This window comes from Prenolepis imparis, unplaced genomic scaffold (assembly GCF_030444845.1).
Source record: "Prenolepis imparis isolate NDT839.2.m4 unplaced genomic scaffold, iyPreImpa1.0 SCAF_14, whole genome shotgun sequence".
Taxonomy (NCBI): domain Eukaryota; kingdom Metazoa; phylum Arthropoda; class Insecta; order Hymenoptera; family Formicidae; genus Prenolepis; species Prenolepis imparis.
Window position 1 is genome coordinate 8,137,813 of NW_028141172.1, and position 72,089 is coordinate 8,209,901.

The following is a 72,089-nucleotide window of genomic DNA, read 5'->3' on the forward strand; positions in this document are numbered from 1 at the left end:
TAAAATTTGCCTCTAGCATATACTATTAAAATATTAAAATATTTTAGTGATCATATAAAAGCAGAAGTTATGACACATTCAACAATAAATATGTGTATGTATATGTGAAAGCAGAAGTTATATAACATATTTAACAATAAATATATGGAACATAGAATAGGAACTTAAATATATATACATAAATAAATATCAATATAAATATAAATTTTGGAACTTTTAAATAATAATACAATAATTTTAAATACCTGAATACCGACTGGCAAACCATTTTCGTCCAAACCCAATGGAACTTGGCAAGCTGGGAATCGCAGAACGTTGAATAGACACCAATAGCCAAAATTGAAGGGTCTTAGGTACATAGAATAATGATAGCTGGCCGGAAATGGAGCCGAAGGATAAAATAGTACCCCGTTGTCACCCAATTTCTCCTGTAAAAGAAAAAAGTTTCCACGATAAACATATAACAATACAAAATTTAAGACAAAATTAGACAAAAAAAATTTCTGTAATTTGTTATGTATAAGGATAAAATAAATAATAAGGATATACAATATCCTCTTGAGAATTGAGAGTCCTAGCAACATATTTTTTAATTGGAATAAAACTTCTCCAAAACATATTGCAGCTATCATATGAAATTACAGTAAAGTAGATTTTTTGCAATTGCAAATTTCTTGAAATTAAGATGTAATGGAGTACAATTTGAAAACTGGAATCATATTCAGCATCAAAAAGTTATGTGAAATCTAATTTTAATTTTTTCAAGTGATTTTTTTTTTTTTGTTAAATTATATTATAGATATTACTATTCTTATATTTTTATATATTATTATATATGATTATATATTTCTACAATAATTCTTACCGCCAAAAACTGTATTGCTTTTGCAGTGGTCTTTCTTGCCCATTCATCGTTCACTGATGGTAAGAAGTCTTCATCCATCAATTTGATGATAGCAGCCAACGTCAATTGTGAGTTTCCAGTAAGTAGATTAAAAATTTCTCTTTTTGCACTAGTGATATACTGCAAAGTGTAAATGTTTTTAAGTCAAAAATTAAAAAAATATTTACTGTAAATAATTTAAAGTGAGGAAATAGAATGTTTAAATATTGCTAATTAGTATAAATATAATTCCATTGTGTTAAATACATATATAACTATCACAAAACTTTAAAATAAAAATTAAAACTCACCTTTCGATCTGTTATGTCCAATTTAAAATTAAAATTTTCACGAGTCATCCAATACCTCCATAGTGAGTAGCTATATTCAGAGCCTGGTATTTTAATCTGTAATATATATATAAACAAAGTATGTTTTTTATATGTATACAAACTTTAAATTTCTAGATATTCAAAAACAAAACAAAAAAAATTGTAATGTATTAAATGTATTAAAATATAAATAAACTTTTATAATACAAATACAGGTGTTCCATTTTAATTAATATATTTTAATTAATATTTATTTAATTAATATAGTCAAATATCTCTAAAACTATACTGTAACAAGAAAATATTTTATACAAAAATTAAAATTAAAAAAGAGATACGATATTCCGGTGGAAATTAGAGATGGATAGATACGCCTTGGAGTGTAACAATTTATTATTTAGTTCACGATTCACAGTTGATTGCATTATATACAAAAAAAAAGAAAAAGGACGACTAGAATTTTCAAACGCAAGATGAATAAAAAAAATATTCTTTACGTAGCGACTCTCGTCATCAATCTCGGAACACGAGCTTACCTTCGCTGGTTGAAACGAATTAGAGGAACCAGAGTCATAGTATATTGTCGATCGTTATGATCACGGTATCACTAACAATAAGAGAAGTTACAAATTACAAGAATAAGCTACTAAACGCTGAAGGTTCTTTGCTCTTCGGCTGTTGGTGTACAATCAAGATTTTTCCGAAAGTGAAGTCTTCGAAAATTCTCGAACACGTGTCTCAAAAGGATGACTTATTTATTAGAAGTTTGAATGATTTCTGATGGATGGAGCCATTGATAAGCGCTGATATGCCTTTACGTGCTTGACTTTCCGGCTTTCGTGACAGGCAGAATAATATAAACTCAAATAACGAAACAGTTTTAACAAGACGATAAAAGATAAATTTTCATTTTTAATTAAGGTCATTTTTTGAGGTCATATAAAAGTCAATCTAATTTTTTTAATAAAATAATTTTTTAGTGTTGATTACGTGGAATGATCAGTTTCGCAATGTCGAATGACAGTCATAATTATTAGCTACGTTATAAATATTTAAGTCACAATTTTTTTCTATTTTTCTATTGTACCTCTTTTTTTTTATCCAGTGTGTTTTCCTTACGCCAATTAATTCCTCTCATTATTTGTGCATTAAAGTACTGACGTAAGATTATCAAAAAATAAATATTTTACGAGATATTTCGTAAAATTATGTGAAATTAAAGTATAAAATATTGTATAAAATATTTTCTCATTATTAATACAGCCCATAGTTTCAGAGATATTCGATATTAATTAAAATGGAACACACTTTTACATTCTTTTAATCACTTTATAGAATTATATAAAAAGATTTGTAGATTTCTACCTTTGTAGCAGAACCTGTGAGTTCTTTAAAATGTTGTACCGCTTTAATTAATGCAGCTTGGATAGTCCCGTTAACTTTGCTGGCTCTCAAATCGCCAGAACTTTCTTGATAGAACACCTTCAGATTTCTCACATTCACTGGTTTATCTAGCTTCAATCTATGTATATTAGGAGCAATTAGTACTTTCAAGAAGGGTGCTAAATCTTCAGCCCTCTTACAGAGTGGCCCGGCTGCTACCATACTGTCTGGATAATCATTCTCGCGCAATCCAATTCCAGCTATTGGAGTTAATCCTGACAATAATAATAACCAAATAAGTTATCATTATTAGTAATTTAATAATTTTATATTTTTTTTAAATGTTCTATTTAAGAAAAATTCGGTTGACCTTTAAATGGCCTTAAAAAATGACCTCCGTTAAAATTCAAGATTATCAACCTTTTTCCCCTTGAAATCCTTTAATTTTTGTAAAAAGAAAATTTTTCGTATTATAAAAAAATGATCTCTTAATGTGTAAAATAATGTATAATCATAACTCAAAATTGCTATTAATCTTTAAATAGTATCTTTAATAACATTAACCTTCACTAGGCTTGTGGCCGAATAATCCATTAAAGAACGCAGGACCTCTCGTGGAGCCACCTATGTCACTACAGATGGAAAATGGAGCTCCACAAGCTGTTACTATAGCTCCTTCCCCACCACTGCTACCCCCCACTGTTCTAGTAATGTTGTAAGGATTATTCGTCTGTCCATACAGATTGTTTCTCGATTCCATCCATAAATTGAGCTCAGGAACATTGGTCGTTGCGATCAAGATTCCCCCAGCCTCCTTGAGTAAACGGATTGCCGTGGCATCTTCCTCAGACCGATGATTACGACGACAGAGCAAACCCATGGAATGTACTAATCCTGAGAAAATAATTTGCAATTGCTTCAATTATTAATATTTAGAACAATTAAACTATATTTATTTTCTATCATGTATAACTTGTCTATATTTTTTATATTTTCTTAAATGATTTTAGAACAGGAGTTTAAAATAATTCTTCACGATGTTATATTGCCTACCTTTAGCACGATTGCTTTCTTTTGTAGTGAAGGGAACTCCAAGGAAAGGCAACGTTATCTTAATCTTCTCCAAATCTCTACAGTTTTCTATCATGACATCTACTGCTTTGGCCTCTTTAATTGCATCCGAGTATCTATCTTCTACAACTGCATTTATTAAACTATTCACTTCTTTGCATCTTTCAATATAAGCCCTCACAATTTCCTCCGATGTCACTTTTTTTGTCCTAAAATAAAGCATATATAACACTGTGTATATATTTTTTATTTATGTATATTTTTTTATACAGGATGTTATATTTTAATTAATACAGTCAAATATTCCTAAAACTATGACGAATTGTACAAGAAAATATTTCATACAAAAGTTAAAAGATTTTAAAGGGAAAAAAGATCATCTTCAATTTTAAATATAATTTTTTTCAATATCATTTTTGATCAACTTAGTTTTTTTTAAATAGGATTATTCATTAGATATTTTATACTTTAAAGTAACATAATTTTATAAGCTATAAAATATTTTGTAAAATATTTATTTCTTGATGATCTTATCTTAATACTTTTATGCATAAAATAATGAAGAATTAGTTGGTGCAAAGAAAATACACTGTTGTTTTTAAGAAAAAATATGCAGCTACTAATTGCAAATTACAAACTTTTTTAAACTGTATTTTCTTTACACCAATTGATTCTTGTTATTATTTTATGCATAAAAATATTGAGATAAGATAATTAAAAAATAAATATATAATGAGAGATATTTAAAGCTTATGTAAAATTATGCTACATTAAAGCTCAAAATATCTCGTAAATTATTCATTTTTTGATCATCCTACTTTCATAACTCTTTAACACCAAATTAACAAACTATTCCTAACATCTGATAGCATTCCATTTTAGCAAAAAATTATGTTGACCTTTGAATGACCTTGAAAAGATAATTAAAATTCAAGTTTATCAGCTTTCTTCCCTCTCAAAATCTTTTAAATTTTGTATGAAATGGTTTCTCGTTATATCTATAGATACAGCAATTTGACTATATTAAAATAAAACATCTTATATATATATGATTAAACATGGATATTACAATTCAATCTTGATAAAATTATTATTTGAAAATTAATAATAATTTTACCTAATTTTCTCTGCTAATGAGATAGCACTTTCTAACAATAGAGTGTTCTTCACTGGTGGCACCTTCCTTGCTTTTGGATTATAATATATGCCGAAAACAAAATCTACAATGCAATCGAAGAGGAAATGCATCTGTATGATTATGCATCGCAAGATATCACAGCACAACCTTTTGACAAGCTGCGATACATCTTCGCATTGTGAGGAATTCTATAAAAAACATCATAATATATTAATAAAAACATGTGCACTTGTATATATTATTGTATATTAAAAAAATTACTCGTACAAATATATTTAACTTCAATAGAAGATTTTTATAAAATCATTTTCAATTTTATTTTATTACGAGCAAAGCAAAAATTGGATTCAATATTTAGAATGGGATAAAAATATTCTTTAAAAACTCATGAATCATTATTTGAGCAATTTAAAATATTGTGAAAACGGAATGATTAAAGCATTTATCACAATCAAGATAAAATAAGTAAAAAATGTTTAATTTATGCAAAATGAATTTTAAAAATAGTTTAAATACAAACAAAAAAAAAATAAAAATTATCATTGATAGAGCTATAAATATTATATTAATAGAAATCTTCAACTTACCTTATTTGTTATAGAGGTGCACATAATTTTGTGAAAGGAGAGAAAGATAAAAAATGTATTGATGTCTATAGAACTTATTTAAAAATTTATAAAATTAGTTATGTCTCAAAGAGCTGATATATCTTTCTCTTTTCACATATATATGTTTTTTTAAAGTATAACACTTATTTTTTCTTATTCTTTTTTTCAATATTTTATTTCAATTTATATGGAAATTTAAGTAGATTTTTAATCACAATGTGATAAATTTCTAACACTCTACCAAGTCTAAATCAATGGAATTTTATTAAATGTATCAAAAAATACATGTAATAAATTTAAGAATTACAAAATCACTAAGTAACTCTTCGTTCTTCCTCGATTTGATTAGATTGAATTTGATAAAAACATGATACTATTATAATAACTGTTGTTAATCGATTATGACCATGACCCTGTCTACGCGAATTTTGGCCAACAACTGGTAAAAAAAAAGTACAAAGTCAAATAGATTCACAAGTAAAAAAATTAATACTACTCTTGTGGTCAATTACTTGACCTGATCTCAAAGATAAACTTCATAAAGAAGACTGCGCAAAAAACACATCTGCACCTGTCCAAGAGTCCAAGGGGACAAAATCGGAACTTATAATAACTAAGGCCGGTATTCATAGTCCGTTCTTATATTTAAGATCGTCTTAAGACCTCGTTTAACCAATCAAATGCTCGCATAGCATCTCTTGATTAGTTGAACGAGATCTTAAGACGATCTTAAATATAAGAACGGACTATGAATACCGGCCTAATGACTGCATTCAGCAGCTCAACCGCTAACTAACAATGGAACATGATTGGTTTCTACTTTCAGATTCAGCCAATCAGCATCAAATGACATCGGAAAATTGCTCACAGATGTCTATACTAAAAATCGCAAGGCTATAGCCAGAGAGAAGCCTGAAGCTGGAAGCACATAAAATTGCAGAAACCATGGGCAGAATGCAGAAGCCATAGCGCATTCTGCCCATGGCTTCTGAATTTCCAATCTACAGAAAAATACATAATGCATAAGTCACAGGCATAAGGCTGGGTCCACAATAGGTGATTTAAGCCCTAAGCCTTAAGAAATTGATCAATCGCAGTCAAGTATGAGGAGAAAACTCGACTGTGATTGATCAATTTCTTAAGGCTTAGGCCGGTATTCATAGTCCGTTCTTATTTCAAGACCGTCTTAAGTAATGTCTTAAGATGCAAATACGGCTCTGTGATTGGTTAATCACATCTTAAGATTGTACTTAAGACAGTCTTAAATATAAGAACCGACTATGAATACCGGCCTATGAATACCGGCCTATGTATTTTTATGTAGATTGGAAATTCAGAAGCCATGGGCAGAATCACCGACAACCATAGCGCATGCGCTATGGCTTCTGCATTCTGCCCATGGTTTCTGCAATTTTATGTGCTTCCAGCAAAGAGTAAAGAAACACAGGAGGGAGCGTATCGGTGGTGGGGGCTAGCCAAATCGCTGACGGAAGCCGCCATCTTGAGTGTCCACTTTTTTGTTAGCGTCTGCAGCTAGAGCTAGGAAGCTAGTGTCGGAGAAACATACAGTGCGCAAAATATTATTTTATGCACTTATTAATCGTAAAAAAAATAGTGAAATAAAAAAAAATTATGGTGCATTGTCAGGCCTGTGGCATTACAACAACAGCGCGAAATTATGGGATAACATTTCATCGGTTAGTAATTGTTATCAATATAATAATAAGAATTTTATATTTTGAAGGTTATATTTTATTTAGATATACAATATTCAAATCATTAGATCACATATAATTACTAGATAACTTTTTACAAACAGGTTCCCGAAAAACGAAAATCAAAAATGTGCTTGGATCGATTTTATTAAAAAGCACAAAAACAAAGAAATACTTATACAACATATAATGGCAGAATTTTTACATATATCTGTATTTGAAGAATTGCAGAGCCATGTACTAAATAACAATCCATTAGAGAATCATGTAAACCTCTTATTAAAGGCGATTGCCGAAAATTATTTTAATTTACGAATGAAGTATGCATGTAATAATATAAGTTCGAGTGATAAAATAAGAAATTTCTATACAAAACTTATACTATTTAAAGGGCAGTAAACAATATGTGTTCAAATAATTAGATATAATATATATTATTGTATTTGTTGCATATATTAAAATTATATATTTCAATTCTATCTTATTGAGTTGATTTGATTAAAAATATAAAGTATAATCCATGTCTATATTTATAAAAACTTTGTTGTTCTTCCAATATCTCCGAAAAGCCATTCAATATTGGCGCCCATAAGCAGCCATTTTGAGTGTCCACTTTATGCTGGTATATATAGGCACTTCCGTCCGTTTAGCTCGAGCCATATGCTCCCTCCTGTGTTTCTTTACTCTTTGGCTTCCAGCTTGAGAGAGGCCATGCCGGCGATTTTCGTGGAACGCTTTTACTAGGCCGTACAGCAGTGCCGTGCATCCACTTTTAGGAATTGGAACTACGTATCCACATCCACTTTTCGATACCATCGATTATTTGGTTCATGTCCGTGCTAAATACATCCACTTTCATTTCTACCCAGACAGCACAGAATATCCAATGGACGTCCAGTTTTGGTTTTTATTTAGTCCAAATGTCTATGGATTATTTATCCAAATGTCTATAATATGAATGTTTTAAGAATATCCATTATTAGACGTTCAAAGTATATTATATTTAGACGTTTTAAAAACATTCATTTTACGTACAGCACAGGGGCTCGATTCTTGAATTCATTCGCAAGAGAAACGTATGCGCAAATTCGGCTCTTACAGAAAAGTTGCAAGTTGATTGGCTAAAAGCCATGCGATAGCCAATCAACTTGCAACTTTTCTGTAAGAGCCGAATTTGCGTATACGTTTCTCTTGCGAATGAATTCAAGAATCAAGTCTCTGAACATTTCATTTACATTGCAGCAATATTATAATCTTACAACGTAATATTGGAGAGACATTATAAGAACATGTAACTGTAATATTTTAAACGAAATATTACTGTAACATTCCAAAAATATTATAAAAACAGTATTCATTAATCATTAGTTCTTTTATTTACCGCTATGTGACGCACGAGGCGCTATCTTTCCCGTATTTAAGATTTGTTATGAGAATTATATATAAAGCTTGCAAATATTGAATATTAAGATTATATAATACGCGAATATCTAAGTATTACGGATAAACAAAATGAACTTACACAGTTTCAACAATTTTTTTTCTTGTTTCTTTTGGATGTTTGCAAGATTTCTGCAATTTTTTGATGCTGTATGTGTACTAAAATAGGTATATTCAGTACTCTAAACTCTAAACATATAAATTTACATATATACCTACACCTATAAAATATACGTTCAATGTTCGAAGCAGGTCCAATTTTAGTTCGTTTAATCCTTAAAATGGACATATTTCGATTGTCCAGAAAAGTAACACTGGACATTTCTAAAATGTCCTAAAGATGTCGAAGGCTCTAATATGGATAAATACGTACAAAACGTCCAATATGTACATTTTTAATACGTTTTTAAAACGTCACTGTGCTGTCTGGGTAGAAGTAAAATCTAAAATCATTTTTTACGCATGTGTGTCCACACATTTTATATCCATAAATTATAGATAAGAAATACATTTCGCGTATATAAATAAATTTAAAAAAAGATATATATATTTTTATATGCGATATTTTACATTTTAACATATACATATATACACGTACGCGCACGGATGAATATATATTATATATATGTGCGCATATATACAATTAAAATAGTAAAAGTAAAATTATATAATTATATAATTAAAATTAAAATTATATAATTAAAATAGTAAAAGTAAAATTATATACATTTTATAATATATTTATTTACTGAATTTTTGCAATTAAAAGACATCAACACGACTTAAATCGGATAATTTTTGATTATTCATATATATTTATTAATTAAAAATTATCCGATTCATGCGTCATCGTGTGTTTGATGTCGTTCTAATAACTGTAAAAATTTCATTAATCTATTATACATTTACTTTCAAAAAGGTAAAATAAAAAATAAAGGTTTAAGTCCTTATATATTTCATAAGACATTTAAATTCGTAATTATATATTTGTTATTATATATATATATAGATTAATTATATTAAAGTCTCAGGATGTCGAAGCGAGGACGAGAACGAGATCATGTCGTCAGTTTCGCAGTCTTTTACGCGAGGCTTTCTTCATTTATAGTATTTCACGAATACATATGTATATGTATATGTCATCTTACTATAGAAAGTAACATTTTTATAATTCGCATTTTGTCTGCTGAAAATAATCTTAATGGATTAAAGATTAAATCATCCGATTTATGTCGTGTTTGGTGTCATTTTAATCGCTAAAATTTCATTAATCCATTAAAATTATTTCCAAATCGATAAAATACAAATTAAAAGTTTTAATTTTTATGTATAAAATGTTTATATCGCGTGAATTATCGTAGATAAGGAAAGGTTCCCGATGTCGTCGAAGCGAGAGCGAGAACGAATAAAGAGCGAGCGAGATGACGTATCATCAAAGAGTTCCGAAGTCTCCTCGCGAGGCTTCCTTTATCTAATCTTTCATATATCATATGTCATGTTACTATAGAAAATAAAATTTTGATAATTCGCAATATATGCATTTTTGAGAAAAATATGTTTCAGACAAAAGTTATAGGATTTGAAGGGGGAAAAAAGTTGACGTTACTGATTTTTTCTTAAGAGAATTTTCAAGGTCATTTGAAGGACATTTATGTTTTTTTAAAAATAGAACATACCATACATTTTTTATATAAATCGATTTCTCGTAATTTTAAGCATAAAAAGTTTATAAGGGTAAGATAGCCAAAAAATGAATAGTTTACGAGATATTTGATATTTAAATTTGACATAATTTGACATATAAACTATATAGAGACCCTATAGTAAACAGAGATGCGCCAATGATCACGTGGTCGTAAAATTTCGCTGATTGGTCAGAGTAAATTGTGTCAAAATAGCTGCTACCATCATGGTAGTACCATGTTGAATTTCACATGTGTAATGTTGTCATTGCAGTTCTTTTAGAGGTTAGTACATTTTTATTTTGACGTCTTTTTATTATTTTTTTCACGTCTATTTATTATAGTATATAAAGTAATTAAAATTTTGATTAAATTTTTAATTAAAAATCATCCGATTTATGTCGTGTTTGGTGTCATTTTAATCGCAAAAGTCTCATTAATCCGTTAAAATTATTTTCAATTCGATATATATATTGTTCGAGAGATTATTTGTGTGGATTTTTTAAAATGGGGCATCCTGTACCTATACATTGAAGAAATATTTTCTTGTACTATATTTTTTTGACACGTAAAATGTACATTAAAACAATATTTCCATGCTATAGTTTTTTTTAACAATATATAAATATATTAGTTAAAAAAACAAGTGTATTTTAAAATTGTCGCTATTTTATCTTGTTTTAATTTTTTAATTTAATCTATCATTAATATGACAAATTTTTATAATTATGAAAATCTTAATTTTTTAAATTTTAGTAATAAATTCTTTTTTGAAAAGGTGTTATATTCTTACTTAATTTCAAGACTAAAATTTTTCTGACATGTCTAATATATATTTAATTGTAATATAACGTAAATTACGCGTTAAAAAATCCTTTTTTACAAATTCCCGAAAATTTTTTGACATATTTTTTAGGAAATGCGTTTTTTTCTGAAAAAAAATTTTACTGCTTGATCGAAATGGGACATCTGTGGGAAAAAATCTGTAGGAATTAAATTTTATATCATATGATTTTTATTTCCAATTTGCGCTTTTTTCTGATATCACTTTTAAAGAAAAATGTATTCTAAAGAGTGAATTAAGAAATGTACGATAAATAATATTTTTGCATTTTATTTTTATGAATTAAGTAACTTAGTGTTTCTCTAAAAAAATGTACAATTTTAATTCTATTTATCACCGAAATATTTAAAACGTAAAACCCATTATATATACATATATGTATATTTCAAGTTACATTTGGATGGCATAAAATGTTCGATATATTTAAAATAAAATGCAAATTTAAAAATTTTATACATTGCGATTATAGCTTTCCACGAGTTAGTTTTTGACTGAGGAATAAATAAACCATAGAAACACAAACATCTTTCTTTAATAATATATGTCACATATACTTAAAATCATGTATAATCTTTAATAATTTATAAACATGTATTTTAAAAAATCTCGCAAGTTTTTCAAAGTTTTTTGGAAAGTTCGAACAATTTCAATACTATTTTTATTGAGATAAAGATATTAAACAATCGACGATATAGCACGCATAGTAAATTGCATGTTAAAATATAATTTACTATAAGCTGAAATAATTTTCCTCTATAAAAAAAATCTATATACATAAAAATTTGTAGTAAAAAATAATTAAAATATTTGTAACTGTCATATGATCAAATTACATAGTCGCAATAGATACAGAAAATTCAAAGTATATTCTACATCTTAAAACTGAATAATATCTTAATTATATTTACTAATAAAATTTACTTATACATCTTGCTTTTGTGTAATCTTCTTTCCGTTTTTACTCTAAATGGTCTATATAAATAATACGATTGAAAACCACCGGACCCAAAAAACAGTCTATAATAGTTTATTACACTTCTCCCCTGTGCGAATGCAAAAATTACGAGATATAGAAATGAAAGAAGAAACAGTTTTATTCAACGATTAGGCTCCGTGACTTCGTTGAACAACGGTGTTAACGAATCCATATCTTGCAGGCCGTCGAAATTACCGAGAGGGTCCAGATCATCCGTCTCGGTATCAGTTTCCCCGAGGAAACTGGCCTCCAAGAGATCGGCAACGTTCCTGCACAGATTGTTGGAAGAAGCGGTGGTTGCGGCAGTATCGACATTAGTGCCGGCATCAGTGGCGCCGGTGACGGTGGCGACAGCAACATTAATCGCGTCGCTCTGCAAACTGAGAGAATTCAGAATGGGACTGGATAGCATCGGCTCGCCTGATACATCCTGGTACACCTCCTGGGATTGCACCGTGTGTAGAGGCGTCGACGGATACGACCTAGAACCATTGCTGTCCTCGATGTACGATGGTGTGTACGCAGACACTGGAGCCGGCAAGGGCGTGTTGGGATACGAACGTGACTGAATTATCTTCTGCAATGCACTACCGGGGTCGCTGAGGATACTTGATGGATCCAACATATCTTCCTGCGACAGATTCAGACTGGTATTCGGTAGAGCGAGGTCAATCGCGTTGTTCAAGGTCTCTTCCGTGGTCTGTTCGGTTTGTAATATCTGCAAATTCGGCTGGCCCTCCTCCTCGTTTAAGATTGTAAGGATATTATTAATGTTTTCCGATGTGATCCCTTTGTCATCCGTCATTAAAAATTGCTGCTCGTCCGACATAAAGTTCGCGTCGTCCAATAAGTACGTGCTTTCTTGTCCGATGGAAGAACCGAAGTCGTTGTATTCGCTTGGTACAGGAGTAGGCGCGACGGAGCTGCTCGTTGACGGATTGAAGCTTTGACTCTGCACCGTCGATAGGCTGTGTTGGGTCGAGATTGGGGATATTACGGATTGCATGGGATTCACCATCCTGTGCAACGGTACCGATTGCGATCTGTAAAATAACTGCTCATTGTTTAAATGATGCCTGCCAGCATGAAGAAGCTCCGTGATCTCCTGATCGGGCGGAGGTGGCTGGTCCTTTTGATACACATTCTTGATCTCTTGTAGGTTCTCTTGGCTCGGATAATTGATCAGTAATTGTTTCTGCGGTGTCAAATCCAAAAATGCAGTGCACGGCGAGCCCTTTAAAACGACCTACATTGGAAAACATTTTTATAAAAGTATATTCACTTTATTTACATGTTATTTACTTATATACGATTATACATGTAATTCAACTATCAACTATGCTTTAATCTTACTCTTTTCAACTATCTATATTCATAAACACCCTGTATAAATAACATTAAAAACATTGAAGAGAGATCTTGTTTGAAGAAACATCAATACTGATACTTCCCTAGAAAATACAGGGAATCCTTAGAAATTCGAAAGGATCCTAACAACCTCAACAGAGATAACGGACAAAAATTCAGTCTAATTTGGTAATTCATACTCCCTGTTCTTTAAAAAAATGCAATGATTGGCTATTAACCAAATCCCCCACCTCTTTCCCTTTCCCACCAACATATGATCGGAGAGGGGGAACTTTCCCGACCCGTTCACTATAATAAAGGAAGACTCGACAAAGAAGTGAGCTAAAATGTTCACAAAACGTTGGAATCAAACAAAAAGTTTACGCGGTTTAAACTCGAAAACCAATTCTAATATTGAAGAGAAATGCCCAACGGTATGAAAAATTGAGATATTAAAAAATACCAAGATTCAACTGCTATACTCGAGCTGATTTGTACATGCTTTCCATCTCACCTCTGACGAATCGGTCGTTGCAATTGTCAGCACGTGTCGCGTAGGTTCCGCTCCGCTGGACGTCGGTACAATAAAGGTATCTGTCGTCTTGATAGTATACGGGACACTGCATGAGATGGAGCGCGAAAGGGTCTTTTGACCGCGCGATCTAGAACTGCCAGCCTGCAGGTTACTGCGTGACCTTGGCACCGGAGTGTTGCGCGGAGAGACAAACGGACTGGCGTTTGCCGAATTGGACTTGGATGCCCGACCATTGATTGGAGAGTGTGGTCCAGGTGAGATCGGGGTGAAGTTGAATATTCTGCGCCGCGTATTCGGACTTTGTGGTACGGTATTAGCTACTACACTCGGCGTTGCTGTCTCTTGAGTGCTTGTATGCTCGACGACATTCGTCTCAAAGCTAACACGACGACGAGTATTACTCGGATTATGATTCAGTAGAGTCGAGAGGATGAGATTGTTATTGCATTTCTGCGAGGAATCTCGCTTTTCCACGGCGACGACGCTCTGCCGAATAATAGTCGTAGGCGTTACATTAGTAGTGACAGCGGATGCCTTCAAATTCTGTTGTAATATCAGTCGTAATTGCGATACCTTGTCCGAACGAGAGATTTGTTCAGCATCTGAACCGATAACGCTGGTCTCTACGTCAGAACTGGACGAATTACTCTGCTGAAAGTACTGCAGCAACTCCTCCTCTTGCTCCTGCGAATTATTTCCGCCGTTCAAATAATCATCCAAGGCGTCTGTTTCGATGTCCCGGACTTTTTCACTTTTCAAGATCGGCGTATCCTGCAAGAGGCGGATCTGATCCTTCGTGAGGAGTCCCGAGGGTGTTTCCGTTACTGCACTAGTAACGGAACAGCTCGATGAATTGATATCACAGTTTTTAGCGAGCTGATTGTCCGCAGCCTCGATTGCTTTGCACTTGATGGACTTTGAATTGCTAGCTAGTATCACCGATATCTTGCCGGTACGTTGGATAGACGCTAGCTTGGGTAACAGGACATTGGAATGCTTCGAACTCTCTTCTGTAAGTTTCGTTTGTTTCTCGGGGCTGGACTCCTGCTGCGTTACAATTGGATTATTGGCACGTTTTCTGGAATTTTTACCTTTGACATCGCGTTGTACGCTCGTCATTATTCTAGGGTTGCTATTACTCTGTCTATCTTCACGCGATACTACTAGATTATCACAGTTGGATTCTTCAGAAACATTGCAGGACTGTTGCTGCTGTTGATTACAGGCTTTCGATACCCTTTTCTGCCGGTTATAGACTATAGCAGACAAGTTCACTTTTGTCAGTGAATTCTGTCCGATCACTGTTGTCGTTGCTGCGTTGTTTGTACCTTGAGGTGATAAGTTGGACTTGACTTTTTTGTATCCTTTGCTAATATTTCCTTTACCTTCGTTGACCTTTTCTTTATTCTATAAAAAAAAAGAAAATTCTCAATGCAATATATAATCATAATTAAATAAAAAATATTTCATATCTTTTAGCTCTTTCAATCATACAAAAATTTTTGAAATTAAATATCTCAAAAATAGAAAAATAAAACTTTGCATTATGTTTTCCTAATATTTTTAGATGAACCACGTAACGTGTGTGATCACCTTACATTATTCTGCTGTTAGTGAGTTTGGCAACATCTGCTAAAAGATGGACGTAAAAAAATTATAGGTTTATCTATAAAAAACTGAAGATGATCTTGAAAACTTAAAAAAAATTCATATATTGTATATAATCATCTTTAAACATATTATGGATATAAAAAAATTTCAATCGGTCCATTAACAATAAAATAATTTAAAGTGATCATGTTATGCGGTTCATTCTGTATATCTGAAAGCATAAAAGTAAAAGAAAAACTGATAGAAAACAATAAAGATCTAAGTCTATTTGCACAATATACCTGTATGATAGTGTCGAGATGATGACGACGTTTCTGATCTTTTATATGCTCCCGTTGCTGAAGCTTGCGTTGCAACTGCAATTGAGCCTCTCGAAGTTTAGCAGGCTTATCATTCACAGGCATTGTTGATAGATCCGAAATTGCTTCTAAATAATTTAACAATTAAGAATTTTCAAAGTGAAGGCAATTGAAATGCAAAATAGTTTAAGAGAAATTTGTTTTATTAAACTAATTCGACAAGTGGAGTACTCACGTTTATCAGATAAAGTATTACGTTCGTCTGAAGTGGATAAAATGCATACAGCGGCCAAAGACCGAGTGTCGACTCGAAAATTATCAACCAGATGGCGCGCTAAGGCACTCAAATTTGGAAATTTCAAGCCTAATACGCTCTCCGCCCATTCTCTTATTAATGTCGACGAAGCTCCTAACATTTCCTCACTGATGTTTTCCTCTGAATGTTCTCCCTAAATTTAATAATAATTAAATATATATATATATACAGAGGTGTCCATAAAGTTTGTCCCCACCCCCTATATTTCGGAAACGGTCAAAATTATGAATAATTGTAAAATACGTGTTTGATTATTTCGAAGGGCTACTCTTCTAAAAGAGTTGAAGGGATTGTCCTCCCAAAGGGATGACTCAGGGAGACTCCAACTCAAAAATTTCAAATAAAATCTCCCATATTGTATTATATATATGTGTGTGTATGTATGTATGTATATTGGTATTCAGTTAGGCTGCTTACAGTTTGAGGGCCAGATATCTTTGGCAGTGTCGGAGGATCCAATTTAATTCGTTTACGCATACCCGCGTAACAATAGCGAGAGTTTCCTCGTGTACCCAGCCTACGAGGACGCACTCGTGGATATACTTGTTTCATGACTTTTCCAAAATCAGCTGTCGATAATGGTTTCATGGAATTTCTTATGCAATAGATGCTGAAAATAGAAAATGCAACATCTCCAAGAAATAATTTTTTTTTAATTATTAGGGAATAAATATATTGTATCAGAAATAATATATCACTAATACTAGTATACATTATACACGAGACTCATGAACAAACGATCGTCTAAATGTCTGTAATTGGCTAATTTTAAAGCTTAATATCTCAAAAACTAGTATTTGAAATAAAAATTGCAAATTTTTTATTTAATTTTATAAGAATTTTTTTAGTTTTCTAATTTATTTTAATCTTTCTACGATTATTTTCCAAACTATTTCAAGACAACGAAGAGGACATCTTAGAATGAGAACAAGTTTTTTTAGGTAGAGGCATCTCCGAGATTTCAAATGCAATCTTTGTTTCTTTTTTAATTAAAACTATCTATTTTTTTAACTAGATAAGTATTTAAGCCAACTCCGAGAAGTCATTGACCTATGACATGTTAATTCTCAAAGATTATTCAAGGTCATTTAAAAATCATTAAAGTTATTTAAAATCATGTAAGATTATTCAAAATCATTTGAGGTCATTCAAGATCATTCAAGTCATTTAAAGTTCATTTAAGATCATTTAAAGTTCATTTAAAGATTATGTAAGATCATTCAAAGTCTCTCTTCAGTGAAGGATTAAAAAACTTTTTTTTTTTTAATTTGTGCATGATGTGAATTCTGATACCGTGTTTATAAGCATGAGATATTTAGTATTGGAGCATTAGACTTTTGAAAAAGGAAATAACATATCTTTCTCACCAAGATTCACAGATTGATGCCTTTAAACTTCTTCTCGTAGAATTTTTTTAAAAGATTAAAGTTTATCGGGAAGAGCAGATGATATAAGAACCCAAGAATGCTTTCACAGAAAGCAAAAAGCCAAAGAATTATGAGAGCAATTTTCGAAAAGATAGACCTACCATTCCGGAATAGAATCAATCAATATCTTTTCGAATACAGAGTAAAGAAAATCTTGTAATCGTTCAGTGAAGATAAACTATGAATAACTTTTCACAATCTTGAAAGACCCCTATTTTTTAGGTCCTATAATAAACTCCTTTTGGATTATATGCCTAGCTTAAAAAAAAATAGATTTTATTAAAAAAAACAAAAAAAAAACAAAAAAAACACTTTTAAAATCTTGAAACCTTTCTTAAAAAAAAACTGTACTCATCCTAAAATATATTCCCTAAAACAAAATAAGGTTTATCTGAAAGTTTTTGAGATAGTAATAAATAGTTTGAAACACTTACTTGTATTCATCGTAGACTTCTTGTTTCGGTAAAGATACATCTGGATCTTCTTCTAAATGTGTTTTAATCCACATAATAGTTTGATGAATTTCATAACGATTTCCTAATGGATTCAGTGGCTGCCTCAGTGGATCAATGGTCCCACCTGGATTTGTCAGCAATAACGGAAATTTCAGGTACAACAATAATTTTTCTTCTAACTTAAGTTGTTCCACTTGCGAGAAGATCTCATCTACGCGTGCTCTAGATTCTTCGCTATAAATTAAAAAAAAATTGATATAAATATTTACTGCAATTTCTCTTAGCAAAAGAGTCAATCTTTTATAAATAGTAAATAAATATATTGCAAAATTTATCAAATATTTAGCGCAAAAGTTATTATTAAAATACATATACGTAATTTGTCAAGTTGTAATATTAGTCTAATGTGTATATATACAGGGTGATTCATTTTAATCTTAACAGGCAAATATCTCGAAAAATACGAAAAAATGTTTCATACAAAAGTTGTAGGATTTGACCTCAAGGTCAAAGTCAAAGTCACCATCAGATGTCCCCCTCGAAATCCTACAACTTTTGTATGAAACATTTTTTCGTATCTCCCATATTTTTCGAGATATTTGCCTTTTAAGATTAAAATAAATCACCCTGTATATCCAGTGTTCAAAATAAAACGTTACAAAATTTCATTTCCAAAAATATTGTTTCTAGAAAAAAATATTTTAAATGAAAGTTGCAGTATTTCAAGGGGAAATTAAGTTAATGTTATAGAAATGTTTGTAGGAGATGGTTTTCAAGGTCATTTTAAATTCAACTTGATTTTTTTAAATGGAATTACCCTAAATATTTTATGTAAATAGATTCCTTGTAATATTCTGCATAAAAAATTATAAGGGTAAGATAGTAAAAAATCGAATGGTTCACGAGATATGTACATCTTAATCTGACATATTTTGATATAAAATACAAAATATCTCGTAAATTATTTAGTTTTCGATAATTTTACTTTAATACTTTTATGTACAAAATAATGAAAGGAATCGATTGGTATAAAAAAAACACATTGTTTTTAAAAAAAATATCTAATTTGCAACATATATTTTTTTTTAATAATTATGCGTTTTTTTACACCAATTAATTGGTCTCGATTTTCTATGCATAAAAATATTAAGGTAAGATTATCGAAAACTGAATAATGTATAAGATATTTTGTATTTTATGTCAAAATATGGTAATGTTAAAATGTAAAATATCTCGTGAACCGTTCGATTTTTGACTATCTTACCCTTATAATTTTTTATGCAGAATGTTACAAGGAATCTATTTTCATAAAATATTTAGGGTAATAATATTAGGGTTCCGTTTAAAATAATCAAGTTGACCTTAAAATAACCTTGAAAACCGTCTCCTACAAACATTTCTATAACATCAAATTAACTCCCCCTTAAAATACTGCAACTTTTATTTGAAACATTTTTTTCTAGAAACAATATTTTTGGAGATAAAAATTTGTAACGCTTTATTTTGAACACCCGGTATATGATATAATGAAATGATATAGTATAGAATACTGCAAATCCGGAAAAGATTTTTTATGAATAAATAAATTAAAAGAAAGAGACAAATGAATAGAATAAAATGTAAAATAAAAGTTTTGTATATGAAATTAGCTTTCGAGAAAATTGACTTTGAAATTAGGAAATTGATAACGTTTTAACTGGTAACTTTTCTTAGAAATAAACTTTTAATAATGATGTGAACATAAGCAAGTTGTATATTATACATTAAATTTATCACAATATTATAAAATCTGGAACTATTAAAACATGTAACTTAATAAAGATATAAACTTTTTTTATAAAATTTTATATTTAAAAAATTGATTTAAATATTTGCGAAATTAATAAAACACATATTTATACTTCTTTAAGCTTAAATTATCTTTAATAACTTTGTATCATATATGTTTTCGAATATATATTCATATATTTATATATATTAATATATTTTAATATTAATATATTATTAATGTATAAATTATAAAATTACAATATTTTATTTGCTACAATGATTTAAATTACTGAAAAAATTATCACAGTTTCAGGAGGATAAAATGTATACAAACTTCTTAGAGCATGCATTTTTAATAATATTTTAACATTGTCTTCATTTTTTAAAAATAAAATTTATGAAATATCTCAAAACTATGACTCAAATTTGACTTTTTAATAATTCTACCTTAATACTTTTAAACGATCGTACACAAAAATAAATGAAAATGACAAAATTGTTAAAAACATGTAAAATTGTAAAAGCATTTAATCATTTAATTTTGCCTCTTACAATATTTTTTATATTTTCAACTGTTTTAAAGATACAGTTCCGCCAAATTGCGTGAACACTTTGTATGTAGAATGATAAGAATCGATTTACGTAAGAAAAAAATACATGACCCCAATTAAAAAAAATAGAAATAATAAAATATCATTAAAAAGTGCATGGTTATAAGCAAAGTGTATCATTTCTCCTTTGAAATTTTGTTGAAAATATCTTTTACCTATAATTATGTATAAAAGAGTTAATTTAAGTTTATATATTACAGAAACATTAATAATTTTCTAGTAAAATTTATATTGGTACACAGTTCTTTAACATTTATCTAAAAAATTTTTAATACAACACATTTTTCAAGTATAATGTATAATGTTGTAATTCATCTCTATATGTATGTATGTAATGTAAAAATAAATGTTATAATATATTAATAATAAATTAAGAATATAAGAAAGATCATTTTTCTGTACCCTTTTCTTTTTATTGGTTGAATAGAATAATAAAAGGTTTTCCAAACAAAAAATTTTTAATTAAAAAATTTTTTGTTTTTAACATAAAATTGATAGGTTTCAGTTTTGTTTTTATATGTTCTTTAATTGTGGAAGCATTTATTATTCTATTCAACCAATAAAAAAAAGGGTGCAGAAAAATGATCGTTTTGTCAGTAAACCAAGACGCGTTTAGAATCCCCTTAAAGGCAATCATTTTACAATAATTCTTGCAAATTTATATTTATATAAATGTTTAATATTTTATATCATGAGTAATTATTATTGATCAAACATTTTTCTCTCTCGATATCCTCTCAGGAATTAAGTTTATATATTTTTATATCCAAAAATATTCGCGCACGCGTGAATATATCTCAAAATGTAAAAGAGTTTTAAAAAAGACTCCTATATGTTTTTATTGCAGCAGCCATATTGAATTATGATATTGAAGCAAGAAATGATATAAATTTTTTTCATACGAAATACATCAAAATAAAGAAGTTTTGTCTTACGTTTTTTCTTTACTTGTGAATACAAGTAATCGTAAGAAAATAATACAGATTAATAAATTACGTCGAAAACTCTCTTTTTCATTCTTTCATCCTACATTAATAAATTATTGTATAACTACATCTGTACTTATCCTACATTTTCAGCGAAAATGGATCTTACGATTTTGTTATAAAGACAAATTACAAATTCAGAAGGAATTACAAATTACAGTTATTATTAATTAAAAAATAAACAAAAAAAAAGAATTTTTCCGGCATATTTTAATCCACGTTATAAACGTGATCGCATAAAAAAATGTAGGGTAGGTAGTCCAACAATGAATCACAGAGGCTTATATATCTTTTTCAATTATTGAGTTGGAGACCTGTATTTTTGCATACGCAGTTTATGAATTTAATTGGCTACATAATGTAGAAGATAATTCATAAGTTATTTTTTAAGTTTAACCGCAATTTCAATTTATTTAAAAAAATGTGAAATGGTTCATTGTGTATGTACAGGGATGTGTAAACAATGAACCACATATGTTATACTGTGAATTATTATTATACTGTGAGTTATTTTAGTTTCACTATGTTTTTAAATGTTTATTTAGGAAAGAGGTAATTATAAGATATAATAAATAAGATTAGGATGGTATGAATTTAAAGCTAACTTAATTATATGTTGTTTTTATTATTTTAAGTTTACAATCAAATTTTTAATATTTTTATTATTTTTAATCAGACTTTTTTTCAAATTTTTTTAGATTATTGTTTATTGTACCAACTAGTCAGTTACAAAAAAAATAAATAAACTGTTGTTAACAATGAAAACCATGGTTCATTGTTTACCACATCAAAATGGTTCATTGTAGACTATATGTATAACCTTTTTTACAATAATCTCTAAAATAATATGATAAAATAATAGAATAGAAAAAAGTTACTTACAAAATTATAAAGCCAAATATACATACAAAACTATAGAATAATGAAAAAAATTATAGATATTACAACAAAAATATGAAAAATATGTCAAACTTACAAAAAAAATTTAGTTTGTTACCCAAAATTCACAAAACATGGCCTCACATGGCCGTTCTTCACGCGATTTGCCAACCGTTTGGAGAGTCGAGAAGGGGTTCAAATGCGAGTCGTTGCATGACAACAGCACAATCTGGCAAAGTCACATTTACAAAATATCGCAATGGTTCATAGTGTACCAATGGTTCATTGCTCGACTATCTACCCTATATATTTATTTTGTATTTTTGCAAGAAAAAAAATTCATATAGTTTTTCGCTTTTGACGAAAATTCTGTATGACATCAATAGAGAACCAGTAGCTTAAGATTACACTAGTTTACAGCCAAAAATTATTTTAAACCAGACAAAGTGTTTTTTATAAATGTTTCTTGTGTGTCGCAAACTAAATTTCACTAGCACGTCAGATTTTCAAAATAGTTAAGGTTTAATATGTAAAAAATGGCTTTTTTGATATTTAAGTTTGTTTTTTTTGTAAAATAGATTAACGTTATCTAGAAAGTCTGATCAAATATCATGAATGTATTGTTCATCTCCTATAAAATGAATTTTTTTATTTCAATATCTTAGTTTTTGAATATTATGAAAGATTAAATTTGGGAATTAGTTCTCATATGGAGATGCTCCTGAGGGAAAAAGGTTTTTGGAAAAAATTATTTTTTACCATTATTTGTCCTCCTTTAGATCATGTAACTTTTGTCTGGAATATTTTTTTGAAAATGTATTTGTTTCGAAAAATTCAAGGTGGGCAATTAAAATGAGACACTGTATATACATATACATTTAGTGGAACATGATAAGTTACACTGTGTATGTATATCGATAGTCCTAAACTACAAATTATGAGTATAATTATATGACTTCTCATCATCATAGGCGGAATATTTGCTATCTCAACAAATCTCTGTATTTAAATCCTAACATGACTAAAAAGTAAGATATCAAAATAAAAAAATGCATTTTATAGGGGATGAACAATATATTCATGACATCTGATTAGAATTTTTAGATAACGTTAATTTTTTTACAACAAAATCTCAAATATCGCAAAAAAGAAACATTTTTGCATATAATAATATATATATATAATTGGGGGATCCCCAATTATTTCGGAAACCTGATGTGTTGCGAAAATTGTCTTCCGGCATCGTTTTCAGCATCCAAAAATCTATAAGAAAACCCTTGTCTGGTTTAAAATAATTAAAAAAAAAAATTTTTTGTAAACTAATGTTATCAAGAGAAAATTATAGGGTTTTTCAATCTCATCACAAAACTGTTCCATAGTATAAAGTAGTATCATTGGCAACTTTCCAGTGATTAAAAACTGTTTCAAAAATTTTTATTTTAAACTTTATATAGTAATTTGCTAACTGTATTACTAATGTTGTAAATTATGAGATTGGATAAAATTAATATTTAAATAACATATTGATTAGGAACGCAATCTTATGTTAGAAATTGTAAAAAATCTATAAAATAATGACCAACGCGACAAAATTTTAACACATAGTGAAAATTTTCATATTTGAGACTTTCAAGTTACAATATCTTTGTTTATATAGGACAAAAATAAAAACACTTTATGTAAAATGGATTAAGTGTGTTCCAAATTTCTCTATCGATTAAGCCTATCAAGAATTTTATCCGCGTTCTTATTCAGCGTTCATTATTAAGATCCGATAACATAATTAAGATCCCTAAGATATTTTCAACTGGATGGCTCGCGTAATATATTAATACAGTCTACTTCGCTATTGTTGTCCGTGATTTGGCACGAGACACCGCAACATCTTTTGATCAAAGTTGACCAAATAATATTTCGCAAAATTCGCGTATTCAAGTTCATAATTACACATTTATACACATAATCTACTATTGAGTTTTACAAGTCTGATTTTTGCACATTTGCTTTTATTTTATTGTTTTTTTTCATGTGTTTCTACTATGTATGTACACTGTACACTATGGCAAACAGCTGATATTGACGTTATAATTACTAATGCTAAATTTTAACAATACAAATTATAAGTAAATTATGTAATTTAAATTTTAAATGATTAATCTTTATTAGGTGACGTAATATTAATTTTTATTGCACAGCTGATTTTAAATTAATCATTTTTTATGTATAGATGCTATGGTATACTATGCTATTTAAGAGTTGATTAATAAAATTGCATAGTAATGGCATAAAATTAACATTAAATTAAGAATCTTATTTTAACAAAATAATTAATAAACTATTTCAATTGTTAAATTAGTCATCTATCTAAAAATTGATTACATAATTTGCATACAGATTACATAATTGCAGATTACATAATTTAACAGTTAAAATTTAGTATTTTGTAATCAACTTGTCAATATCAGCTGATTGCCGTAGTGTATGTATGTACATAGTATTCACACAAAAAGCAATAAAATCAAATCAAATGTGCAAAAATCAATATCAGACTTGTGAAAATCAATGACGAGTGACAAATCTCGATAAATTATAAAGTTGGATGCGCGGTATAAGTTAGACCTAAATGAGCAAATTCTATACAATATCAATAGCTGACTTTAAATTATAACTCAAAAACTATTGTGACCTCATTTTCATATTAACAATAAGATTTTCAACTTTATTGTATTTAATAAGATATGAAGTGTTTGAAATACTTAAATACCCGAAAAAGTTATATTAAAATATTTGTATGACAGTTGTGAGACTATATAAGCATTTAATTATATACATATACATATTAACATATTTGTGAAAAAAATGGTTAAATAAATAATAAATATTATTTTCTAACTGTTTTCCTTCTCTCTTTCTAACTGATTGTGAGTTATGCTTTATACAAAATAAATTAATTTTTGAAGAACATCTGACGAACATAGCACATGATGAATGAGAAAAATTAATATTGATAAATGATCAAAAATGTTTTTTCACTTGAAGATAGATATTTGGTACAGATTTGGAAACAGAGAAAGAGTATGGTTCAAATATATCTCAATGTATCTACAAACATATAGTTTACACTATATGTTTCTAATAAACTTGCATATGATATGTATGTACATATATGTGTATGTCCATATTTATGTATGTCCATAATTTTTACCCATTTTGTAAATGAATATATATAATATTTATAATATAGAAATGTTTATTGAACACATAATAAACATTTCATCATTTATGAAGAATTTCTAATTAAATGTTAAGATTTATTTTATTTATTAACATTTAAAAAACTATTTATTTATTATATGCATAATTTATACAATACTTTTGTAGCTACTATAAGACAAACATATAGCACAAAATATAATAAGAAAATGTTTTATTTTATATAATAAATAAGCACTTTAATATTTCAGAAATTATCCAGTGATTAAAATAGAACCTTTCTTATTACATTATATTACGCTAATGTGCCAGTAGCAAAATGCATAAATTATGTTCATGTTGATATTCTAGCAGCTATTGAAAAAAAAAAGCATCTTATAGGTAAATCATGCTTTAACTTCATGCGAACTTCGACGACTTTTGCAGCTCAGTATACTGGGTGTCCCAGATCTACCGTATAACTTGATGATTTTTCCTCATTGAAAATGTCGAGGCACTAATAATTTTCGAGTTATAAGCAATTGAAATAAAGAATTTTTCGCAAATTAAGTCTTGTGGAATTAAAATATTAACAAAATCACATTCTTCAGTTAATTTCAGGTAGAGTTTACTTTTATAGAATTTTAATTTAAGGCTTATTGTTAGTTACAAAGATACATGATGAAAATTAGGAACATGCAAAAATGATGACCTCCGTCGACGTTTTCATTGAGGAAAAATCATCTCCAAATAACTTCAGGAATCTCTCATTAACGGGTGATCTGGTAAATCTGGGACACCCTGTATAATATTAACCGAAATAATTTATACATCAAAAAATTTTGAAAATTAAAATTAAATTTAAAAAAAAATAAAAATTGATTTTTAACCTAATGCCATCCTCTATCATGATGCGAATTTTGTCCTGTTTGGAGGAAGCGCCGTGGTTAGCCAACGTCGTGAACTTAGCCGCGATGAGATCCTGCAGTAGATCGCCATCTCCGTGAAAGCCGTTCGAGGCGAATCTGCCGGCCGGCAGCTGTTCCTTCTCGGCGACGGTGGCGGCGGCGGCAGCAGCGTCACCGTTCTCTGTGCAAATGTCACTCTGCTCCTTTTTAATCCGTTTACCATCGAACATATTCTCCTCCTCCTCCTCTTCCCCCTCGCCTCTCCCGGGTATTTTGCAGGGTGTTTTCGTCCGATCATGACTATCAGTACTCATCGTAACCTAAATTCGCCCCTAAGTTCCGCCCCGTCCGGCCACGGTAAGTATTAACTCCTCACATAAGTGTACGCGGAAAGGTATCATCACCTGTCGGTGCTGCACGACAAACAGCACGGCGAGCTACCATTTTGTTTTTGTCCGATTGTCAGCTGGACTACTCTGGGTTAGCATCCCGGCGCGTCATTATTATTATTCTCTCCTTTAAAAGGTTTAAAAGAGAAGACTGCTCTACGTGAAACGACTCGCCGAAGCGCGTATTGTATACAGGGACACGCGGATTTGTCATAACGGCACTGCCCGTGGTAGCCACATCGTTTGAAAACGTTCGAGTTGAGAACGCCGAGAGGCAAATGCGAACCAGGTAAAAACAATTCGATGCGACACCCACTTATGATGGGCCCACAATTGTCTACTCGGCTAATCCATTCTCCGTTACTCGCGGTCCGCATCTGTTCTTACTCCATCTCCACCATAGAACATGCGCTTCATATTCGAACGAATGCATCAGAAGCTACTGAACTTTATATCACAGACATAGAGCGCGCTTCGTTTGATATTCTGGAAAGTTTTGAATCGGTTAGGCCGATATTACATTTGTCGTACGACAAACTTTTTAAGCTCATTGATTGGCTACAAAATAGAGACTTCAGAAATTTTCTATACTGCAGCCAATCAATGCGCTTAAAAAGTTTGTCGTACGACAAATGTAATATCGGCCTTAGTCGACAAGCAGACTCCGAAACTGATACTAGAGACCTCGCGCGGTGACAACGCGAAACTCAGGTTCAGGATTACCAACAGATTGCTAGGGAAATTTATAGCTTCAATTATACTAAAAATTATACTAAAAAATTTTACTAAAAATTTTACTAAAAAATTATACTAAAAAGTTATACTATAAATGTACCAGATTAGACCTCCAAGAACTTAGGGCCAGTTTCACCAGTTTAGCTATCTCCGGTTAACTCAATCGGCCGATTAAATTTAAGAGTTGCCAACTGCTAAGCTTAAAACTCTGACACAACCTATTATATTTGACAGCTGTGAAATATTGTTATTGCGCCGCGTGCATATAATAAATAAGTGTGTAAAATTAATTATTTTAATTAATAAATATTAATAAATATTAATTAATATTTATATTATATAAATAATATATATATATTATATAAAATATTATATATATTATATTATATAAATATTAATATTATATATATTATGTTATTTATATTTATTAATAAATATAAATATTACTTTTGATATTTCAATTATACTTTTAATTAAAATAATTAATTTTACACACTTATTATTTATTATATACACGGGCCAGTTTCACCAACATCGGTTAACTTTAACTTCCGGTTAAACTATATCTTTGTCTCTTTTTTATAAACGTATCTGAAAAGAGAAAAAGATATAGTTTAACTGGAGTTTAACTGGAGATTGGCTAAAGGCCAATTTCACCAACGTCGGTTAAAGTTAACCGACGTTGGTGAAATTGGCCTTTAGCCAATCAATTTGTAGGCTGAATTCACACCTTGGCAGAAAAGTAGAAAACAGAAAAGTAGAAACCAACTAGAACTCGTATTGATAGTAATTACTACCATCAAGTTTACTATCTAATAAAAGCTTACTATCAATGCGAGTTCTGATTGCATAGATCTTATAGATATGGATTGGCAATTGCCTATAGTTTCTGTAAGCAGTAGCGTCCGGAGGAGGTTAGACAGATAAACATACTACTCTCTCTTTTGCACCAATGGTATTTCCGGACATTTGTAGAGAGAGATAGTACTTTCTCTCTCTCTCTCTGAGTGTCCGGAAATACCATTGGTGCAAAAGAGAAGTAGTATGTTTCTCTCTCTAAACTCCCTCCGGACAAGGAGTGGAATTACGTGCACAATCGAATTCGATCAGTTGACTTCTAATGCGTTTCTGCTCTACAGTTTTCTTAGTTTATGCTTATTTATCATTGGATTTTTGACGAGAAAAATCCTATCCGAATTCCATGAAGAATAGAGATAAGGAGGCCGAACTAGCATTGAGGAATTATCGAAATGTGCGACCAAATGTCGAGCCTAATTGTAGTTTATTAATGCTCCGCAAGGTTGCGCTTTTGCCTCACGGGACTCACACGTACACGGTGGACTTTTGTGTTAGTCATTCTCTATCCTTCTTGCTCTACATCCTGCAATCTCTCCTCTTTCTCAAACTAACGAGCATCTTGTGATTGCAATGCCATCTATAGGTACCTATAGGTACTACTATCGGGCCTCGGTTTTGGTCGCACATCCCAAACACATAGTTCGGCCTCCTTATCTCTATTCTTCCTGCCGAATTCGATTGTGCACGTAATTCCATTCCAGGGCAGCGATCGCGTATCTTTTCCCCTAGGACGGAATGGTGAAAAGTGAACATTTCCGGGTGAACTCGGCCATTTTGCGATCGTGTAATTTTTAGTGGCGCGGAAATGTGAAAATTTTCACGTGAATTTTTTCGGCAGCAACCTATATTGTGGAAATGTGAAATATCAGTGAATTTCTGAAATTACTAACATTTATTTGCTCAAAATGGCTGCCGCATGGGTTGTTTTGATTGTAGCAGACGAAGAAAGAAGAAAATTACAACTTATACGTAAAAATTTACGTGATTTATCAGACCCTTTTTCAATACAAGAGTCGCAATTTCGTCTTCTGTACAGGTATGCACTTGAAATTTAATATGTAGGTTATTTTGTGACATATACATAAATTTACACAAATATTTACTAATATTATTATTTTTATAATTGTTTAATATGTATTTTTAAAAAAAATTTGTATATTTTTAGATTATCAAAAGATGCAGTGAGGGAACTTTGTGTTCAATTAATATATTGTATTAATATATATATTGTAATAATATATTAATATATTGAGCAAGAAGTTAGAGCAGCAGCAATACCATTTGAGTTGAAGGTATAGATATATAAATAATTATTATATAATAAAATTATTATATTTAATTATTGTTATATTATTATATTAAGGTTTTAGCAACATTGAGCTTTATGGCTTCAGGCTCATATCAAAGGAGAATTGGCCAAGACTTTTTATCATGTATATGCCAATCCTCCAATCCTGAGTAAGGTTCTTCACCAAGTAGTCGAAGGGTTGAACCAAATTATGGGAGAATGGATTAAATTTCCTACGCAACCACAGGAAATGCAACATATTAAAGAGCAGTTAGTTTGACAGTTAAAATATTTATTTACTATTAGGCTGCGTTCGGAAACGTCCCCCGAGTGCATTCCCTCTCTCTCTATATCACTTCTATCTCAGTGATATAGAAAGAGAGGGAATGCACTCGGGGGACGTTTCCGAACGCAGTCTTAATACATACTTTGATCATTCTTTAATGTTTATATCAGTAGCATTTTGATGAATATAGACATTTTTTAAAAAATATATATAATTAATTGTTATAATATATTTTTCATTAAGATTTTGGATTAATTGCCAATTTCCTGGAGTAATAGGGGCTGTCGATGGGGTCCATATAGCGATATGGCCACCGGAAACAATGAGGGAACATTTATATATAAATAGAAAACTTTACCATTCTTTGAACGTGATGCTTGTGAGTATAATATATGTGTATATATATATGTGTATATATATTACTTTGTATAATATATGTGTCTATCTTTATTTATTTAGAAAGAAAGATAAAGATAGACGCATATTTAAGTCTCGCTTAAATCCAAAATGTTGGTGCAACCTGGCCTTAAACACCCTTCCGAACATCCTTCCGAATTTCAATTTTAGATTAGTGATTACAATCTACGGATTTTGGCAGTTAATGCAGGCCATGGAGGCCGCACTCACGATTCAAGGGTTTGGAATGGTTCTGAGGTATCCGCTCATCTGGAAGAACAACATAGGAATGGCAGGACGAGTACATGGCTGTTAGGTATAAACAGAACGCGTCAAGCAGCGAGCAGCAACCAATAAGCGAGGCAATATTTTCTACACCACTGCTAATATTACCTCGCCTATTGGTTTGCTGCTCGCTGCTTGACGCGTCCTGTCTGAATGAGCCTATACTCTGACGGACTTTTTTAAACGTATTGCTGAGAAGGTACACACATTTCAATATGAACAATTAGAAAGATCTATTTGAAGGATCAATTCCGTTACTATATATATACAATATATATATATATATATATATATATAATATCTTTGATAAATTTCTATACAAACTTTTCTAATTATTTTTATAATCAACAGTCATATTAAACTTTGTTTATCTTACAACAAAATAGAATCTTACAACAAAAATAAACAATCTTATTGACAAAAATAATTAGTAGTTATATATACTTACAATCTACGCTTTCTTTGGTTTTTAAGAACAAAATAAAATAAACAATTTAATAACAGAACAAAATAAACTATATAAGTATTAAAAATACTTGAATATATCACGTCAAAATTGATGTTATGTACCTATATTTATTCTGTTTCTTTTTTTCGTAGTTGCAGAAGTTCTTTCATTTCTTTTAGCTCTTGTAGAATGCCTTTTTGAGTCTCAAGCGTATCTTGTCTCACTTGCTGTTCTTCACGATTCAGTTCAAGTGTCTGTTCCTGAACGCGTAGCATCAAATGTGATATTTCGCTTAAAGATTTTATTTTTTCTGATAACACAAAAGGTAGCTTTTCTTCATTCTTCTTTTTCATCTGTTTGATTTCAAAACGATTGTAGGAACAATCTACCTTTACCTTCTTTTTATTCAATAATTCAGATTTTGTACATCTGTTATCACAGCTGCCGGCAGTTGTAATAGATGGATCGCTACAGTTGACGACTTTAGAAAGTGGGTTCTGCAGTAATCCTGCCTTTCGTTTTTTTTTTTGATTCGCAACTCGCGTTTTCTTTATCATCATCTACTGCAAATGGAATGCCACTATGGGTATGTGTAGTAGAATTGCCGAAGTCGACATCTTCGATATAAATAACTGGCAATTCTTCCATCGATTGGCTCGATCCAGCTTTCGAACTCTCGATATTGAAGGTTTCATTAACGTCTACTATCTCCAAATTATTCATGATTTCATCTTGTAAAATTCTTTCATGCCCAGGGACTTCTTGATGAGGTACATTAGTTCCCTTAATAATAATAATAATAATAATAATAATAATAATAACAATCATAATAATAGAAGAGAGAATAATCATAGTGGCCAATTACCTTCTTTGACTGAAATCCTGCTTGAGGTATATTTGCCATCCCAGCTGCCTCGGGAGTTAGAATTTCCAACAGTTGTTCCTCAAGATCAGTAAAATTAACTATTTTTGGAGTCCACCGCCAGTGCTTTGTGTATTTCTCCTTCTATTCGTTTCCTTTTTAAATACGTACATTTTCCAATCCGATCAACTCTATGGAAAAATATAAATATATATGCACTGCTTTTAATATTCTTCGTGTATTGTTTTACAAATCAGTACCTTAATCCATTCTTGTACAGTTTTAATCGGTCCTTCTCCGGAGCTATTTAGCTTATTTGTTATTTCTTCCCATATATCTTTCTGCAATGTATAATTAATAAAATATAATAATTTTGAATATTGAATACAAATATATACGAAATTATTATCTTTATATAATAACCAATTCTTTCCGGCTTTCAGACTTTCTTGAAACTCGACCTCTTATTATTTTCGGATGCTGTTTTAGCGAACTCAGCAGAATATCCCGCTGCTTGTATGTGACATTCATACTAAAATAATTAATTGTATAAATTATATTAAATTATGGCTAATAATACAACATATATAAATGAATATAGAGTAATACGGTATAATGTAATATAATTAATAGTATTAATACATACTTGCAATTTCAACAATCCAAATGCTGTACAGATATGTAACAAGATTGGTTATTTATTGTGTTGAATACTCTTCAAGATATTTTGAGGTTACAGGATAGAGGTGAAAGTGGTTTCTAACTATGAATTTTTCTGGTTATTTCACTTTTCCACTTTGTAAGTACACGATCACTCTCAGAGCATATGTGAAAATTGGAAATGTTCACGTGAGATTATGAATTGTGGAAAATGAAAAGTGAAAAAATTCATCAATTCTTACGCGATCGCTGCCCAGGTCTGCTTTGTGTATTGCCAGTCCATATCTATAAGGTCTATGTCTGATTGGTTTCTGCCTTTCGGTAGTCAATCAACGTCATTGAACTATATACTTACTGGAATCCCTGATAAAAAAAATCGATAGAAAATAACAGAAAACGATTACATCGTTTTTAATCGTAGTTATGAATCGAAAGTTAACGAAAGAATATCGTAAATGTACGATTGATTCTCTAGCGTTTCCTTTCGTAAGTATCCTAATAATATGTTACCGTTTCTTATCATTTCTTTTCGCTGACCCATACAGCATTGAATGATTGTAGAAACATATTGCATAGATCTAACATTATAATATTGCATGTGAGTTGTGAAAGATGTCGATTATCTCGTAAACGATGCATAGTAGCAATTTTTTACTAGATATGATTTTGATTACAAATAACCTCTACTATGTAAATATGCAAAAAAATTATAGGTATCCATTTAAAAAAACTATGTTGACCTTTATAACTCGAAAAGGTCACGAGTAAAAAAAAATTTTTTACATGCACTTTGTAGCTGACTTAAAGCCATGCAAATTTCTCTTATTAAACTTTCTTGTAACTTTGATCAGTTGCGAGATATTTGCTCGGACACTTATAAACAAACACCCTGTATATATATATATATATATATATATATATCCATCAGTGTGTTTTGTGACATGTACATATTCAGACTTGGCAGCGGATTTGTCATGATACCACCGACACATTGAAGAGGAGTGATACAACACTTGTAGAGTTTTAAGTGGTGCATCCTAATTAATATTTAATATCTATTCTTAATATTTTCTCCATTGTGCGCAGGGCCTTAATTATAAACACATTGAGAGTTTTTAAAATAATTAGAATAAAAACAAAATTTTTTAATAATCTTAATTTATATTAAAGTTAATAAACATCTAACTATATGCATATAACTAAAATAAATATTTGAAAATAACAATAACAAAGATTGCTTTACAAATAGTTTAGATAATAGATTGCCTAATAAGCACTTTTTAATCCGAAAGATTTATTTTTCAATAAACGTATTTTCTTTTTTTGATCGTTAACATAAATAATTTGTCTTTTGAATATAAATATATCGACGTAAAATATTATAGAAGAAATTACAAGGTTTAATACGTTCGGAGCAAATGTTTGAGATAGTTAATTCTTTATAAGGTACCCATTTTAAAATTATTTCTAATAAATGTTCATCAGTCATAGTCGAGGATGCAAAGCACATATATCAAAATGTGCTTGCAAATGACCTTTAACTAAAGAAATATAGTTAAATATACTATTTGAAGGACTTTCTAAAATTCCAAAAGAAAGAGCTTTATTTTGATATAAAATGAATACTGACCATTATCATCAGTAGGATAAGCTTTTAAACAATTACTACAAGCGTATTTTTTCCGTAAAACATAAGAAATTGTACTTCCTAGTATGTTGTTTAAAACATTACATTTTAATGTATTCGTTATTGGAGTAACATCAGTGTAATTTTGTGTATTTTCATAAATGGATGAATACATACAGTTCTTTGGCGAGATAATTAAATCATTTTTTTCCTCTTTTTCTTTTAATAAAAAAATTTAATGTAATGCTCATCATTATCATCTTCATAATTTTTTTTTGTTTTTTGAGTGTCCATAAATGAAAATTGACATAACTTAACGTGTATCACAATTAACGTAATTAGTTGTAGACAACGTTTAGCTTCTAAAGCAGTTGGATTTATGTTTCCATGTCGACGTAAAGTCGAAAACAAATTTTCTATCGCATCTTGATTAAGGCAAGAAGTTAAAAAAAAATTATATCCATTTTTAAGTAACAAATCCATTAGTGTTATAGTATTTAAAACTGAAATTTTTATGTCCGTCTGAACTGATTTCTATGACTTGCCAAATATTTTCTATTAAGTTTAAAAAATTATCAAGAATAGCTATTTTTAAGTTTTTATTACTTAAAAATATAACTTTACTTTGGTGTCTGCTATTCATTACATCAAATCAAGCTCGAACCTTTCTTATAAACCAAGCTGTAGTTTCAGCTTCTTTATCCATTACCATTTTTAGTCCAATTAAAGTTTCCAGAGCAACGGCAGTTTTTACACTAAATATATGTGCTGCTACTTTCATTTTATTAAAAGAAGAAGGTTTTAAAATCTTACAAGTGTAGGGAGGGCACATCAAAGATAGCGAGCTGATATTAAATCGCAGTTTATTCATCAAAATTACAACTTAATTATACGGCTTAATCGTAAACGCGGATTTTACATCGGTGGCCGGCCGTCTGCCGTTCGCTTAGTCGAACCGTTCTGTTCGAGGGCAGGCGTGGAATTGCCTCTTTATCATTAACTAACTCTACACCCGAAATCGTCGATGCATAAACAAACGCAGGCCGGGTCGACGGGACGCAGCGTCTTGAGTATTGCGAACCTCTTGAAGAGGCAACGCGTCGCACTTAAAGTATCGCCGAGTTATATACTGTTCGCACGCGTGGTTTTAATGTGGCGCCTTTCCATCTGGACAAAAACGTGGACGGATAAGTTCACGAACGCACCAGCGCCATTATACACTTCGTCCCTATATCCCTAAATATATACCACACACTCTCTCACGTACCGTTGTCTGAAGCAGACGTAGTATTATACCAAAGACTGATACCATAGTTAGTTGTAAGATAGATTGTTATACAATATATTTTTACATACCAAAAACGACCAACGGAGTATATTAATCTGCCCGGTGTCTAGTAGTAGTAAATCGGCGGCTAGTGGAATAGGTAACTAAAATACATGAACCCCCACATTAAGTGGCCCTATGCCCATCGATTCTCTACGTGCGTGGGAATGGCCCTATGCCTGTCGATCTCGAAACCCTTACAATTCGGCCAGCCTGACCATTAATCGTCCCGATTAATCGTGCGCGTAAAAAGAAAAGAAAAATTTTACTGCTAGGCAAAATCTGCAACTAAACTTAAACTTAAATTTAATGTAAACCTACTTGATATAAGCTTAATACAACTTAATCTAACTTAATCTAACATAAACATTATTATTGTTATACTTGGGCCGGTATTCATAGTCCGATCTTATATTTAAGATCATCTTAAGTCTGGTCAGAAGTTGACTTAAGATCCCATTCAACCAATCAAATGGCTGCGTAGCATCTCAAGCTCGGACTTAACGACGATCTTAAATATAAGATCGGGACTATGAATACCGGCCTTAAATCTACATTAAGCCAGTGTCCATGAGTGCATATTTGATGCTTTCCATGTTCCGCGATAAGGCTTTTGCGATAACTGAAATCCTTGAACATCTTTTATTACGTATCGGTCATTTCTAAGTACGCGATCAACCTGATACGGACTTTTAAACTTTGGTATCAGTTTTTGAGAGACACCCGGTGAATTATCGAAATTCTTTATCATCACTTTATCGCCTACTTGATATTTTTTCGCGGCTTTATGTTTACGATCGTAAGCTTGCTTATTCGCGTCTTGACTTTTTTGGATTTGCTTGGTCACTTTGTCACGCACGCATGATAAATTTCGGGATATCTCGATTTGCCCGTTAACTTCTACGCATCTCGTAGCTCGTCAATTACTCGACCACGTTGCCGCATTCCAAAAAGTAACACGCTCGGGTATTTGTTCGTGGCTTTCGACACGGTATTATTACATGCAAATTCTACGTCCTTAAGAGTATTATACCACGATGTCTTCTTCTCGTCTGTTAATTTCGCTATCATCGGTAATATTGTACGATTGAATCTCTCGACCTGACCATTCGCTTGAGGTGAAGCGGTGGCGATTTTCACATGTTGTATGTTCTTATCGTCTAAAAATTATTCAAATTCACGCAACGTAAAGCAACTGCCTCGATCCGAAATAATGCGTAATGGACGATTATAATACTCGAAATATGATTGGAGGCATTTTATGGCTTCTGCTGCGTTGGTGCTCTTAGTAGCGTATAACTTAACATATTTCGTAAAGGCATCGACAATTAAAAAAATATATCGATTTTTGCTAGAGCTTGACCTTGATGCGGGAGTTAAATGGTCGATGTATATTGTAGCGAATGGTACACTACTTTTCGGTATGTTGTGTAGTGATCCTTCGGTCTTTCCGGAATTCGGCGTAAAAGCGATACACTTGAGACAACTCTTAAGATGCTTTTCAACCTTCGACTTCATCTCCGGGAACCAATAACTACTTAAAATATTTCAAATCGTTTTCTCGACGCCAACGTGACTCATTTCATTGTGATATTTATGGATAACGCTCGTTTCTAACATGGCGGGAACGTAAAACAAAATCTGCCCTTGATGTTTCTTATACACTAATCTGTTTCTCATTTCGAATAATTTGCTTTCCGAAAGTTCTAACTCTTTACGAATCTTTAGAATTGCAGGGTCGTCGTTTTGACATAACGCGAGATTTTTATCGAAAGAATTATCTTCGATCACAAAGACTTGCCGACTCAATGCATCTACGTGCAGCATTCGAGAACCTGATCTATGCTCGATAATGTAATCATAATTTTGCATCTCTAATACCCATTGTGCGATGCGGGGGTTGGTCTCTTTTTTATTTAATGTCAGACTTAATGCTTGACAATCGATAATAATTTTGAACTTTAATCCGAGTAAATATGTTCGGCGAAGTGCATAAACTATCGCTAACGTCTCTAGTTCGAAACTATGATATTTCGATTCTGCCTCGGTCGTTCTTTTCGAAAAATAAAATACAGGGTGCAGTTTCCGATCTGCCTTTCTTTGCAATAGAATCGCCCCGAATCCAGCTGAACTCGCGTCGCAGTGGAGCTCCGTCTCGTCTCGCAGGGAATACAAGCTTAATATGGGTGCATCAATTAATCGAGCTTTAAGCGCTTCAAATGCTTGTCTTTTTGTCTCTTTAAAACGAAAATCCGCATTTTTCTTTGTCAGGTCGTACAGCGGTTTCGCTATAATTGAGAAGTTTTCAACAAACTTCCTAAAATAAGAACATAGGTCCAAAAAGCTTTGTACATCTCGAACATTTCGTGGATCCGGAAATTTTTTTATCGCTTTGATATCCTGCTCCGTGGGTCGTATACCTTCGTTAGTTATTGTATAACATAATAATCTAACTTTGTTTGAAGGAATCGACATTTATCTAAGCGTAACTTTAAACGGTTCGCGACGAACAGTTTGAAAACCTTTTCAAGTACCTGAAAGTGGTGCTCTATCGTCTCCGTTGCGATGAGAAAATCGTCTAAGTATACCGATATTTCTCCTGCGTCAATTTGATCCTTGAATATTTGTGTGACATAACGTTGAAACTTAAGAGGAGCGCCCTTTAGCCCGAATGGCATTCTCACATACTTGCACTGCCCTAACGGCATGACAAACGAAGTATATTTTATCGAGTCTTCGTGCATTTTAATGTGAAAAAACCCGTCTTTGAGATCCAACGTCGTAAAATATTTTTTCCTTTCTAATAAATCTAGTTGGTCTTCAATTAGCGGAAGCGGAAAATTATCGCGGGTCGTTATTTTATTAAGAGTTCAAAAATCTATACACATTCTCATTTCTCCGTTTTTCTTTTTCATCAAAACAACCGGCGACGCATATTCGGATGTACTCTCTCTAATAATACCTTTGGCAATCAAATCGTCTAAAATACATCGCAGCTTGGCTTTCTCGTCATACGAAAGTCTACGCGGTGCACACGAAAATGGTTCATCGTTTGTAAGCGTAAGTTTCATAATGTTTTCCACTGCGGAAATCAGTGGTCTTTGCGGATTAACATAACATTTTTCAAACAATTCGCGTGCTCGCGCTTTTATCTCAATCGAAAGATCTTCGTTAATACGCACATCCTGCGGAGATACGTGAGTGTCATTATCATCTATGTCAATATTCATAATATCGACAACTTCATTTTTTAACGATAGTTTCGCTAACTTCATAAAATCGCGTCCTAAAATCATAGAATTTTTTATTGTTTCATCCGGAACAACGCGCAATACAATGTTATAATTTTCGCTATTGAATATGAGCGTCGCTTCTACACGACCCAGCACTTTCAATCCGCTACCGTTAACGCCGCAAAAACGTTCATGTCCTGAATCGCTAAACATATACTTCCGGGGAATATAACATTCTTTGACAAAGCAAATAGGACTTCCCGAATCAATTAGCGCGTTAAAATCCATTTTAAAGTTACTGTCCTTTTCGTCTATCAGCAATTCTACTCGTCGTCGGAAATCGTCGTCCTCTCGCTGCTCCTGCGTCACGCAATTGATGTCTTCTTTCGGGGGGCATTGCTTCGCTCGATGACCGAATTTTCCGCACTTGAAACAGGATCCTCGTTCCCTCTTTGGCTTCCTACAGTCTGCTGCAAAGTGCCCAATCTCGTTGCAATTGTAGCACTTTTTTGGTGGATTTGCCTTCTTAGGTTTACGTTGCTCTCCGTGCTGCTGCTTGTTTCTTCCTGTCGCCGGAGGGCCTTCGCGACGTTGTGCAAAAGATCGGTGAGATTCTTTCGGCGGCGGAACGCTTGTAAATGCAGTCAGCATAGCGTCCACCGACTGATAACATTGCACCCTCGCCTGTGTGCGTGGTTCCTGGCTGGAAATGCCTTCCATGACGTAACTAATGATTTCTGTGTCCGAAACTGGCACTCGGTTTACTAGCGTCATCTTATCGTACAAATAATCTGCGAACATTTCACCCGCGTTCCAGACTCTTGCCTTGAGTTCGCGTCGCAAAGTCAGTTGATCTGGCCGTTGCCCGTACATTCTTCTTAGCTCTCGCAGGAGGTCGTCACAGCTTAGTTCGACACAGTCAACTCTCGAATGGTACCACTTTAACGCTTTGCCGCTCAATCTGCTGCACACCAGCGCTTTCGCTCTGTGGTCGTCCAAGTCATAAGAGGAGAGTAGTTTCTTTACTTGCTTCTCCCATCGATCAAAGTCTAAATTATTGCCGCTAAATTCACCGACCAAATCTTTGAGCTCTTGCCATTTCTTCACGCCGAGTCGAGCGGATGTATCTTCCGATCGTGGTGACATTCTCAATAGCTCTAATTCTCTTCTCAAAAGTTCGGCCTCGCGCGCGGCTAAGTCTCTTTCCTTCCGTAAGAGTTCGACTTCACATGAGGTAGAGACGGTGGTTTGAGCGCTCGTCCCTGGTTGAGGTTCGTCGAGTTGCACTTCATGCGTCTCGTCGTGAGCGGATTCTGTTAAGCTTAATTCTTCGGGCGGGACACCTGCCTCCATCAGCCGTTTTACTAGCTCGGCTTTTAACCCGAACGTCGACAAATTTCTATTCCTCAGCTTCTCCTTAAGTTCTACCACGTAAGTGTGCTCATCTTGATTCCTTTCACAGACAGCACGTAAGAGATCACAAAGATCACACGTCAATCCGTTCGCACGTAATATGTCACGGTTTAGAAAGTGTAACTTCATAACGAGAGTTCAAAAACTTCGGAGTTCACAAGGCGCATAAATCGAGTTCAATACAGTCCGCACGGTTTTTTTTCTTTCTTAAATGTGTTGCACTGTCTCATAAACATAACATTGCCAGGATCATAAACACGAACCGGACTTACGACAGGCACACAAACCGGGCGCTTAACATAAACTGCATACACGACATAAAGCATAAACATAACATAAAGCGAGCACGCAACATAAATGGCTTCTTCTTAATTCGCCCGCGACTTAATAAACATAACTTTTCGCGATTTCCTCGTAAAGATCGTTGAAATGTCCATAAAACTTAACGTAACGCCGGTTTAACACCGATGGAATCCCACTTCTGAATTTTTGTAGGGAGGGCACGTCAAAGATAGCGAGCTGATATTAAATCGCAGTTTATACATCAAAATTACAATTTAATTATACGGCTTAATCGTAAACGCGAATTTTACATCGGTGGCCGGCCGTCTGCCGTTAGCTTAGTCTAACCATTCTGTTCGAGGGCAGGCGTGGAACTGCCTCTTTATCATTAACTAACTCTACACTCGAAATCGTCGATGCATAAACAAACGCAAGCTGGGTCGACGGGACGCAGCGTCTTGAGTGTTGCGAACCTCTTGAAGAGGCAACGCGTCGCACTTAAAGTATCGCCGAGTTATATACTGTCCGCACGCGTGGTTTTAAGTGGCCCTATGCCCATCGATTCTCTACGTGCGTGGGAATAGCCCTATGCCTGTCGATTTCGAAACCCTTACACAAGGGACACTCCCGCGGTGTTATCTCTGTATTTTAAAAGTGCTTATATTTTTGAATAGTACTCATCCTAAGTATCACCATGGTATATGCCATTCGCTCTCAAAATAAAAAAAAGAGAGGAAAGAAAAAAAAAGATCGAAAATCGATATTCAAAGTGGAATTCCAGCAGCCCATAAACAGGTGATCTAGACGATACTCACGCGAATAAATTATACTAATTGAAAGATCACATTTTTTTTCTTTTTTTTTCATTTATTTAAATAAAAATAATCTAGTTTAAAATTTTTCCGCCTTCTAGTGCATTACTCTAGGCTCATATCGATTGGTGTCTAAAACAAATATTGTAGCCCTAGATGTGATCTTTCAATTAGTATGAGTTACTCGCGTGAGTATCGTCTGAATCACCTGTTTATGGGCTGCTTAATTTCACTTTGAATATCGATTTTAGACCTTTTTTTTCTTTCCTCTTTTTTTATTTTTTTTATTTTGAGAGCGAATGGCATATACCATGGTATCTAGAATGAGTATTATTAAAAAATATAAGCACTTTTAAAATACAGAAATAACACCGCGGGAGTGTCCCTTGTCAGTTGTTAAATTTGGTGCTAATTTTAAATCACTATACGTCATTGTTAAATTGCATCTAATTCTTCAAGCTACTTAAATCGTACTTCATTACATGGTAAATTTTCAGACTGTACAATTGATAGTATATATACAATTGCTATTATGATTATGGAATTATTGGTTAACGCCATTTGTAGATTTTTTAACAGATGTGGAATATCTGGAAAAATATAAAAAGAGTTCGTACGGGATGATCGATGATCTATAAACGGTACGACGTTATTCCTCGAAACATTTATTCCTAAGTTGCGCCATATAGCTTGATTTTTTGGACCCATTTCACAGACTAATCCATGAACTTTAAAACCTATTTTTTCGACTTCTTCAATAATCTCTAGAAGTAATTGGGTCATTACACTTTTATTTAAAGATTTAGATGTCAGGTCAAAATAATTTGCTTCCAGTTTTCTGTTAGTCCTCTGAGCATAAAAACAAGAGAAGTGCTTATTTTTGTATTTTCTTCACACGTTGTTTGTCCAATAAATGACCTTGTAGTTGTAGATTAAAAATATTTTTTTAAATTTTAACGTACTTTAAATTGAATTTAAAAAAAATAGGTTATACGCCAACCAATTATATAGAGGAATAGCTAAATAACAAAACATGAGAAAAAAATTATGTCATTATTATTACAATTTTCGGTAATTATGCAGAATAGGGCCTTTTCCGAATTTTGATATTTTTTTGCAATTTCTTTGTTGTGACTCCCACAATAATAATCAATGGGGGAAGTTCGAAAAAACGCATAATACGTTTTACTTTGCGTAGGAATGTTGCTAATCTTTTTGGTATCTTTTTATGAAACTATCGCAGAAAGGCAAGGTTACGCTCCATCTCCCGGTGCTGTCAGTGCAAAACTAGGTTTATATTTGAAAAAATTGACATGGGTTTGCAACTTTTCACGCGAAGCGAGGTCCATCTTCATCACCTTGTGCTTTCAGCGCGAAATGAGGTCTATATTTGCGAAATTCCACATGGGTTTGCAACTTTTCACTCGAGACAAGGTCCACCCCCATCACCCCGTGCTTTTAGCGCGAAACGAGGTCTATATTTGCGAAATTTTACATGGGTTTGCAACTTTTCACGCGAGACGAGGTCCATCCCCATCATCCCATGCTTTCAGCGCGAAACGAGGTCTATATTTGCAAAATTTCACATGGGTTTGCAACTTTTCACGCGAGACAAGATTCACCCCCATCAACCCGTGCTTTCAGCGCGAAACGAGGTCTATATTTCAAGATCTAAAGTTTCGAATCCATGTGGAATTTCACAAATATAGACTTCGTTTAACACTGAAAGCACGGAGTGATGGGGGTTGACCTTGCTTCGCGTGAAAAGTTGTAAACCCATATAAAATTTTCCATATATTGATTTTTTCCGCCCGGGTAAAACTTTTTTGAGTTATTCAGGATTATAACCTTGACAACATGTATCAAGATCAAAGCGATTCGAGCGGTAAAGGTAAACCTTTAACTAAAGATCCGGAAAGTCATTTTAGAAAAAAGACATTAAAAAATTAGTTGATTACGTTGGTTTTGGACTCCCCCCCATTAGTTATTATTGTCGGAGTCACAACAAAGATTTTTATCAAGGAAATTGCAAAAAAATATCAAAATTCGAAAAAAGGTAATTACACAATTTTCTTATTACTAACACTATTATTATCATTATTATCATCATTATTATTAAAATCATTATTATAATTACAATTATTATTATTTTTATACAATTAAAAATATATTTTATATTATTAAGAAGACTGTAAGAAAAATACTTATTAATACTCATATACAAATAAAAATGTACAGAGGGTTGGTTAATAAGTTAACTATTTCCATAAAAAAAACTTTATTGCCATTTGGAATGAGTGGAAACTCTTTTTTGATCGCTAAAAATTAATATGTACAATTGAACTGCAGAAAACAGTTAGATTGTTACCAACTCATTGCCATCATACATGTTTTGTAATATATAAACTTTACTTTCTATTACACATACATATACCTGTGGTAACATCATACTCAAGGGATGGTTGAATGTCCGTCTATTTCATCCATCAAAATTACACAATCACTTTGATGCGTAGATGAATGAGTTTCTTTTTTTTTACCATTAATGGAAGGACGTTCTTTAACAGACCAGGAGCGAAATCAAGTTTATTGATATGTCTGCATAATGTAGAATAAGATGGTATTGATAACTGAAGATCTTTTTTCAAATATAAATAGGCCTTCCATCCAACTGTAAACAGAAAGTATCAAAATTAGTGTTTATCTCAAAAACTAACATTATTTTATTTTAAATTGAGTAAATTACCAGCATATCTTATTTGTGTTGCAAGTTTCAAACATTGAGGAGACCATTTTGTTTTTGGATTAGATAATCCTACAGCAAATTCCTTGAAATATGGAATCTTTTCAAATTTTTCAGATAAGGTAGACCATTTTCTCTTATAAGATTTCATTTTTTTTGTCATTTTTAGTCTTAATAATTTTTCATTTTCATATTTCGACTTTAGCATATTAGCTTTTGCTTGCTCTTTTTTTAATTGCAGTTGCAAGTATTTTATTTCATTAGCTTGTCGGATAGTACCTTGTTCATTAGAAATATATTTTGTTTGTAACATAAATGTGTCACTGTCATCATCAGTTTGAATGCTTGTGTCTGTAACCATTTTTGCTGATGGAAAACGTTTATTTTGTGAATTTCCACACACATCGATAACATTATCATTATTCTTAATATTAGTTGAAATCATCAGATTAAAATCTTGAACATAATCATTTTGAAGATTTTTGTGAGGAGTTTGTTGCTCTGCAAATAATAAATGTATTTAAAAAAATAATAAATATCCACAGATATAGTAATAAAATAAATATCCATTGGATAAAAAAATAATAAATTATTCTTACCGTCAGCTAACTGATTATTATTTAATGTAATTGTTGGGTTATTTTGATTATTATAAAAAATGGTTGGAACCGCATTTGGTTTTAATTTTCGCCATTTATCCTGTCGTTGGCTTTCAAATTGAGAGTCATCAAAGTGACGCTACACAAAAAAGTGATAATAAAAGTGATAATTAATAGTTTGCTTGAAATATTTATATTATTATAAAATTTTTAATTGAGACATATTAATTAATTTACATACCTCACATAACCTCGAAGTCGGTTTTATATTTTTGCCGCATTTTTCAATCCATATTTGTTTTCTTTTCTCATCTCTAGGAAAAGTAAACATGCGGAAACCATGTTCAGTACGATTTTTACAATTTTGCGCACAGCAGGCTACCATTGTCTCTTGCAACTTGCAGCTACCTCTTGCAATTCACGCGCATACACATAGGCCTAGTTTACATCGTGCACTTGATACGCGTATCAAATAGTCAAGGTCTGTGGATGGAGGGGGAATGAGGAGAGGTAAGGGGTGCTCTCCAGCTACGGAACACAGTGTGACACTGTGTTACACAGTGTCGCCTTGTAGCTGGAATGCTATTTAGCTATTTCATTTCACCACCAGAGTACTTTACAATATTTGTCACTAAATTTACCGATGTATATGTACAATTATGTTTAACAATTTGTAATAATTAAAAATCGCAGTAGATATTTTCGCTGTAAAAATATATATTTTGTAACAAAATTTTTTTATGAATAAATTTATTTATCAGATATATAGAAGAGACTAAAAAAAACTTATGTAAATTCATAAAATTATGTAAATTAAATTGTTATAAAAAATTAATAAAATTAAGTTTTTTTCTATAATTATTCAAATTACATAATTAGTTTCGTGCAAAGAGCGATTAAAAGAAAAAAACGCGCGTAAGCATCCATTCAATTTAAGAACTTTTAACTATATATCTCCTAACTATATGGTCTATTAATTTTCATTAATTATAAATAAAATAATTATTTCTTAAATTATATAACATGAGACTATATTCCTAAACTTGCTTATACAATTTTTCAACGATTGCAATATTAATTTTTTTAAATTATGCCTCATCCTAACTATATGCTTAATTAATTTTTATTAATTATAAATAAAATAATTATTTTTTAAACTATAAGACTATATTCCTAAATTTGCCTAAATAAGTTTTTAATGATATTAAAAGTTTGTTAATTATGTCTGCTAACTATATGCTTAATTAATTTTCTTAATTATAAATAAAATAATTATTTCTTAAACTATGAGACTATTACTACATTTACGCGAGTGTTACTTCTGTAGTAACTTACTCAAAAGCCTAGTCTACAATGGCAGTAAGCAGTATAGAGTAAGCAGTAAGCAGTAAGCAGTATGAAATGGGAATTGCCCATTTCGTTACTCCCGGTCTTTACATCCACTAAAAACAGTATACTCTCTATTCCTACAGCCTTGTTATTGCCATTGTATACTGTTTTTAGTGGATGTAAAGACCGGGAGTAACGAAATGGGCAATTCCCATTTCATACTGCTTACTGCTTACTGCTTACTCTATACTGCTTACTCCCATTGTAGACTAGGCTAAATACAAGTTACGATAATTTGAGTAAGTTACTACAGAAGTAACACTCGCGTAAACATAGTATATATTTATAAACTTGCCCAAATAAATTTTCAACAATTGCAATATTAAAATATTTTCAATTATATCTGCTAACTATATGAGACTATATTCCTAAACTTGCCCAAACAATTTTTTAACGATTGCATAATAAATAAAAATAAGAAATATTAAATTTGTCTGCTAAGTATATATACAGAGATCACCTACGGATACCAATCCATAGAAAATAAAAGAATGGTAACAAATGTAAAAATGTTGGTAGCTATGGAGCGACGATACAGTCGTACATAGCATTTTAGCTGTGTACGCTTGTGTCGACTTGTGTCGTAGTTGGAAAGCACCGAGTCGTAGGCCGGTATTCATAATCGGTTCTTATATTTAAGAATGTCTTAAGTACAATCTTAAGATGTGATTAACCAATCACAGAGCCGTATTTGCATCTTAAGACATTACTTAAGACGGTCTTGAAATAAGAACGGACTATGAATACCGGCCGTACACTGTGTTAAGGCCTGTGTACATAGCTGGAAAGCACCCAAGGTCTTCGCATCCACTTCAACGATTTGGCACGAAAATAGCGGCGACTATAGCTCAGATGATTAACTATATAAAGTTTCGAATTATAAATGATCAAAATAATACTACAAAAACAAGAAAAAGCATTTAAAAAAATTTTTAAATATATTCTACTTAATATATTCTAATAATTACAAAAAATCGATAAAATAATATATTTACATACCTCACATAACCCAACATTCGGTGTTGGATTTTTATCACATTTCTTAATCCACAAATATTTTCGTTTCTCATCGAGGAAACAAAAATTTTGCACAACAACCTGGCATATTGCAATTTTTTCTTATAAAAATTCTTACTTTGCTTTATGGATGCACAACGTGACACGTGACTGTTTCGTTACTCGTTCACTCACACAACTAATAGCCATAGTACTACGTACACCAACATAGACTCGCTGTCTCGAAAATGGCGGCCGTGCGAAGACCTTACCTCTCCTCATTCTTCTCCATCCACGGACCTTGCAAATAGTAAATAACTAGTATATTGGTTCAGTTATTGGCTGATTAGCTCAAATGCACTACTTGATACGCGTATCAAGTGCTCGATGTAAACTAGACTATTATAATAACTAATGACCGCATTCAGCAGACTCAACCGCTAAGTAACAATGAAACGTGATTGGTTTCTACTTTCAGATCCAGCCAATCAGCATCAAATGACATCGGAAAATTGCTCACAGATGTCTATACTAAAAATCGCTAAAGGCCATCGCACACGAATTTCCGTAACCGTAAGCATAAGACGTAACGTAAGAATTATTTTATGTCTACAATATGTGTATATATTTATATATATTACATATTAATATTCTTTAAAATTATTAAATATCAAATTAAGGCTCTGTAAGAGCAAGTATAATCGTCCGCCATTTTCCGTCCAACCGTATGTAAAAGTTAGGTTCTCGCATATATAGGACACGTACGTCAATACGCCTTTCGGTCTCGCGATTAACCTAAAAATTAAACTTAAATATTTATTCCTTAAACGCGCGACAGTAAAATTCGTGTTATAAGTGTTGTATTTTTCGTTAATCAACGCTTCGTGTCTCGATTTCATTGCCGTATAGTCCTACTTGGATTTTTTTGATTGTCGTCAGTTGACATTTTACAAACAGCCAAACTTAATCTAAAAACACAAAATATGAAAATATGACAAAACTGCAATATGAAGACAATTTTTTGCGATGAATATTATTTAAATAACATACCTTCGATCCTTGAAATTGCTCCAAAAACGTGCTGATCCAAATACGTGCAATAAAACGGAGACACGATGTGTTGATTTACGAAAAATACGACACTTATAAAACAAATTCTACTGTCGCGCGTTCAAGAACACACCTTTAATCAATTAAAAATCAATCAATACTTATTTTGAGTTTCACATAAGTTTAATTTTTAGGTTAATCGCGAGACCGAAAGGCGTATTGACGTACGTGTCCTATATATGCGAGAACCTAACTTTTACATACGGTTGGACGGAAAATGGCGGACGATTATACCTGCTCTAAAGCCTTGTGTCCACGATGCTAGAAATCGGTCCAAGTTCTCGGACCGAGACGTTTGTAGCCAATAAAATTGCCGCTTTTCCGTAAAAGCTGCAAAATAATTGGCTATAAACGTCTCGGTCCGAGAACTCGGACCGATTTCTAGTATCGTGGACACAAGGCTTTACAGAGCCTAAAGGTGCAATTTCATGGAGCGAAGAAAAGCTAGCGTTTCATCCCCTCTTCTCAATTTTTGACGAAATGGCTGTATTCAGCGAAGATACGCTCAAAGTTGGACACAAACTAACTTTTAGCGAAGCAACGTGCAAAGCCGAATTTGAAATCAAAGCTAAATTTTGTCAGGCAGTATTGTTCAGAATTGAATTGGAATTGGGAATCTTATTACTGCCCATCTTAAAGAACTCGATCCTCAATTGGTAGACAACGTAATGTTGCAAATATTACAAATTATAAATGCTGCAAAGCAAAAAAGTAATAGAAACTAATAATAATGTAAATGCAATATAAACTATTGTGTCAACTATTGTGAATATTTCCAGTAAACGCTACATATTCCTTAAATATTCCATTCGTATTCCGGAATACGAATGGAATATTTAAGGAATACTTAGCATTTACTGGGTTTATGCAGTTGCATTATTTTTTATTATTTATATTATATTATTATTAAAACATTTATTACATAATTTAATAGAAAAGTACATGTAAATAAAAGTAAAGTATTATTTTTTTATATTTATAGTTTATTTATAATTCCTTGAGAGTATAATATAATTATTTAGGTCCTGTGCCAAACTAGGCCATACTGTAATTTTAGTTTGATTTTATTTAGTTCTATTATTTTGTCACGGCACTGCTCCCTCATTATTAAAATAACGGCAAAATTCATCTCTAATTTCTATGCTATTGTTTAGTACTCATGTTTGATCCACAATTCGAAATATCTTTGTAGAAGTTGCAACCGCTATGCGTCGTCTCCTTTCTGCTGCAACTGCAATTGCCACTGAATGTCTATATTGTTCTATATACTTGTATTGATTATTATAATCCATTTTTAAACGCGGTTAATTATTAAAGAGAACTTCGCAAAACGGAGCAGTCAAAAAATTTTTATTTTTGCTTTTCAACGCTGTTTTGTATTGCGATAGAGTGGGGATGAAACGCTAGCTTTTCTTCGCTCCATGAAATTGCACCTTTAATCAAATCATACATAAATCAGATATATACCGGGTGTCCCATTTTAAAGGACCCACTCAAATATCTCAGAAACACTGCGTTAAATCAAAAAATGTTTCCTACAAAAGTTGTAGGATTTCGAGGGGAACATAACATAGTAATATTCATATGACTTTGGATGGCGTCTCCAAGGTCAAGTGAAGGTGAGAATAAATTTTTTAAATGGAAACCCATATTTTTTATTATAACATCTTTTTCTACTAATTAATTTGAACAACTTTTATCTGAAGCATTTTTTTATTTTCTTCAAAATTCACCTTCTCACCTTCAAATTCTCACCTTCACTTGACCTTGGAGATGCCGCCCAAGGTCAAATGAATATTACTATGTTATGTCCCCCTCGAAACCCTACAACTTTTGTAGGAAACATTTTTCGATTTAACGCAATGTTTCTGACAATGATATTTGAGTGGGTCCTTTAAAATGGGACACCTGGTATGTATACACATGTCATGCAATGAACATAAATCGAGTAGAAGAATAGAGATGTGCCATAACCTTTTAGTAGCAATACTCATATATATATGTATACAATTCTTCGTACGTAAAAATTTCAATCGACTGAAATTCATGTTACGTGTTAAGATTATGGTTATTTCTGATCTTACGGAATTATTTAGATAAAAGCTAGTTTTTGATTGGTTCTCGAGCTTCTGCTTACGTCTTATGCTTACGGTTACGGAAATTCGTGTGCGATGGCCTTTATGGGCTTCTGCACACAGGACGCGTTGACGCGTTACGCGTGGTGAGAAGGCGACGCGTTGGCCAATAAAAGTTGGATCGAATCCAACTTTGACGCGCGGCGGAAATCTGATTGGCTATCGCGTCGCCTTCTCACCACGAGTAACGCGTCAACGCGTCCTGTGTGCAGAAGCCCATAGCTCAATGGGATAAAAAGCACGTGAAAATTCAAACTTTTCATTTTTTACATTTTTTAGAAAAAGTGAAAGTTGAAGAAATGAAAAAATTGCTTACATATTTATTATATTATGTATGGACAATTCTTTTTTTTATCTAATTATATATGAAAATTTTTTCTTATTTTTTCTGATTCTATTTTTTCTAAAAAAACAATGTAAAAAATTTTTTTCAATTATTCTTATTTTTCTTTCTATATATAATTTATTTACTATACGCTATGCGCTATTTATTTTGTATTTAAATTTTAATTATGAGAATTATATAAAGCTTGCAAAAGACTCTGGTGGTACTTTATAATAAATAATACTAATTTTAAGATAATATATGTATATAATTTAATTAAAAATATTATATATTCATATTCGTTTCTCTATATTTGCCTCGAAAATTACATAAAGTTCTATCCTCCTCCCCTCTCTCCCTAAAATACAGAAATTTAATTCTTTGACCAAGAAAGAACCCCTTCCCTCATCGGGCGAACGTTTGAAACCATCGATATATATATCGATGTTTGAAACAAATATCGACTGTTCCAGTCGTTGACCTGTTTTTCGGGTCTGATAGTTTGTTCGATCTCCCCCGCTGCCCCTCTCTTCACACAAATCATATATCTTAAAATATTTGATTTCGAGAAATACTTTTACGTCTTTTCATTGATTCATCCCTGCGAGAGTTTGCATACGAGAGTATATATACGAGAGTATGTACGTAACAATGTGTGTGTGTGTGTGTGTGTGTGTGCGCGCGCGCGTGTACACACACACACACACACACACACACATATATATATATATATCCTATATATATCTAACTTTTTAAAAATATTTTTTAATAAAAGCTTATCTTTGATTTTTGCGATGACCTTTTCATTGCAATATAATTATTAATTCTATTCAAGTAATTAATCGATATAATCGATCTATATATAATCTATATAAATACTATATCAATTAATTATAGCATATAGTACAATATAGTACAGTATATAGATAGTATATATAATATAGCAATCTATATATAGGATGTACAGAAAAGGTGGTACCAAATTTTAGTGTAATTAGAAAAATTTTAGGAGTACATATAAAATATATATAAAAAGTCTTAATAAGTAGTTATAATAACTTCAAAAATTATTTATTACCGAGTTATTATATAAAGTATTTTCTATTATTAAATAAATTTAATCTACAGATCTACTGCATTGCCATTTGCTCGATCTGTCATAAATGAAATAAATGTTTGTCATTTTAGAATTTGTGTAAAAAATTAGCCATCTCTCACACAACACAAAACCAGACACTGTCATTTGAAAACAATATGATAATCGAGGATTAACTATCCGCGAGCGTTCGTTTTGGATTGTGTTTTTATGAGTACTACATACTCCTAAAATTTGGTACCACCTTTTTTGTACACCCTGTATAAAGTAGTCTCGCTTTGTCTCACTTTTTACCTCTCACTTACCGCATGGTAGCACGCAATATGCTTGTAAGTAGGAAAGAGAATGAGATTTTAGTGCGAATCGCTGTGCGTATCTCTGAGAGTGGCGCACGAGTAGCAGCACTTTCTTCGATCGCATATTGTTCTTCGATGTCTCGGCGCGAAGAAGTGCGAGCGATTTGGCGTGCGTTACCACAACAAGCACCAGCTGATATCTCTGTTGTCATCGGAAAACGAAATCAATTTGAATATTTCACGAAGTAAGTGTATGATATTCTTCTTCTTCTTCTTCTTCCTCTTGAATTAAGCTTAAACCTGTTTTTTATATTCTTAAAATTAAAAATTTTAATAAAGCATAGATATAAATATATATTTATATCTATACTTTATTTTATATATAAATACATATCGCGAAAGTATACGCGCTATATGCTAATTAATAAGCGATAAAAAAAAATTACAAAAAGTCTGCACTTTTTATAAAAGTCTAATCTCTGTTTTACAAAAAGTCTAGACTTTTTATAAAACACCTATAAGAATTTTGCAGGCTATATCATATATTAATAAAATATAATTAGTTTCATATATACAATAGATTAAGCAATCAATTCCTAGAGCAAAGCTAACTAGATGACAACAAAATTATATGACACAGCCTTTTTGAATATACAATAGTCTCTCCTCTCTTTTCCTCTAAAGCAACAATAATCAATTTATTTATTAAAATGACATTTTAAAGTAATCAGCATTGATTAAAATAAGAAGAAATATATTCAAAGATATTTCTTAATCTGTTTCTCTGTCAACTTCTGGTTTCTATAGAAAATCTATTTAAATACTTGATTTAAGTATATACGTTATTGTTTAATCGATATATAAATCCATATTCATATCTTTATGTATATATAAGTTCCTCATATAACATATTTGGTCAATAATAAAATAAGGAGAAAGAGAAAGAATTCACTGAGCGAATATCAGATAAATATCAGATTTTTTCGTTGAACGCGATGATTGATGAAGCACGAGAGTGTAGCAGAATGAAATTTAGAATCTGCATTAGCATACAATTGTGAACAATGCAATTTCGCCACGAGCAATATCAGAAGATCTCCTGTAATTTGAGTCTTCTGCATAAATTCTGTAAAAAAGATGAGTGCAATGCTTTGTGTCTGTGTTATTGCGACAGTTTTATTCATTAGCCAACTAGAAATCAGGAAACATTACATATTCTTAATTCAATATTTAATATTTTTATGTTATATGTTGACTTTCATAGACTTTTTAATTAGTGTAACTTAATTCTATTATGTGAATTTTATTAATTGAACAGTAGATTTATAAACAGTATATACAAATATTTTTATTAATAAATCTTATATATATATATATATAATATATATATATATATATATATAATTTGGAAGATAGATTTTTTATCTTGTTTTTTTTTGTTTTAAAAAAATTAATTGCGCTAGGAATAATATGTTATCATATTTATATAGATTGATATCACTTCGGCATATTGCAATTATTCTTAATGAGCCATCCGAAAAGATCATACTTCCTAGTTTCACACAATCCAATTGTCGTTTGTGATAGGCAGACTGGAGACGCTTTCATGCTCTGTTTCGGCGACTTGAGTTCACCGAGTTTCTACAGGATATGCCTTGAGAGATACTTTAATGGTGGGAGAGAGATAGGCGAACGCGTAAATCTCATATTCTTTGCTTATATCTTGCTTAAAATATTAAGTTTTATTACATGCTGTTAATTAAACTTTGCTTCAATTAATATGCATATGCGCGTTCTTGTCTTTATTTCTTTTTTTCTTTCATTGCATATCAATAGAGATCCCTTCCCTGAATTTAACTCATTGCTTACTGATAATTGTTCTAGAAAACATAAAATATAACTGTTATATAACAAAAGAACTTGATATATATATATATATATATATATATATATATATACACAATATACAGGGTGTCCCGTAAAGATCGGATCAACGCTTAAGGGTAGGTTCTTAGGATCATTTGGAGACGATTTTTCCTTAGCGAAAATGTCGAGGCACCAATAATTTTCGAGTTATAAGCGATTAAAAATAAAGGGTTTTTTCGCAAACTAAGCCTTGTGGAAATAAAATATTAACAAAACCACATTCTTCAATTAATTTCAAGTAGAGTTTACTTTAATAGAATTTTTATTTAAGATTTAGTTACAGATATATGATGGTAAAAATTAAGAACATGCAAAAAATGATGGCCTCCCTCAACATTTTCGTTGAGGAAAAATCGTCTCCAAATGATCCCAGGAATCTATTCTTAAGCGTTGATCCGATCTTTACGGGACACCCTCTGTGTGTGTGTGTGTGTGTGTGTGTGTGTGTGTGTGTGTGTGTGTGTGTGTGTGTGTGTGTGTGTGTGGATCGCAACTAAAAATTTCTAAATATTGCCGTATATGTGTGTAAAGTTTGATCAAAATCAAAATTTTCGGATTTGCGAAGTTCCCTTGTTTGTCGTTACTGACAATGAGATCCTATAACACTGGGTCAACAAAAAAACAACTTTTGTTTAGTTGTCAAGGATGTTTAAACGAATTTAAGGTATTTTGGGGATGCTGAATCCAAAAATGCCAACAGTTTTGCCGAATTGGCTCTAGTTTTTGAGATAATGGATACTCAAATTATGATTTTATCCCAAACGACCTATAGCTGTTGACATATGCAGCAAGGTTTGGTTTGTTTTCTTAGGGTGCTGTCTCATGGCAGTCGGAATTTCGGAAAACGGAATCTCGGAAAAGTACTAGAATAAGGATCATCCAATCAGAATTATTTGGCCGGGATTGAATTTTTATCTCTATACATATAAGAAGAATTTTATTGTTAATAAATAATTGTTCGGTAAGTATTTATTAATATATAAATATTCAATGCAATATTTAATCAAAATATTTTATCGCATAAATAGTTATTGTATTGTCAAGATTAAAAGTTGCGTGCTTGTCGGTCCGGATTTTTTGTGGTTGGGTTCCCCATGGACTAATATTTCCGCAATTAGTAAAAATTGAAAAATTTATTTTGATAATTTTCCGACAGAAAATATAATTAGTGCAATAGAAGAATATATAAAACAGTGAAATTTGCATGTATTGTTTATTATAACAAAAGATAATAAAGAAATTTTCTAAATTGAAAGACGATTTGAGGTTAGAATAGCATTCCGTTTTCCGTAAAAATCACTCCATGGGGAGCGAGGCTATCGAAAAATCGGATTGATCCCCACTCTAGTACTTTTCCGAGATTCCGTTTTCCGAAATTCCGACTGCCATGGGACAGCACCCTTATTCTTTAACATTTTTTTATCTTCAATATGATCCTAATGAGAGGAGAGAGACTCACATAAAAGAAAATCGTACAAACAACATTTTTCTATACATTAATTGTCATTATCTGAATCAGCTTACTTTATTTTTGTTATTTTATTGAATACAATGCCATTAGGTATTTCATATACAATATACTTTTGTATAATTTGAGGCAGTTTCCATATGATTTGGGGATATGCTACGCCTGACCATTACATTTTTTGAATTTTTTATGTTTTTCATGGGGCACCTATTATCTCAAAAATTAGAGCCAATCTAGAAATACTAATGCCATATAATATATTTCGAATCAGCGACACAAAGTTATACTAAAATCTAATATAATTGGTAATAAAATCAGTGTTGACTAGTGTACTTTATTCGTACTTTATTAGTACTTTATTAGTACTTGCGTATAGTAGTGACTTGCGGTTCACATTGTTATTGGGTGTGATTTGGCACGAGACACTTAATACGAGTTTCTTGATTCAATAAATTTTCATTTTTATGCTGTATACAAGGTGTCCCAGAATGTGGTACTATTATAATATTAGTGGTACTATTATAATATTAACACCTGTTAATGACAGATTCCTGGAATGATTTAGAGACGATTTTTCTTCAGCGAAAATGTCGAGGGAAGCCATTATTTTTTGCATGTTCCCAATTTTTGCCATCATGTATCTTTGTAACGAAGCTTTAAATTAAAATTCTATTAAAGTAAACTCTAGTTAAAATTAATTGAAAAATGTGATTTTGTTAATATTTTATTTCCACAAAGCTTAGTTTGCGAAAAACCTTTTATTTTCAATCGCTTATAATTAGAAAATTATTGGTGCCTCGACATTTTTGAGAAAAAATTGTCTCCAAATCATTCCAGGAATTTGCCATTAACAGGTGTACCACTAATTCTGGGACACTCTGCATAATAATATAATAAAGAATAATATAATAAAGAATTATAATGCTTATATTATAGGTGATGCAGTTCAGACAGTTAACAATTTGGTCATTTATGCTCTTGACTGGTTTTGTGTATGCTGATATTAGCAATTGGAATGCATGTAGTGGACGATTGGAGCGCGCTCTGGATGCACTTCACAGAGATTCTACCAGAAGAAACAAATTGGACGAAGAGAAGACTGGAATACTGTATCAGCGGGAACTACGTTCTGTTCCTCTGGAAATGTCCGTTTCACGTGTAACTATAAAGGTAATATTCACTCTATACTCCGTTCAACGAGAGAACATGCATCGGATCGGACAAAAATTCGTCCGTTTCGGGCAGGTTTTTACACATAGTTTTCCCTTTCACTGCTTTTTTAACTTGTCAGTACCTGCAAAGAATGAACCTTCGAAGCATTGGCCGGTATTTCTCCTTATTTTGCCCGTCTCTGCGCAGACCGATGAATGGTTCTCTCATTAAACGGAATATAAAGAAATTACGAAAAAAATCTGTGTTATAAAAAAGAATTGAGCAAATAATAGTAAGCGAATTATGCATGTAATTAGGATTATTTTGCAGCTCCTGGAGAACACAAAAAAGTCCGCAGGCCTATGGGCGCGAGTTGAACAATGTGTATACGAGCCTGATAACAATTCTCTGAAGACACGCGTTGTATTTAATGATCTGTCAGTGTCCGCGATAGTATCTCTAATGCCGCGAAATTATCATGTTCCGATTTCCGCTGAATCCTGCAGAATGACATTACGATTGAGACGAGCGGGAATTGACTTCCTCACGAGTCCGATCGCGCGTGGACACGGTCAAATGCGTATACGTACAGAGTCCAGTTTCTTGGAACCTAAATTCGCCTCGATCTATGCATATGGCTGTCATCCTACGCGCCTCAACAAACAAATTAAACGACAAGATAAATGGCCATCATATAATCATTTAGGCAGCGACAAGGTAAACTACTTACTTTTATGTAACAATATTTTTAAAAAATTAATTTTTTAAGAAATTAATAATATAATAACGTTTATTTGATTCTCTTGGGGTTACAAAGGCGCTTTTTTGCAAAGAGTGTACACGAATCTTTTATAATATCTCTTTAACTTCTTTTGACCTGGCTATAAACGATTTTACAACTATATATCTCTTTTTTCCTCCTTTCCCATCTCCCCCTTCTTCCTCCTCCTCATTCTCCTTTTTTCTCCTTAACTAGCTTTCTCCTCCTTCTTTTTCTAAAAAACTCTTATGAGACATATACATATATGGAATGTTTAGGAACTGTGTTTGGTGTTTGGACCTGGGACCTTTCGCTTAGCAATCCGCGACTTTCCACACGAGGCCACATGTCACCCCATATTTTGATTTATAAATTAAAATGAATAACCCTTTTTGTAATGTATCTTTTTTACTTGTTATAGGTAACACCGCTACCGTTGTCTATAAATGAGAAATATGATGCGGCGGAACCGAGAAAATTAGCGAGAATTACTGAAGAAACGGACGTTGTTATACCCAATGAGAGTCGACATCCGCGTTACTCGCAGACAAATTTCGGCGTGTGGAAGAAGAATTCTTGGATTACTAAATCACCATTACGTCAAAGACGTTCGATGACTCGACATCCGACCACCGCGATAATTATGACACCGCAAGACCTCACAGAGACCATCGGGAATGAACGCGAAGAACAAATGGAAAACTTCACAAAATCTCTTAATTTAACCAACAGCGTTGAAAACAAAGATCTATCGCAAAATATATCTCGCGAGGTAAGGGAATTGGTAATAGATGACAAAGATTTCGATAATGTATTCGATTCTATCGATTCAGAAGATCCAAACAGGAATTGGCAATCGAAGGAATATATTACGAGAGAAATGGAAGATGTATTTTTGCAAGGTGCTAGTCAAGTATTGACTAGATACATCGAATATCAATTGCATCCGGCGATCAAAGAGACATTGATGCTGTCTATGGGTTACACTATCAGTTATGGGTAGATATACAGATAAAAAAGAATAGACTATTCTAACGCAATTGTAATTGTGTATATTTTTTATATAATTTTATATTAAAAATTAATATAAAAAATATTAAAATATGAAAATATTATAACTACATCGCTTTTTACTCTTTCATCATTGCAAAAATTATTTAAGATTACTTTGTCAATTACTTTGTCCGGGCAAAATCCTGGATAATTACAAATGGAACATCATAGTAACTCTACCAAAAAAGAAAGGTGCAGATAGATGCGAAAATTTTAGAACCATTAGTTTAACTTCCCACGCGTCAAAAATACTAACTAGGATCATACAAAAAAGGATGGAGAAAAGAGCAGAAGTATTAGGAAAAGACCAATTCGGGTTCAGACAAAACAGGGGAACGCGCGAGGCTATTCTAGCTCTGCGCGTAACAATAAAAAAAACAATAGAGAAAAAAAAGAAGGTCTACTTAGGCTTCGTGGATCTGGAAAAAGTTTTCGACAACGTAAAGTGGGAGAAAATGTTCGAAATACTCAAAAATGTAGGGATAAAATGTAGGGATAGGATAGTAATACATAATTTGTACAAAGCCAAACGGCGATTTATAGAAATTGAGCAGGAACGTAGAGAAGTGAATATTAGGAAGGGAGTAAGACAAGGATGCACGTTATCTCCGCTAATTTTCAACTCGTATATAGAAGAGGCGATCGGTAATATTAAGGAGCAGATTTCGGAATTAACACGCAGGGACAAAAGATAATCATAAGGGGGCATAAGATGCTCAGATTCGCGGATGATATAGCAGATGATTAACATCTAGGAAAGAGGAATTGGAAGTGGCATTGAACGAAATGGAAACGGTCCTGACAGAGGAGTATGAAGAAAATCAATAAAAAGAAAACCAAAATTCTGATATGTAAGGGGCGCGAAAATAGGGCTAAAACTAAGATACATAGGGACATAAAACAAAGATTAGCACAGGGCCGAGCCGCATTCAACAGGAAGAAAGCAATGCTATGCTCCGGAGCGTTAAACTTGGAAACTCGTAAAAGACTTTTGAAGACATATATGTGGAGTACGGCATTGTACGGTTGCAAAACGTGAACTGTGGCGGAAGCAGATAGGAAAAAATTGGAAGCATTCGAAATGTGGTGTTACAGACGCATGATGAAGATATCATGGATAGATAGGATTAGCAATAGAGAAGTATTAGAAAGAGTGAAGGAGGGAAGGAATATATGGAATATGCGGTAAGGAATAGGAGAGATAGGATGGTAGAACACTTGCTGAGACACAAAGGATTAGTTCGTGACATATTAGAAGCGGAGATAAGAATAAAAAGAGGCAGGAGAAAGCCCAGACTAGATTACTGCTCACAAATAGTCAGAGACATGGGGTGCTCCACCTTTAGAGAGATGCATGCGTTGGCTCAGGATAGGAAAGGATGGAGATACGCGTCCAACCAGTCTTCAGACTGAGAACTCTATGATGATGATGACTTTGTCAATATGCTTAAAAGCTCTTCAAATTGTGCAATTTGTATAACTCTGCATTTTTATTAATTACAATATTCTTATTTACTTCATTTTATAATTTTATATAATAATCTTCTCTCTTTCTCTCTCTCTCTTTCTCTCATTGCTTAAATTTTTTTAAATATAAATCATTCTAATTGCAAACTATTTTTATCCGTTATGTACAAAATTTGTAAAAATATTTGATTTATTTGTAATTATATGTATACTTCCTAACAAAGTTATTATAGATATTATATACTATTAATATGAGATGTATGTATGTGTATGTGCTAAATGTACAAAATTAAATATACTCTGCATAAAAATGCTTAATATATTTTTGTTATAATTCTTTCATAATTTATAGAAATTAAGATTAGATATATTAAAAAAGTATCAAACAGTTATAAAAGCTAGTGAACAAACGACATATGTGCGCACGCATATATGTATATATGTATATAGTGTTTATTTTAAAAGTTTTTACCCTGTTTATTTTGTAAATAACTAATTTTTGCGAAAAATACCAAAAGAGGTCAAAGGACCCCGCACGGTTCTTATGGATTTGGGGTCGCGATCAAATTGGCTGAATTTTTTATATGATGTAGGTTTTGATTCCCTGAACAAAAGTTCCAATAGCCACCAGGCCAAAAAATCAAAAGTTTTGAGTTACAGCGGCTCAAATGTCCAAAATTGACCTCCATCGTCAGCCGGTATGACAATCGTTGCCCGATTCTCACGACGTGGACGTGATGATAGGCACTTGAGATTTAAATGTTGAAGAAATGTAAATGTTGAATTAGTGTTTGGGGAAGTTTATAAGATTTTTTAAAAATGTGAAATAACCACCGACAATATCGTTTAATTAATCACTAACATGTAATTATTGATAACTATATTAGAAGGACAGTATGTTTCATCTCTTTGAGAATCTTTTTTCACATTTTTTGAAATACATTAAATCTCAAGTACCTACCATCACGTTTACGTCGTGAGAGTCGGGCAACGATTGTCATATGGCTGACGATGGAGGTCAAGTTTGGACATTTGAGTCGCTGTAACTTAAAAACTTTTGATTTTTTGGCCTGGTGGCCATTGGAACTTTTGTTCAGGGAGTTAAAACCTACATCATATCACAAATTCAGCCAATTTGACCGCAATCTAAATCCATAAGAACCGTGCGGGGTTCTTTGTTTTCAAAAGGGAATTATAAGTATGATAAATACAACGGTATTGCTTCATCTCCCTCGTAGGGGTAGCCACCTCTTCAAAAATTTTAAATGTCAATAGGGCTTGAGTGGCATATTATTTTGATCTTTTGATTCTCTTTATAGAATTGTTTGTTTTTTTAATTTGAATTTCGAGAAATCATACTTAGAAGTTTTAGGTATAAAAAAATGTTTAGATACAAAAAGACGACTTAGAGTATAATTTATTTATTATACAGTGTTATTTATTATAGCAAATGTTCAAAATGTTCTCCGAAATTTGTTAAATAATAATAAAGACGATTCTAAAATTTTACACTAAATTTTGGAAGGTATATTCTATATATATATACAGGGTGTCCCATTTTAATCTCCCCAGGCAAACATCTCGAAAAATATGGATGATACGGAAAAATGTTTCAGACAAAAATTGTAGGACTTGAAGGGGGACAGATGATGAAAATATGGACTTGACCTTGAGTGACCTATTGAAGATCAGGTGAAGGTCATCGATGTTTTCTTAAATGAAACCCCCTATTTTTAATTGCATATTCTTGTAGCCCTTGTCGAGACGTTTTCAAAACACTACCTATTGATGTCTCTTACGCAAGCCGTTCCCAAGATACGAAACTTCAAAGTTGACATATCATCAGCATTCGCATTATCCAATGTACACCGCGGGGAGGTCGTTCAGTCAAATTTGTACATCAAGTGGCCCTAAAAAGGACAGACTTTGTGTGTGCTTCTTTAGTAAAACTTTTCTCTCTTTCTCTAACATTTTCTTCTTCTTTCCCTTACATTAAAAAAACTAGAAGAAAAATAATTAGAGAAAAGTTTTACCGTACCTCTACTATATTTCTTAAACAGAGTTAAAATATTTTAAGGTTTTAACGTTTCTGCTGTATCACAGTTAGTCTCATTCGAATGCCACAATGTTTGTTTTCCTTCTCAAACAATCCGTTGATGAGTGACATTAATAAATTTATTTTGTGTGATTTCCATATAATATTCGGCACTCTGGGCCTAAGATATTATATTGAGAAAGATAAGCAATTAAACGTATTATTGAAATATTTTTTCTTTTTATTTAATCTTGTATATGAAAGCATTGAAAAAAATGCAAAATATTTTAAGATTATTTTTTTATTCACAAATTTTACAAAGCAATGGAAATTCGGTAAAACGTACCACTAACTTTTTCCTATATCATATACAGGGTGGGGCATTTATAGTGACGCGGGCATATTTTTCGGAAACGAAGCAAGATATCAAAAAATGTTTCAGACAAAAGTTGCAGGGTTTCAAAGGGGGCATAACACCGTGACCTTAGATTATTCTTGGAATGCAATTTTGAAGGTCATTTCGAGGTTAATTTTCCCCTAGAACATAATTAAAGTTAGTTATTAATAAATTCTTCTGTCCTATACAATTTGACCCCTAAATGATCCCTAAAGGTCATCTTGACCCATGAGTTAAGTACCTTTCTGAACGTAAAATTTCCTGCTCTTTCCGAATCTGGGGTAAAAAATGGGAGTTCCCATTAAAAAAATTCGAGTTGACCTTTAAATGACCTCTAAACTTGATCTCAAGGTCAAGTTCAAGATCACCATCAAGTCCCTTCTTTTTAATTCTACAACTTTTGTCTGTGGTGTTTTCCCCTAGAACATGATTAAAGTTAGTGATTGATAGATTTTTCTGTCCTATACGATTTGACCCCTAAATGATCCCTAAAGGTCATCTCAACCCATGACTTAAGTACCTTTCTGAACGTAAAATTTCCTGCTCTTTCCGAATCTGGGGTAAAAAATGGGAGTTCCCATTAAAAAAATTCGAGTTGACCTTTAAATGACCTCTAAACTTGATCTCAAGGTCAAGTTCAAGATCACCATCAAGTCCCTTCTTTTTAACTCTACAACTTTTGTCTGTGGTGTTTTCCCCTAGAACATGATTAAAGTTAGTTATTGATAGATTTTTCTGTCCTATACGATTTGACCCCTAAATGATCCCTAAAGGTCATCTCAACCCATGACTTAAGTACCTTTCTGAACGTAAAATTTCCCTCTCTTTCTGAATCCGGGGTAAAAAATGGGGGTTTCCATTAAAAAAATTCGAGTTGACCTTCAAATGACCTCTAAACTTGACCTCAGGGTCAAATTTTAGTTCACCATCAAATCCCTTTTTTTTAACCCTACAACTTTTGTTTGGGGTGTTTTCGTCCTAGAATTCGATTATTCTGAGTTATTCAAAGGTTCCGGTCTTTTTTGAACACCCTGTATATATAATATTATATTATATTCCAATAAGTGTGTGTTCTTGCTTCATTTTAATATATATAATCTTTATTCACTTCAACTTACAGTCAAGAAGCGGAACTTGGTTTACAATCATTTCTTATCCTCATTCATACCGCGCTTACTCCTTCCCTCATCTTCTTACCCTCTAGTGTTACTGACTAACCTTTCTACAACTAACCCTCCTACTATCCTATATTTTATATTTTTATTTTTATTATTATTTTAAACACAGCCTATATCCCAGTCTTATTTCCTTCTTTCTCTCCATTCTTTTTCTTTATTTCCTCTATTTTCTTTGTTTTCTTTCCAAAGTTTCCACAATATTTCACCTTTTTCCTCATCTATGTTCGAGCAGAAGCATTTAAAAATTGAAAGTTACAGCGCAACAAATTAACGACGCTAAAAAGACGATGAGAAAATCGCCGAAGCAATCAGCCCATTTTGTAAGCAACGACCGTGAGAGCGAAACGGTCGCCGACTGTTTGTAAACACGCGCGGGGAGATAGACTCCGGACCAACGATCAGCTGTTTTGATTTTTTTTCTCGTTGCGAGGAAAATCAGCTGAGCGAAGAATAAAATATAGACGGTGCGAAAACCGAAACTAGTCAGTAAAAGTATCTTGCCGTGTCACTACGTAGATCGACCTCGCTGAACTCTACCGCAGTTTTTTCTCTGTCGCTCGCGGAATACGGCTAGGATCGCGACATCCTCGTCTCACTGATTTCGGAAGTCGTTTGCTCCGACACGATTAACTCGCGCGAAATTGCTAGTTTCGCACCTCGCGACACTGCGCGATTGTCTGACCTATTTTTTTTGTATTCTTTTTTTTGTGAAATATACGTCTAATTGTGTGACAGTAATTTGTGTCAATTTCCTTCTCGAAGCAACCACTTGCCTATCATCGCAGTGTCCTCTCATCGCTCTCGCACTAACTTCCCTTGTCTTCTGATTCATTTTCGCGTGCTCCGCAACATCTAAATCACCATTCCTTATTCTTTTTAACCTCTCTTCATCACTATTTCCTAATTTATCAAACCACCCTTTTGTTATTTTACATTCTTTAACAAAATGATTCAAGTTATCCCACCCTTGTTCACAGAATTCCAATCTTTATCTTCTAACCAATATTTGTTCTGCTCCTTCATATTTCCACATCTCATTTTCGCCAAAGCTAAGATACCTTTAACGCTACCACTCTTATCTAAATTTGCTTTTTCCAAATATTTTGGAATTTTCCTTATCGCTACAATCTCTCCATACTCTTTATTATACTTAGCTTTTCTAATTCTTTCATCCTCCATTTGTCTCTGCACATCTCTTTCCCTTTCCAAAATAATCCTTTCAAAATTGTCTTCATCCTCTTTTTTATCTTCTACTGTTAAAATTCCCCACTCATTCCTATTATAGTATTTTTCTCTCTCTTTACTATATTGATCCTCCCACTTATTTTTCTTTTTCTCCTTCCAGCATCTCCTTACCCATCTAGATTCCTCCATTTCTTTTATCTTTTCTTCATACCTTCTTGCTCTTAGACCCCATCTTATTTTTAATTTATCAATCCCTAACTCTCTTGTTACAATGTACCTCGGTGTGCAGTAGTCTATTTTAAACAGCCATCTCGCATAGTCTAACATAATTTTTTCTAGCTCTTTTTTCTCTTCCCAACCCCAAATCTCCACCCCATAAGCCATCACACTTTCTACTAGATACCTAAACAGTATCCATCTCCTATTAATATCCTCTTTACAAATTCTTTCACCTAGTCCCCAAACTTTATTTACCGCTATTCTACCTTTCCTCTTTAAATCTCTAATATGTTCGCTGTACTCTCCATTCTTGTTAAAAGTAAAACCCAAATATTTGAAGTTTTGAACCTCCTCAATCACCTCTTTACCCCATTTCCATTTTTCCATTTTTTCTTTCCTTTTCCTATTAAAAACCCCAACCTTTGTTTTTTCCGCATTAAGTTTTAAGTCCCTATCCTTACAGAATTTCCTAAAAATAGCCATCATTTCCACTAGCCTCTCTCTATTCTTTGCTAATAATATCATATCATCCGCATATGCAAGTGACCATAATCTATTATTACCTAGAGGTACTCCGCCTATCCCCTTCCTTTCCATATACAAATCTACGTCCGCAATATACAAGTTGAAGAGGAGTGGACTCAATACACACCCCTGTCTTATTCCTTTCATGGTCTCGAATCTGCTTGACAAGCCCTCCTTAGTTCTTACTGCCATCTTCATTGACTCGTAAATTTTTTCCAATCTTCTTATTAATCCTTTCTCTATTTAATTCCTTTTTCTTCTAATATCTCCCATAACTTCTTTCTGTTGACGTTGTCGAAAGCTGCCTTGAAGTCTACAAACATGGCGTATACCTTACTTTCCTTGCTTCTTTTATCCCTTTGTATTATGTGGTTCAAAATAAATAAGTTATCCATTGTTCCTCTTCCTTTCCTAAAACCTCCTTGGCTCTCCGGTAACAATTTCCTCCTCTCTACATCTTCTTCCAACCTTCTTCTTAAGACTTCTGCATAAATTTTATAAGCTGTACATAGTAAGGATATACCTCTGTAATTCTCAGTCTTCTCGTAGTCACCTTTCTTGTATATCGGCACCACCACACTTGTGTTCCAATCCTCTGGTATAATTCCACTCTTCCAGACCTTCTTTAATACATCCGTTATTCCATTTTTTATAGTATGCCCTCCGAATCTCCATGCTTCCATTGGTATTTCATCTATTCCTGTCGCTTTTTTCAACTTTAGGCTTTTTACTGGTTTAACTATTTCCTCCTCCTCTAATTCCTTTTCTTCCTCCTCATGCCTTATCTCCTTCCTCATACTGCTGTCATTCTTTTCTTCCCTTTCTTCTTTATCCTCGTCCTCTTCCCATCCGTCTAGTAATTCCATAAAATGCTTTTTCCAATCTTCTTTACCTATGTTGTTTTCTACCCATGTCTTTTTTCCTCTTTTTTTATTTATATGTTTCCACACTTCTGTCTCGTTCCTCAAGGTTCTTAACTCCTCTTCCTCTTCTTTCCTCTTCTTTCTTCTTTTCTCCTCCAGTAGTTCTCTTAACTTTTTCTTTTCCTCTATGTCAGGGATACGCAACTAGATTTTTTGGCGGGCCAAATGTAAAATTTGAAATTATACTGCGGGCCGCAACAGCTAAAATATGTTTGCCTTCTTTGCATCATCCAGGAATCACCACGTGGAGGTGAGGCAACGTCGAATCCCTTTGGGGGGGGGGGGGGTAAAAAAGGGGGGTGTATTTAGAGTTAGGGGTTAGGGGTTAGGGTTAGGGCTTTTGTTTTTTATTTTTGTTTTTTGTATTTTTATTGGTTATATATTATTTTATATTTAATATGTTTTTTATGTTTTTTTATTATGTTTTTATGTTATATTTTTATATTTTTGTTTTTTTACTTTTTGTGTTTTTATTTTTTATGTTTTCTTATGTTTTTTATTTTGTTTTTATATATTTTTTGTTATTTGTTTTTTTATTAATATCGCCGAGATCAAAATTCTGATAACTTCGTGACAAGGCAATTACTTTAATTTCTAATTGTTATAAAAGGCATTTTTAATGTGAAAAATTTGCTTTCCTATCTTGTGCTAGTTTCTTGAAACTTGGTTCATAAGTGGTATTGGCTACTAGCATGCAGTCGCGCAAATGGTCGTCAGTCATTCGATTTCGATATTTATTTTTTATTATGTTCATTTTAGAAAATGCTACTTCACAAACATATGTAGATCCAAACATTGTACATAGCATAGTACCCATTTTTTTCAGATTTGGAAAAGATTGTTCAGGGAGTGTCTATCCAAAATTTTGCTATATCTGTTGTGGTAAATTTCTCTCGCAGCACAGTACTCTCTTGAAATTCAATAATTTCCAATTGCAATTTAGCCTTTTCAAGAGTGAACAGTTGCACTGCTGTATTAATCCAATTATCATTTGTCTCAAGACTGAATGGGCTTTGTATTGCTGCTAATAAGTCGCCAATTTGATCAAAATCAGTAAATCGGGAAGTAAATTCAAGTTGCAAATTTTTTAGAAAACTCTCGTATTCCTCAAACTGTGGAATTTCTTTAACATTGCTTTTAAAATGTGCTTTTAATAAAGGAAAATGAATCAGCTCTTTAGAATTCAAATCATTCTCAAACAATTTTAATTTTCTTTGGAAAGCTTTAATCTTTTCCCACATATCACAAATCAGTTTTCCTTTTCCTTGCAAAGCCAGATTCAGGTCATTGATATGTGAGAACATGTCACCCAAAAAGCATAGTTTAGTAACATTATTTGAATTACAAAGAAACTCAAAATATTCGGTAGCTGTTTTTGTATTTCTACTTTTAAGAAAATCCGAAATTTCATTAAGCAAAATTATAAATCTTTTGAGTACATTTCCCTTGCTCAACCAGCAAACATCGTTATGCAGAAGAAGATCAATGTATTCAGAATCGCATTCTTCAAGAAATGCTCGGAGTAAGCGAATGCTGAGTGAGATCTCAAATAATTGACAATTTTCATAATTGTATTCATGACATTTTTGAAATCACCCGAAAGCTTTGCACAAAGAACTGCTTGGTGAATTATGCAATGTAATGAAATAATTTTAGAATTAATTTGCTTCAAAAGTGTTACAAAACCATTTACTTTTCCTATCATTGCTGGTGCACCATCAGTGACTATAGAAAGAATATTTTTATATGAGAGGCCATTATTGTTCATAAATTCTTGGAAACGTTCAAACAATATTTGACCAGTTGTGCGATCATGCAATGGCAACAATGTCAAGAGTTCTTCTTTATGGCCGGTATTCATAGTCCGTTCTTATATTTAAGATCGTCTTAAGATCTCGTTCAACCAATCAAGAGATGCTATGCGAGCATTTGATTGGTTAAACGAGATCTTAAGACGATCTTAAATATAAGAACGGACTATGAATACCGGCCTATAATTATTATTCAGAACATAACGAATAAACACAGCCATTTGTGCTACATCAGATATATCTGTAGATTCGTCAATCGCAAGCGAGAAAAACTGTGTTTTAGTAAGATCTGCTAATATACTTTCACGAACTGATTTTGCGCAAATTTCGGTCTTACGAATCGCGGAATCACGAGATAGTGGAATTTTGCTAAACATTTCTGCAATTTCTTTCTTATTATCGAAAACCGCATTTGAGACTTGTATCAAACATTCTTTGACTATCTCGGAATATGAAAATGGCACCATATGTTTGGGCAAAATCCATGCAACACGTAAAGATGCTTCAGTGCATTTTTCCTGTTCGGACATCGAACGTTTCATTACCATTTGAGAGCGTTCAAATGATGAACGAAGGGCATTAACTTTTTCAATTCTAAGTGAAGAACCCTTTGGAAAATCTTTGTCATATCTTTTCAAATGCTTTGTTTCATAATGGCGACTTATATTTGCTACTTTGCACACAGCAACTGTTTCGTGGCAAATTAAACATGTTGGTTTCGCATTTTTATGGAGTGGAAGAACAAAGAAAAATTCTTCAGTCCATTTTTCATTAAATATTCTATTTTCGAAATCGATTTTTCGACGCTTTGACTCAGACATCGTGAACAAGACAACAAAAAACAAAATCCGCAACTAAATTAAAGATTAGTAATGCGATATTGCGACGTCTCAAGCAAGCATACAACCGAGAATTGCTTATGTCACGCGTCCGTATGCGCTCGGCTTTCGGCTAGCAGAAAAGAACAAACAAAAAAGAGTCGGTTTTCTGTTCCATTGAACCGACAAACGATAAATGCCAAGAAGCAAATGTCTCTTAATCGAGTAAAGCGAGTGGCTTCGATATTAGAGTCTAACAGGCCTGACCGCGCGAGTTTCCCCGCTAACGCTTCCATACGCACGAGGCGTACCGTCTTGAGACATGTGACTGTGTAAGAGTGTAGATTGGGGTGGGGATAAAGTCAAAGAGGAGAGACGAGAAGAGATAGCGCGGAGAGGTGGCATGTTCTCCTCTTCGCGTGCTCCGTGGACGCCCACGCTGTCAGGCCTGTAATTAGATATTCCATTGTCAAAATCTGCTGGTTGTGTGTGTGCTTGAGATCTCGTGATTCCGGTCGCTATATCGCATAAAAAAACCAATTTGGCGTTATGTGCAAAAAATTTAATTAATTTTTTCTGTGAGTCAAGCTTGGACTGTCGCGGGCCGGATTGGAAAACCTCGCGGGCCGGATCCGGCCCGCGGGCCGCCAGTTGTGTATCCCTGCCTTTTGCCCCAGTCCCCTCCAAATCTCCTCTTTCCAATCCCCCAAACTTGTCCCATTATCATCGCCCCTTTCCTCATCCTATCCCTTATCTGTCCCTCCTGCCTTCCGTTCCCCTGTACCACATATCCCAAATATCTATATTCTTTAACTTCCTCAATCTTTCTCCCCTTCCATCTCCAACTTATTTTCTTAAATCTTCCCCCCCCCCTTTCCTACACCTCATTATCTTTGATTTGTCCGTGTTGAGCGTCACCCCCTTTTCATCTAGATATTCCTCCAATCTTCCCATCATACTCCGCATTTCCCCCTCGTCCTTCGCTAGCAAGACCACATCATCCGCATACGCCAGGGAACAAATTCTCTCATCCCCCAATTTTATTCCCCCCAACCCACCTTCCTCATCTCCTCTTCCAGGTCTGCCATTAACATATTAAATAATAAGGGGCTCAACGGACACCCTTGTTTCACCCCCCTTCCCGTCCAGAATTCTTCTCCTTCCATCCCACCTATCCTTACTCTAAAGCACGTCTCCCTCAACACATCCCCACATCTTTTTATTAGACTCTCCCTCACTCCCCTTTCCCTCATCGCCCTTAATAATATTGCTCTATCCACCGAATCAAACGCAGCCTTTAAATCTACAAAAAATAATACTATACCCCCCTTTTTCTTGTATATTTGTCTGTTTATTAGATAATTTAAAACGTAGATATTGTCTATAGTTCCCATCCCTTTTCTAAACCCCGTTTGATTCGGTGGGATCAACCCCTTACCCTCGATCTCCTCCCTCAGCCTTTCCGCCAATATTGCCGCATACACTTTGTATAACGATGAGGTCAGTGTAACCCCCCTAAATTCTGTCACCTTCCTTCCCTCCCCTTTCTTCAAAATCGGGATCACCAACCCCTCACTCCACTCCCTTATCCACCCCTCTCCTCTCCATATCCTATTACACATATCCCAAATCCAGCTCTCTATCTCTACTCCCCCATATTTCCATACCTCAGCCGGAATCCCATCCTTGCCCGTTGCTTTTCCATCTTTCATCCTACTTACCGCTTTCCTAATCTCTTCTCTACTCAGTAAATCCTCCTCATCCGCCCAAATATTCCCATATGAACCCATGCACACCCTATCCTCCACCCCTCCCAACAAACTCTTAAAATATTGGTTCCATACCTCTATCTCTATACGTTCTTCTACTCTATACCATCTCTCCCTCTCCTTTCTAACGATCTCCCAAACATCCCCCTCCGTTTTAGCCTCTTGTGCTCTCTTTATCCACCTTCTATTTTCCTCCTCCTTCCTCTGACACAATACTCCGTACTCTTTTTTCAACCTCCTATAATCCTTATCATCCCCTCCTTCTCGTTTCCATCTCCTTAATTCTCTCCTCACTTTCCTCTTCTCCTCTCTGCACTCTCCGTCAAACCACCCCCGCTCTTTTCCCTTCTCTGATTCTTCTCTTTTATTCCCTTTTTTCATAATTCCCTCAATTCTCTCCTTCATCCATCCCCATTCTTCCTCTACCTCCTCTCTTCTACCCTGTATCACCCCCATTTCTTCCCTGAACTCTTCCCTTCCCTCCAGCGACCAATTCCATCTCCTCTTCTTCATTCCCCTTCTTTCCCCCTTTCTGCCTCCCTCCCCTTTCACTCATACCGTTAAGGGTTGATGATCCGAACTTTCTCCCCCACCTCTAACTTCATAATATCCCCCCTTATCTCCTCGTTCCCCACTATATAATCAATAACCGACTGTCCAACCGCTTCCACATAAGTCCAGCAACCTTCCTCATCTCCCGCAACTCCTCCATTCATAATTCCCCACCCTGTTTCCTCCAACCTGTTCACTAAAACCCTTCCGTCCCCATTCACTTTCTTATCTCTTGAACATCTCCCTCTTTCATCTCCTTCCTCCCTTATACTTCCCCCTCCTAACTCCCCCGTCCTAGCATTAAAGTCTCCCCCTATCAACGTCTTTACTCCCCTCCCTATCTCTTCCATCCATTCGCTCATCAATTCCAGCTTCTCCTCCAGATCTCTGTTTATATAAACCCCTACCAGCCTCCACTTCTCTTCTCCCAGCTTCACCATACAATTTATTATTCCCTCTCTATCTGACATTGATGCCCCCTCTGTCTCTATCCCCACCCTTATCCCCAACAACATCCCTCCTATCGCCCTCCCCTTCTTATTCTTTTTTTCTGCGTGCTGCGCTTCCCACCTGTATCCTGAGGGTAGGTTCCCTCTCATCTTTCCCCACCCTTTCTCGTCCAACCAAGTTTCCATCAAAAACATAATATCCCATTCCCTCAACCCCTCCCAAAAGTCCTTATCTTTGTTTTTTAGGCCGTCTACATTCCAATAACCAATTCTATACTCCCCTCTCCCTCATTCCATCCCACCCCCTATCCCTTTTCACGCCACTAACCTCCTCTTCCTTCACACTCCTTTCGCTCTTCCACCCCCCTCCCTCAACCTTTCCCTTCCCAACCATTACCTCCTGC

At 33.0% G+C, this 72,089-nt stretch overlaps 6 protein-coding genes across 9 annotated transcripts in view; 1 reads left to right on the plus strand and 5 right to left on the minus strand.

The window, feature by feature from the left end:
• The window catches only part of LOC145945496 (fatty-acid amide hydrolase 2), a 29,021-nt gene extending 22,961 nt beyond the window's left edge, over positions 1–6,060 (minus strand). Inside the window, exons 1-9 of the mRNA XM_083054555.1 lie at positions 5,987–6,060; positions 5,395–5,467; positions 4,787–4,995; positions 3,652–3,878; positions 3,163–3,492; positions 2,581–2,873; positions 1,195–1,290; positions 866–1,024; positions 246–428 (exon numbers count right to left, since the gene is read on the minus strand). Coding sequence (XP_082910681.1) covers positions 246–428; positions 866–1,024; positions 1,195–1,290; positions 2,581–2,873; positions 3,163–3,492; positions 3,652–3,878; positions 4,787–4,995; positions 5,395–5,467; positions 5,987–6,045 — 1,629 coding nt within the window. The 5' untranslated portion in view covers positions 6,046–6,060. The remainder of the gene's footprint in view (positions 1–245; positions 429–865; positions 1,025–1,194; positions 1,291–2,580; positions 2,874–3,162; positions 3,493–3,651; positions 3,879–4,786; positions 4,996–5,394; positions 5,468–5,986) is intronic.
• A 5,377-nt stretch (positions 6,061–11,437) lies between these two features.
• On the minus strand, positions 11,438–27,376 carry LOC145945229 (uncharacterized). Of its 2 annotated transcripts, XM_083054103.1 has the most exons (8): positions 26,391–27,376; positions 18,042–18,296; positions 16,598–16,790; positions 16,100–16,313; positions 15,847–15,992; positions 14,528–15,361; positions 13,934–14,440; positions 11,438–13,318 (listed from the first exon to the last, which is right to left on the minus strand). In XM_083054103.1, exons 1-8 carry the CDS (start codon positions 26,720–26,722, stop codon positions 12,194–12,196), a joined length of 3,606 nt encoding a protein of 1,201 aa, XP_082910229.1. In that variant the 5' UTR covers positions 26,723–27,376; the 3' UTR covers positions 11,438–12,193. The 2 variants fall into 2 exon arrangements, with proteins under 2 accessions (XP_082910229.1, XP_082910228.1); XM_083054102.1 differs by having other exon boundaries at positions 13,934–15,361; positions 26,391–27,375.
• A 2,937-nt stretch (positions 27,377–30,313) lies between these two features.
• LOC145945373 (uncharacterized) lies at positions 30,314–33,090 on the minus strand. 2 transcript variants are annotated; one of them, XM_083054338.1, is made up of 6 exons: positions 32,602–33,089; positions 32,379–32,487; positions 32,216–32,296; positions 31,959–32,146; positions 31,216–31,876; positions 30,314–30,630 (listed from the first exon to the last, which is right to left on the minus strand). In XM_083054338.1, exons 4-5 carry the CDS (start codon positions 31,995–31,997, stop codon positions 31,577–31,579), a joined length of 339 nt encoding a protein of 112 aa, XP_082910464.1. In that variant the 5' UTR covers positions 31,998–32,146; positions 32,216–32,296; positions 32,379–32,487; positions 32,602–33,089; the 3' UTR covers positions 30,314–30,630; positions 31,216–31,576. The 2 variants fall into 2 exon arrangements, with proteins under 2 accessions (XP_082910464.1, XP_082910465.1); XM_083054339.1 differs by lacking the exon at positions 30,314–30,630 and having other exon boundaries at positions 31,596–31,876; positions 32,602–33,090.
• A 4,027-nt stretch (positions 33,091–37,117) lies between these two features.
• On the minus strand, positions 37,118–42,755 carry LOC145945624 (uncharacterized). The gene is made up of 6 exons (XM_083054679.1): positions 42,668–42,755; positions 41,927–42,073; positions 40,399–40,519; positions 38,532–40,255; positions 38,081–38,267; positions 37,118–37,886 (listed from the first exon to the last, which is right to left on the minus strand). The coding sequence occupies exons 1-6, from the start codon at positions 42,753–42,755 to the stop codon at positions 37,118–37,120; spliced, it is 3,036 nt and encodes a 1,011-aa protein (XP_082910805.1).
• An 815-nt stretch (positions 42,756–43,570) lies between these two features.
• On the minus strand, positions 43,571–48,262 carry LOC145945348 (uncharacterized). 2 transcript variants are annotated; one of them, XM_083054294.1, is made up of 6 exons: positions 48,087–48,262; positions 47,045–48,004; positions 44,893–45,089; positions 44,652–44,790; positions 44,056–44,553; positions 43,571–43,980 (listed from the first exon to the last, which is right to left on the minus strand). In XM_083054294.1, the coding sequence occupies exons 3-6, from the start codon at positions 45,034–45,036 to the stop codon at positions 43,802–43,804; spliced, it is 960 nt and encodes a 319-aa protein (XP_082910420.1). In that variant the 5' UTR covers positions 45,037–45,089; positions 47,045–48,004; positions 48,087–48,262; the 3' UTR covers positions 43,571–43,801. The 2 variants fall into 2 exon arrangements, with proteins under 2 accessions (XP_082910420.1, XP_082910419.1); XM_083054293.1 differs by having other exon boundaries at positions 47,040–48,004.
• A 3,883-nt stretch (positions 48,263–52,145) lies between these two features.
• Positions 52,146–60,005, plus strand: LOC145945218 (uncharacterized). Its single transcript, XM_083054081.1, has 4 exons — positions 52,146–52,243; positions 56,329–56,562; positions 56,875–57,261; positions 57,726–60,005. Exons 2-4 carry the CDS (start codon positions 56,332–56,334, stop codon positions 58,305–58,307), a joined length of 1,200 nt encoding a protein of 399 aa, XP_082910207.1. The 5' UTR covers positions 52,146–52,243; positions 56,329–56,331; the 3' UTR covers positions 58,308–60,005.
• Positions 60,006–72,089: the final 12,084 nt, after the last annotated feature.

Coding starts and splice junctions, on each gene's coding strand:
- LOC145945229 (XM_083054102.1), bottom strand. CDS start 26,722: ATGAGTACTGATAGTCATGATCGGACGAAAACACCCTGCAAAATACCC. Junction 16,791..18,041: donor GAAGTCTACGATGAATACAA/GTAAGTGTTTCA, acceptor TTCTATTTTCAG/CATCTATTGCATAAGAAATT. Junction 15,362..15,846: donor ATCTCGACACTATCATACAG/GTATATTGTGCA, acceptor TTTTTTTTATAG/AATAAAGAAAAGGTCAACGA.
- LOC145945373 (XM_083054338.1), bottom strand. CDS start 31,997: ATGGCAAATATACCTCAAGCAGGATTTCAGTCAAAGAAG. Junction 31,877..31,958: donor CAGGATTTCAGTCAAAGAAG/GTAATTGGCCAC, acceptor ATTATTATTAAG/GGAACTAATGTACCTCATCA.
- LOC145945624 (XM_083054679.1), bottom strand. CDS start 42,755: ATGGGGGTGGACCTTGTCTCGAGTGAAAAGTTGCAAACCCATGTGGAA. Junction 42,074..42,667: donor TTTCGCGCTGAAAGCACAAG/GTGATGAAGATG, acceptor AATTACTTCTAG/AGATTATTGAAGAAGTCGAA. Junction 40,256..40,398: donor GAAAAAAAACCGTGCGGACT/GTATTGAACTCG, acceptor TGTCTGTGAAAG/GAATCAAGATGAGCACACTT.
- LOC145945348 (XM_083054294.1), bottom strand. CDS start 45,036: ATGGTAGCCTGCTGTGCGCAAAATTGTAAAAATCGTACTGAACATGGT. Junction 44,554..44,651: donor TAATAATCAGTTAGCTGACG/GTAAGAATAATT, acceptor TATTATTTGCAG/AGCAACAAACTCCTCACAAA. Junction 43,981..44,055: donor AACACAAATAAGATATGCTG/GTAATTTACTCA, acceptor TTCTGTTTACAG/TTGGATGGAAGGCCTATTTA.
- LOC145945218 (XM_083054081.1), top strand. CDS start 56,332: ATGCAGTTCAGACAGTTAACAATTTGGTCATTTATGCTCTTGACTGGT. Junction 56,563..56,874: donor TTTCACGTGTAACTATAAAG/GTAATATTCACT, acceptor ATTATTTTGCAG/CTCCTGGAGAACACAAAAAA. Junction 57,262..57,725: donor ATCATTTAGGCAGCGACAAG/GTAAACTACTTA, acceptor TACTTGTTATAG/GTAACACCGCTACCGTTGTC.